The sequence below is a fragment of the Sparus aurata genome, chromosome 23 (assembly GCF_900880675.1).
Source record: "Sparus aurata chromosome 23, fSpaAur1.1, whole genome shotgun sequence".
NCBI classification, from domain to species: domain Eukaryota; kingdom Metazoa; phylum Chordata; class Actinopteri; order Spariformes; family Sparidae; genus Sparus; species Sparus aurata.
In genome coordinates this window covers 8,614,621-8,682,546 of record NC_044209.1, presented here as the reverse complement: position 1 = coordinate 8,682,546, position 67,926 = coordinate 8,614,621, and the positions used below count along the sequence as shown (strand labels likewise).

At 39.7% G+C, this 67,926-nt stretch overlaps 1 protein-coding gene across 1 annotated transcript; it reads right to left on the bottom strand.

The window, feature by feature from the left end:
• Positions 1-36,862: 36,862 nt before the first annotated feature.
• On the bottom strand, positions 36,863-67,178 carry LOC115575416 (interferon-induced very large GTPase 1-like). Its single transcript, XM_030407468.1, is given in 25 exon segments — positions 36,863-40,891; positions 40,893-42,214; positions 42,320-42,357; positions 43,337-43,451; positions 43,784-43,830; positions 44,347-44,478; positions 44,648-44,756; positions 45,125-45,165; positions 51,707-51,838; positions 52,008-52,116; positions 58,396-58,436; positions 59,169-59,297; positions 59,407-59,515; positions 60,141-60,181; positions 61,428-62,027; positions 62,186-62,443; positions 62,553-62,661; positions 63,305-63,345; positions 64,593-65,192; positions 65,351-65,456; positions 65,540-65,574; positions 65,790-65,895; positions 65,979-66,013; positions 66,125-66,232; positions 66,839-67,178. Coding segments are annotated over 24 exon segments (7,944 nt in total). The 5' UTR covers positions 66,216-66,232; positions 66,839-67,178; the 3' UTR covers positions 36,863-37,293.
• Between the last annotated feature and the right edge of the window lie 748 nt (positions 67,179-67,926).

Sequence of the window (67,926 nt, the reverse complement as noted above, 5' to 3'; positions counted from 1 at the left end):
TTCCTATGTCTTTTTTCATTCCATGTTGGTGTTCTCGTAATTGCTGGTCTGTTTTATAGCGAACTACATAATCACTGTAATTGCCAACTAATGATATTTTTTTGTAGCTGCGACTGCTTCTAGATTTTTTAATGAGAGCCCATTCAAAACAAAGGTGTTGAAGAATTTCTGAATGATCTTCTTCATAGTTGATGTCCTTAATAGGTTCTATGCCTCTGGTTAACTCACTCACACAGCCACTCCAAAATGAGTTGAACTGCTTCCTAAGTTCCGCTTCATCATTTGCCTTGTCTTTTAACCGATGAGCAAGATCTTTACTCTTTTCCAGCAGCTTGCTTTCAAACTTTGGCTTCTTCTCATCAAGCTCTTTACAAGCATTCTTCTGCTGGATAACTTCATCCAGTTTTCTTTTGACTCCTCTCGCTTGGTCATCTCGAAACTCCCTCATTTTGTTTTCAAATCGGCGTCGCCACTGAGCCAACATTTCTTTGTCTCTGTCATCATCAAAGTATGTTTTCATTGCTTTTTTGATTTCTTCATATGTTTTCCCCATTTGTTTATGTAGAAAACTGAGCTCGACCTTGTCAAGTTTTCCATTTTCTATTCTGTTGTAAAGCTGGTTCTCAATGGTCAACATTTTGCTCCTCAGGGTCCAGGTCCAGTCCCCATACTGGACCTCAAGTTTTCTGTACACTGCAATTTCAAGTGTGTTTTTGAAACTGAAAACAAAGTTTTCGTTCAGCAGGGCATTCCACAGGTCATGAATTTTACTTTTGAATTCTTTGAGAGTAATCCCTCCAGACTGTGAAGCTTTAGAGAGGATGAAGGTCTTCAGCTCTTGGACACTTTCACTGTAACCTGGATTTGGAGGAGCCATCGGTGGACTTCCCTCCCACAGTTGGGCAAAGTACCTCACATCTTTTTGCACATCAAATGCAATGACGTCACTGAAGCACTCAGCATCACAACCCTCCTCTTTGGCTGCTAGTTGGGCCATCTGGTCCAGTTTCTCTTGCAGGCGTCTCTTTCCATCCATGTTTATCTCTGTAGCTGCAATATCTGCAACATTCTGATGAACAAACACACAACTTGGAGAAAGTTTAACTTGTTTCATCCTCATGAAAGCCTGAACAACAATCTGCAGAACATCTTGCATGTCAGCTGGATTCTCTCCAAAGATGTTGATCAATGTCATGTTTCCTAGACCGACAACAAATGTTGCCAGTTCATTGTCGTGGTGAAGAGTGGTGTTACCTTCCAACTCAAGAGCACGCAGTCCTTCAGTGTCCACCACCAGAACGTAGTCAAACTGAAAGTCTTTCTTGATCTCCTCTGACACTCTGACCAGCTGCATGAAGGCACCCTTGGTGCACCTGCCAGCACTCACTGCAAACTGTAACCCAAACATGGCATTCAGCATTGTTGATTTTCCACTGCTCTGTATGCCTAAAACTGACAACACAAAGACTCTCTTGTTGCCCAGTTTCTTGATGACTTCATCTAAAAGACTAGAGATCCAAGTTAAAGGCACATGACCTGCATCACCATCCATCAGCTCCATTGGGTGTCCTGAGATCATCAGCTCTGCAGCCAGCTCAGGGTATTTAGACCAGTCAGTCTGTCCACTTGTTGGTTGTTTCTCCAGAGATTTATGGGCTTCATAGATCTGTCCCATTTCTCTAAACATGTGCTCCAAGCCAAAAGTTGCTGACTGTAGTTTTGTTGATATTTCTTCAAGCTCTTTTTGTTTCATTTTGAGCTGATTAGATTTGTCATGTTTCTTCTTCAAAGCCAAGACCTCAGACCATTTTTTATCATAGCTTTGGAGAATTGAAGAGAGATCGTCTGTGCAGAGAGCATCCATTAAGATCTGAGTCCATTTCAGAAAGTACTCTCTGTCTGTTGATTTCAAAGATGAGAGGTTTCCAATTAGTAACCTCATCAGCTCACTACAGGAAGCTTCGCATTGATCTTGTCGTATTTGCTTCAGTTCTTTTTCCTTTTCAGATTTCTCTGTCTCAATGTTTCCTGTGAGGCGATACAGTTCTTTGTTTGTTCTGCACCACTTGCTCCACAGTTTGCCTTGACATCGGAGAAATGTATCTTTAATCTTTAGACCATCCATCCCCTGAAGTAACTTCACTACTCCCTCAGCAGCAGATTTCCCTTTTTGGCAGAGACTGTCATCTTCATCCACTCTGATTCCAGAGACCTCAGCCATGGTTTCAAGCTGGAAGGATGCACGTGGTCCAGACAAAATGTTTCTAATGATTCCTTTCAGTTCTTCAGAAACATCTGACTGGCTTCTGTCCTTCAGACCCATTTTGTATTTTCCTTCATTCATCTGAACTGCACCACTATCATTATCAGCAATGAGAATAATGAGAGGCTTTGCAGACTTGTAAAGAGCTGAGATAATTGTTGCACTCTTGTCACCTTTTTCCAGAGTTGGGACAAGAACAACACTGATTGAAGATTTTTCAGTCAGTATGTCACGCTGTTTTTCATTCAACAGAGCATCACCATGAAGATTACAGAAGGCAATGCAGTCAGTGAATGCATCATTGTGTTTTCCAGCTGGGCAGTACCAGGCAATCTCGGCCACTCCATCCATCATATAGCGAGACTTTGTGCTACCTGGACAGTTTCTGTGGAAGAAGGTGTTGTGACGGTCGTTGATCAAAGTGTTCATCAGCTGAGATTTAGACTGAGACAGTGAACCCAGACGGAAAAATGACACCATGGGTGTCTCAGCATTGCAGATGGGCATACTCTTCATGGTGACAGTGTTTGAATTATCTTTGGTTTGAGTTATCTTCCAAGTTTTTCTTATTTTTCTAAAAGTCCACAAAGGACATTCAATGTCCATTGTGACTGGGTCAGGAACAAGCAGAGGTAAAGCGTACTGACACTGTGACAACTTCGTAATCATGTTCTGCTTTGAAAAGCTGTCTGAGCAGTGAAATACTGTCATCTGAACGTCCATTGGATGCACATGAGACTGTTTTGATTGATCAGATTGTACAGTGGTGCCAAAAAGAGCATATAAAGCACTTTCTCCTGTGTAAGGAATCTCTGGAACAGGTTTTGGATGGCTGACCTCAGGACTGTCTTGTTTTACTGGAATATATCTGGCTCTGTAGTCTAACATCATCAGCCTCTGAAGAAATGTATGAGCTAGATCTTTCTCAGATATCTCATGATCCTGCTTCTCAGGTGGACCTATCTGAAGAAAATCTGTTGGTGAAAACTTCTGTTGAAGTTTGTCTTGAAGGTGAAGTCTGCTGAGCAGTGTTTCAGTTTGTGTTTGGTATTGTTTCTTCATGTTGGTCTCCTCACAAATCTTCTCTGACTGCTGTAAGTAAGTAATTAAAAATGTACAGTATGTAAAATTATATTGACATTGGATGGGATATAAAGTAAATAGCCCTAAAGATCTTGTTAATAAAAGTAGGAGTCTCTTACTTTCTCCTTGTTTCCACACAATTTCATATCTGAAGTACCTGTAGTAGAATAATTAACTTCATCATAAAAGGGTGAAACCAACATGTCATCAGACGAATACATTTCTAAATCAGTTATGTTTCATGTTGTTGTATCATTAACTAATATTAATAATAACAAAATCTTACCGTTCTCTTCAGTCGCAGATGGTACAGACTTGATTTCAGACTCTCCTGCTGCTGGTGTGTTGTTGTCATTCTTGTCGCAGTGTTCTGCATCAGCAGGTTTATCTACTGGGTCACACTAAGAAACCAATCATTTCATTTAAAATGTTTTACCAGGTTATTACTATTGAAATCAATGGTCAACAACACACAGTGCAACCACAAAAAAAAATAAAGGAAAGCAATATGCACAAACTAAATGCAGTCAGATTTGTATTTAATGAGAATAAAGTAAGTTCTTCTAGGAAAATGTTTTCAACTCATACATGTGTCTAACCAGGAGATCCATGGAGTCAAACTGTTCAAGTCTTAACTAAAAACGTAAACAGCTCTAGCTTTGGAAAAAGATAGGTGGCATTGACCACAAAGACCACATCTCTTATTTAATCAAATTTAATTGTTTATTTCTTGTTTTTGGTAATTTATTATTTGTTTTAGTGTTTATCTTATTTTTAAAACAGAACACATTCAAAGATGAAATCCTTTCAAATAACATGTTGGAACATTCAAGGCCTTAGATCATCTGCTTTTGGTTTAAAAAGCCAAAATCCAGATTTTAATAGAGAAGTAAAAGACTCTGATATCACCGTCTTACAAGAGACATGGTACAGAGGAGACAGTTCCACTGGTTGTCCTTACGGTTTCGTCGAGATTATTATTCCATCAATTAAACTCCAAACAGTAACCCAGGGTAGGGACTCAGGAGGCATGATCATTTGGTATAGATCAGAACTAACCCACTCAATTGAAATTATCAAAAAAGTAGAATCCCATATTTGGCTGAAAATTAGCAAAGAAATAATATGTGCAGACCAACATGTCTACCTATGTGCTATTTACATACCCCCCTCAGAATCTCCATACTACAACGAAGATATTTTCTCCACTCTAGAGGGGGAAATAAACCAATTTAAAACTTTAGGAAATGTGCTAATCTGTGGGGACCTGAATGCTAGAACTGGAGAGAAAGCTGACACTGATAAACATCCAGGGAGATCAGCACTCAGGCCTACCTGGAGAAACCTGCTTTCCTCTCCCCGAACTCCCCCCAAGACACAATTTTGATAAAATTACCAACACAAGCGGTACCCAGCTTTTACAGCTCTGCCGCACGCTGGGTCTGTATATAGTCAATGGTAGGTTACGAGGAGACTCTCTGGGCCGTTACACATTTAGTTCAGCACTTGGCAGTAGTACGGTAGACTATGCAATAACAGATCTGGACCCAATGTCTCTCAGAGCTTTCGCAGTCAACCCACTCACACCCCTCTCTGACCACAGCCAGATCACAGTCTATCTGAAGAGGGAACACAATAACTATGAGGCCTCTAAACCCAGTGAACTTTACAACACCACACATTCATACAGATGGACATCAGACAGCATGGAGAGCTACCAAAAGGCATTCGAAAATTCCAAAATCCAATATTTATCCAATCGATTTATTTCTTTCTGAAATATTTCCCCATAATAATGATGGTGTAAACACTGCTGTGGGCAAAATTAACGCAATTTTTGATAAATTGGCAAAGTTATCAAACTTGAAAACATCTAATCATAAACCAAAACAGACACACAATAACAAATGGTTTGACAACGACTGCAAAAATATAAGGAAAACTTTAAGAAAGTTATCAAACGAAAAACATAGAGACCCAAATAACCAAAATATACGCCTTCGTTACCACGACACCTTAAAACAATATAAACACACACTGAGAGCTAAGAAAGAACTACAGACCAGAACCCAGCTCTCTGAAATAGAAGAATCTTTAGAGTCAAACCAGTTCTGGCAGAAGTGGAACACCCTAAACAAAACACAACAAGATCAATTGGCAATACAAAATGGCAGCATTTGGATGAATTATTTTACTGAATTATACAGCAATTTTGCAAAGAACAGTGACCAAAACAAAACACATGCCAAGTGGAAAACTTTAGAATTAGTCATTAAAGACAACCAGAACCCTCTAGATGCTTCAATAACAGAGCAGGAACTGACGGAAAGCATCCAATCCCTGAAAGCTAAAAAAGCTATACTCAAACTTTTTAATATAATTCTAGCAGGTGGCACTTTTCCTGACATATGGAATAAAGGTATAATAACACCACTTTATAAAAATGGAGATAAATATGACCCTAATAATTACCGTGGAATCTGTGTAAATAGTAACCTGGGAAAACCTTTTGCAACATTATTAATAAAAGACTTATCAGTTTTATCAATGACCAAAATGTTTTGAATAAATGCCAGATTGGATTCTTACCAAATTTTCGGACAACAGACCGCATCTATACCCTCCACACCCTGATTGAGCAAGAATTAGACAAGAAGAAAGGAAAGGCCTACGCATGTTTTGTTGACTTCACAAAGGCCTTTGATTCCATCTGGCATGAGGGTCTTTTCTACAGACTGCTCAACAGTGGCATTGAAGGAAAAACATATGATGTAATAAAATCTATGTACACAAAAGTAAATGTGCAGTTAAAATAGGAGACAAACAAACAACCTTCTTTCCCCAAGGTCGTGGGGTGAGGCAGGGATGCAACCTCAGTCCAATCCTCTTCAATTTATACATCAATGAATTTGCATGTCAATTGGATCAATCCACGTCACCTGGTCTCAGTCTGAATGGTACAGAAGTTAAGGGTCTCCTGTACGCAGATGACCTGGTTTTGCTGTCACCAACCAAAGAAGGTCTACAGCAGCACCTCAACCTCCTGCATACATTCTGTAAGTCCTGGGCCCTGACAGTCAACCCAAAGAAAACCAAATTATGATCTTCCAGAAGCAGTCCAGAAGTCAGGACAACACACACAATTTCTATTTGGACACCACTAAATTACAGCATACAAAAAACTACACATACCTTGGCCTCAACATAAGCTCCACAGGAAGCTTCAACTTGGCTGTGAAAGATCTGAGAGACAAAGCAAGGAGGGCTTTCTATGCAATTAGAAGAAATATCAAACTGGACATTCCAATTAAAATCTGGCTTAAAATTTTCCAATTTGTATTAGAACCGATAATTCTCTATGGCAGTGAAATTTGGGGACCAAAACTAAACCATGAATTTGACAAATGGGACAAAACAATAATAGAATCTTTCCACACAGAGTTCTGTAAGAACATCATGCACGTCCAGAGAAAGACACCAAACAACGCATGTAGAGCAGAACTCGGCCAATTCCCCTTTATATTGAAAATACAAAAAAGAGCAATTAAATTTTACAATCACCTAAAATCTAGTGACCCCCACACATACCACCACAAAGCCTTAACCTGCCAAGAGCTGAAGCCAGAGAAGAGTCCCCTCAGCCAGCTGGTCCTGAGGTTTTGTCCAGACAACCCAACATGGCCCGGACAGCCTTGGGACCACAACACCAAGCCAATCAGACCAAACCAAATTATCAACCAACAAAAAGAAATCTACATCGCATACTGGAAGGAAACAACTAAAAGACAGAGTAAATTAAAATGTTATCTGACCCTAAAAAGAAACTTCGCGTTAGCAAATTATTTGAGCACAGTAACAGATCCTAAATTAAGAAAAGCCTTGACTATGTACAGACTCAGTGAACACAGCCTGGCTGTAGAGAAGGGTCGGCACAGACAGAGCTGGCTGCCAGAGGAGGAGAGACTCTGCTCCCACTGTGACCGACAAGAGGTCGAGTCAGAACTGCACTTCCTCACCTCATGCCCCAAATACCAGGCTCTGAGAAATCAACACTTTCCCAAAATAATACAAATACACCCTGAATTTGAACACACAACAAACATGGAGAAACTCCCATATTTACTTGGGGAAATACCCAAATGTGAGAACATTGCAGCCAAATTCATCATCTCATGTCACGACCTGAGGACAGCCAGTGGAACCTGAGAAACTACTCAGAATTTACTTCTTTGTATTTGTTTTTAATTGTTTCACTCTTACTTATTCATTTATTTATTTACTTATTTTTCGTATCAACATAAATGCACACACACACACACACACACACACACACACACGAACACACACACACACGCACACACACACACACACACACACACACTTACACTCACCCACACACACACTTACACTCACCCACACACACACACACACACACAGACACACACACAGACTTCCACAGTCTTTGTGCCTGCCATAGACTGAGAGACAGGAAGTGACAATCATTTTTTTTGTTTATTTGTTTGTTTGTTTGTTGTTTTCTTATTTTTGTTATTACAGTCCTGATGTGACTATGACTGAGTCACTCATAAGTTATACATATTATACATACAGTATAACTCATTTATTGTAAATATTGTTCTCCTTTATTGTTATTATTATTTTGAATTCTAAATGCTTGCTTTGGCAATATGTACGGTGTTACCTCATGCCAATAAAGCTCTTTGAATTGAATTGAATTGAATTGACTGCTGTGAGTACTGAGGTTGAAAAGATCTAACCTTTCCATTGGTTTTAGCAGCACTCTCCTCCAGCTCGTCTCCTGCAGGGTCATGTGACAACAGACAGATCACAGGATTGAAGTTGTCAGTGAACTATTCCAGCTGAAGAGGACTTATTTGTAAAAATGTTGTGTGTGAGACACCTTTCAACTTATTACAAGACACTGCACCATCAACAGGATGTTGAAGCTGTCATTTTAAGGTAAAACATTTACCTCATGTTGTTTAAATTAAAAAAGTTTGCAGAAAAGCAAGACAGCAACAAAAGAACATGAAGTAATTCTCACCTTGTTCGGTAGCTGTTGAAACTTTCTGGGATGTTTGACTTGTGTCCTTCTCTGCTGACTTCTCCTCAATGGACCTCTCACCTTTGTTACTGCTGCTTTCACTGTTGATCTCTTTACCTTCATCAGCTTCTTCTGTTGAAGGGTCGAAGAAGACAAACATGATTATATATAGATTAGATAAGTTCCTGTATTCCTTCAAACCTGAATGAAGCTTGAGCTGAATAGATTGAAAATGAAAAAATAATGTTACTTTTAAAACATATATTAATATACAATCCCTAAATCATTCAAATCTCACCTTTATCACTGGTTACAGATGGTATCACAGACTTGTTTTCATCTTCTTCCTCTCTGGTGCGGTCATCGTTTTTGTCTGGGTGTTTAGCACCATTAGCTGGATCACGCTGAAAAAACAGATGATTTTATATGACTTTGAGCTCCCCCGAATCCACCATTGAGATTATCACAAAGGAATAAAATCAAGGAAATACCAAATGCACAAACTAAATGCAAGCAGGTTTGTAATTTAGTGAGGGAATGGAATTTCTTCTGGGAAAGTGTTTTCAACTGCACCAGGAAGTCCAGCAAGTAACAGTCTGTCCTCATTTAGACTAAAACTAAACAGGGTGACTATCTTCAGTTTAGTCTACAGTTGTGACTGAGATAATGTGTATAATGTGCAATAGATTTAAGGTAAAGTAGAATACATAAGCAGCGTAAAAAAAGAAATGCTGTGACAACTGAGCTTGAAAAGATCTCACCTTCACCTCTGTTGTAGCTGCTCTCTCTTCCAGCTCGTCTCCTTCAGGGAGATGTAACACCAAACAGATTGTAGGATTGAACATAAAAACTTTTTTTGTCAGTGAACTTTTCAAGCTGAAGAAGATTTATTTGCAAAGATGATGTGTGTATTCAAAAAATTCATTGTTCAACATGATGCATCTCCTCTTTACCAAATAGAGTTGAGATGTTTTAATATCAAAGCATTTTGTAGAAAGTAGCATTTAATGCAACTCGCAAACTATTTTTGGTCTGTGTTTGGTCTCCACCAACTCCAGAGGGAAATATCTGTACATTTAACTAAAGCAAAGTAGAAGTTATTTAAGAATGCCAACATCAAAATCTATCCTGTTTCATTTTGCTGAGACACTGATGAATCTGTCTTTTCTTCTTCATGTGATTTGTGCTCCAGGTGTTCTTTCTGTTCTTTATTCGGTCCACTGTAGCAGTGTGGATCATTTTCAGAGACCATGACATCTATTTTGTCAAACAGAGCTATGATCTCTTTTTCATCCTTCATACTTCTTGTACATGTGTGATATCTTTTTTCAGCAAAACTGCTGTTGGATTTCAGCTCTGTCAGCGCACTTTCACAGTTTTCATCTGACTCATGAGTCACAATTGTCATTAAATAAGCCAGTGAACCTTTCCCAAAAGCTATTTCTAACTACTGCACTCCTGAGCTATAATGGCTGTTATGCAGACCATTTGGTAACAGTAAGAGAAAGGCATGAAATTCCTGATTTAATGGGAATCGGTGTTTTGTAGACTAAGCATGTTAATGACAGAGATGAGCCGACCACATAAATCATACAGTTTGACTGTTTCACATTAGCCTGCTCATCATGATCAAGTAAGATGTTTTTAGATCAAATCTTAATTGAGCTCAACAGAAATAATTTAAATCAACAGCATCAAAGTCAAACAGAGTTTGCAGAAAAGCAATGAAACAATCAAATGTAATAAACAAAATCTAACATTCTCAAAATGAGTTGAATAAGTTACAATTAAGTTTCTTACCTTTCTCATTGAATGCAGATGATCCTGATTTGCTTTCAGACCCTCCACCCATGCCACCATTGTTCTCTGACTGATGATTTTCATCAGGTTCATTCACTGGATCACACTGAGAAAATGGATACTTTTATCAACCAACTCATCACATCAGACCCACTGAGATGAAGATGTGTCTTGAAATGTGACATTTACCTTGGTTTCATTTCTACTCTCCTGTAACTCCCGAGTGCAACATGATGTGCATAACAGACGGAGTACAGAGTTTACTTTAGACTCTTCAGCCCTTCCAGCTGGTGTCTTGTCTTGGTTCTCCTCCTCCATCTTATCTGTTCTTCATGCTTTAAAAAGAACAAGGGCAAAGTCAGTTAGACAAAAAACTGTGATAAACTATTACTGCAAGATTGAATTACCATTAAAGATAAATGGGCTGAAAGTATTTAACCTAGAGAATATGAGTCTAATATCATTTTTGTAAAAGTTATTACATCTTACACATCTCATTTTGATGAACGTCACAGGTGAGATGTAAATATTGCAATGTGAAAAATTACCACATTACATTCCAGATTCAACATTTAAGATACAAAAACAACTAATTGTCCAATAATATAGGCAATAATGGAAATTTGTAGTAAAAAGTAATTGTGCTGTTTACTAACAGCTTGAAAATACTCTAGAGAGTTTTGCTTTACTTCTCACAGACAAATGACTCATCCAGGACACAGTGTTTCCTTTATTCCCCTTATGAATCTCACATTTTGCATCTGACACAGTACGGAAGACAGACAGTTTGAATCACTTATACCTCAAAACATGTTACCAACCCAAAAGTCTTTTCAAGATCTATACTAACTCGAACGAGAAATGAAATAATTTGGACAGCTCCGCTGACATTGTTGGCTGTGTTGCTTTGAAGGTGCTGTCAGAAATATGTGGGTAAAAGCATGTAAACAAAATACAAAAGTGGTGAAGTGCAGTTGAGGGTTAATCTATTGGATGGAACTGATGGATTGAATTTCAAGGTAAGAAAAACATATTTCTCAAAGGTAGGATGGTGAAGGGCACTCTTTGTATTATTCAAGAATAATCTATTTTTAGAAAATGTAACAAATACTGTGACTCATGACTTTGCTGTTTTAATACCTAGTAGAGCAGAAACACAAACCATAATTCAAATCTGTGTTCAACAATTTAGAATTGACCTTGACAACTCTTGAATTTTGATCTTACAATTGGAAAATAGATGCATCCAACAAGTTTCAACAAGTAAGCCATTTCAAATTGATCTGATTCAGAATATGATTATAACAAACTGTATAGATATTCATCTGTAACAATGCTGAATAAACTCACCTTTGCATTTGTAATAGTTCTGCCTGGTCTGAGTAGATTTGCTGCCTTGTTATGAATCCTTCCAATAACCAGAGATCACGATGTGAGCTGTCGGTCAGCCTCTCACAAATCTGTCCTGTCTGCACATTGACTATGTCTTTTAAACCAGTGATAACAAAAAGTGAAAGTAGTTCAGCTCCAACTCTATCATTACCCCAAAGCCCAATGACACAATACTTATACAATTGTTCAGTGCTATTTCAACAGTGAACACAGTGAATCTTTACTGCAGTGTTGGAGCTGTACTAATAAATATTGTTATATCAACAGTTCAACAACTTATCATGTGTCACTGATTGAGACAAACCCATAGAGAATGATCTTTTAGCTCGTTGTTTTGTTTTTAAAGCCAAAATACTCCTTCTACTGCTGTTTATAGCAGTTCTAATACTTCGAGCCGAGAAAATGTATTTAGATATGTGAATTCATTACAATGTAAAGTCTATGGGCCGAGAGGGAACTTGTGGGGAAAACTCTAATGTGCATATTTGATGAGCTGCATAACCAGGAAGTAAACGTGACAGCCAGAAATATTCAAAATGCCACTGATCAGCTTTCATAGGAATGAATGGAGCTCTGCCTTCAACACTGCATCCAGATGTAATGTAACATTTGTAATGTCAAAACCCAGTAATTACATCATCACATGATGCACTGCAGCCCAAAAATACTTTTTACCATACGCTTAGACTGTGAAAGAAACGTCTGTTAAACGGTGGATAAATTTTTTGAGCGTCACAGCCCTCGTTGTTTCATTTCAATCTCATAATTTGAGACATTCAGTCCAGCACTAAACCTGAAGTTAGCTGGCTCGGTTTGCAGAAGTCTCTAGGGTGCATGCTCTATGAAAATACCTGAATCTTCCCTGTCATGCGGCCTGCATGACAGAGCAGCCCCCTAGCCACCAGAGGCGGCTGCTCGCTATAGCAGCTGTATATGCCCCTTACTGTATTACTTCTTCCTGGGTCTTCCTGGTTATGAAAAGACCTGGATCTTCTGTGTTGTGTGGCTCATGTAGCGTGCGCTCTAGAGACTTCTGGGTTAGCGCACGGCTATCTAGAATGGGGATAAAACTATATTAAAAGCTAAAGCTGGAGTGGCAAGAACGAGGAGTTCCTGTGATAATTACAGAATCAAAATTATACATGTATGTGTCAAAACCGCAACAACAAACAGACAGAAGATCAGTGTTCCCGACTGAAGGATTAGAAGAAGGGCTGACTCGGTCGGTGATCCAGGTATTTTCGTAGCCAGCAAGTCGAGCTTTTTTGGCTTCAGAACACCACTGAGCAACTTTCATAGTGTGAATGGGAAATGAACCGGTCTCCGCCTCTGTCAAGGGGCAGAAGTGACTGCTTTCTGTAATCAAAATTGTTGTGTGCTGTGTTTTTATATTGCATGAGTTGTTTCATTGCATTGTTTTATTCATTGGTTTGTCGGTCACTGCTTGATGTCTGCACTCCCCCATCCTTCACTTGATCACTCGATAACCTGCACCTGGAGATCTGTGAGTATTTTACAGGCACTGGCAACCACCAGTTGGGCTTCAGTGAACTCCACAAAGGAACAATGATGTGGCGGACAGGTTGGACCAAGTAACTGGCAGAAAAGTTTGAGATGAGGAGACTGGTAGAGAAGAAATGGAGGAAAGGGAGAAGAAATGGTCGAAGAGAGGAAAACCAGATGAAAAAAATAGGAAAAGAAGCAGAGGCATGGAAAGACCTGCAGACCAAGGACGGTGGTGTACCAGGTGTGGAGAGACAAGAGACATCCATAGCAAACAAAGCGTTGTACCAAGAGGAAAGAGAAGAAAAACACAGATTGGTGGTGTACCAGATTGTTTTAACACCTTTTCTGCTACATAGGAATGCAGGTTTTTAAGAGACTTTTTGGATTTTAATATTTTTGGCACTATTTCCACTGTATTCATTTAAACATTTGAACTATAAATTTGAACTGTTTTACCCTTTACCCTGATCTTTTGGTCACCTCAGTGTTTATCTCCACCCTCCATCAACGTCCTTGATAGAGCATCCCAAATTCCTTCTGTATTTAGGCACAGCCACCTAATGTTGGTCATACTCCAGAACTTTCCGTGGCGGAATTTAGCTTGTTCACCCGTCTTATGTTTAGATCAAATCTAAGCCCAGGTGATTAAAAACCCATGTCTACTGCAAGGTCAATTGACACATTCCCATAGCACACAAAAGCCTGATCTTGGTGGGTTTTATGGGATTTAAAAATAAAAGGGGTAATAGATCAGAGACACAGATCTGAGGGAAATGGGGCTGCAGTGACATCGAGGGAGTAGTCCTATTACACAGAGATGTCAGGCATTTTAAAGCTGATTTTAAAAAGAGATCGAGGGAGCGGTCACGTCATGCCGGGATGCCAGACATTTTAAAGCTGATTTTAAAAAGAGATCGAGGGAGCGGTCACGTCATGCCGGGATGCCAGGCATTTTAAAGCTGATTTTAAAAAGAGATCGAGGGAGCGGTCACGTCATGCCGGGATGCCAGGCATTTTAAAGCTGATTTTAAAAAGAGATAGAGGGAGTGGTCATGTCACGCAGTGATGCCAGCCAGGCATTACATTTGGAGTGGTCATGTCTTTGGCATGTGGTTTATGCTTTTTCAAGCCTATGTGTGTAGGTGCAAGTCTACAACACTGTCCGTCAGGGGCGCTGCCAGGGAATTTGGGCCCCATGAAAAGAAATATTACTGGGTCCCTGTATAGGGATAATTTGTTATGCTGTTTACATAAAACTGTGCATTTTAATGATATTTTTGACTATAATTTCCTGTATGTGTGAAAAGAACAACATGACAGTTACTTGGTAGGGGAAGCACTGAACACTCAGAATACATGTAAATACAAATGCATGACATACATGAATTATATAGAATTTCCTGTAATACCATTTGAAATAGCATCACCATCACCAGATTCAGGTTTTCTCCCACCATTCTGTTTTACTGTCAGTGATTTGATCAAAAATAACAAAAGAAAATGTGATTTTCACAACCAGTACCCCACTGCTTAGTGTCTCCCTCTTATAGCCCTGCATTTAGGTCTAATTTATCTCCAAAATTACTATTATAGCAATACCACACAATTTCTCTTTCATCACCCCCCACACACACTGTGACCAGCCACTGCACTCAATGTAAAAACTGTATGCTGTCTTACATTATGTTTTTTTTTTATTATTATTAAGTTTGTTATATACATTTATATTTTGTTAAAAAAAATCTATTAAAAATAATAATGATAACAATTTATCTCCAAAACTGTACGTGGTTGAATTAGAGTTGGGTTGGAAAAATATACATAAATGAGGCTCTATGGTTGTTGCGATTTGATATTGTTAAAGTTTCTCTGATTGGATTGAGAGCAGTCACTTAGTCTGCAAGCACCAGAAAATTTCTCCTCTTTTCCTACTGCAAAGCAAGGAGTGAGAGTCCCAAACTACTGACCAAACAGTATTTCAGTGAGGATATAGTTCAGTTTCAGTGATAGCTAAATTTCAACAAAACAAAATAAAGTTATAGGCTATATGCTTTTTAAACCATTTAAATCATTCTGAAATAAATACAGACTATGTGTTTTTATTTCAGAATGATCTTTATTCATTAATTTCAATTTATCTTTTTTTCCATAATAATAGATTAATTCAACACAGAGCTGCTCACCTCCTTCCTCAGTTGTGGGTCGGCCTACTTTGGCTGGTTTATTTATTTTATTTATTTATTTATTTATGTTGTTTATTTCGGGCATGTCAATTCATAAACATCACATTTCATCATTGTTCAAATAATACAATACACATGGCCGAAAGGGAAAAGCGGGAGAAGCCAAAGCTGATCAAGTCCCGCCCCCATTACCCACAGGATAAAATCTTCATCCTGATCTTTTCTTGTCTTTTGCATTTTTGCGTTCAGGGGTATGTGGGGGTACTGGGGCTGGTTCAGGGGTAGGTGGGGGTCCTGGGGCTGGTCCAGGGGTAGGGGGCTCACAGGGCTCACAGACAGCTGCTGCTGCTGCTGCTGCTGCACTTGACGTGTCTGTTCAAACATGCATCATTTTTGACAGGAGGGGTGGTCAACTGATTAAATATGGGCAGCTTGCTAAACGTGAACAGTGAAATCTAAAAATCCAGAGTTTGTGAGAAAAGTGAGCTAGCTTAAAAACCACAAGGTTAACGGGGCTCCAACTCATGATTTCCCCGTAACCCCTAACTGACACACTGAATGAACCTTTAACAAAACACACAATGTTCAGTGCTCTTTTAAAGCTGTACTCTAATCTGATTCTCTTTTTTAAAGAAATATATAGCTTTACATCTTCTCTACAGTAAAAAGTAGAATGTTGTTTACTAACAGTTAAGAGATTAGTTAAAATAGATTGACCATTGGCTTTAAAAGGAAATAAATATTGAATTTACTGTAATTCTTTTAAAACAGCACTTCTGTACAAAGGTGACTCTGAGCTTTTGCCCTACACGGAATCAGCTCAAAAAAAGTGAAGGAGGTGGGATGTGTCATCAAGGATTTTATATGCCAGTCTGTTAACACAGTGTTTGAGTTACGTGGGAGCCAATGGGAGCTGAATTCCTATAAGATGGGGTCTGATCTTCCATGAAAGCAGTGAACTCATACATCGGTGGGGATCACTAACACATTACCATCAACTGTTATTTTAATCACAAAGAATGCATTTTTTATGTAATGAGTATTTTTTAACATTAAAGATATAAATAAGTTAAAACAAACATTTGAACATTTTTCAGAGGAACAACGCACCATATTCTCTTGCAAATGGCAGTGACATGGAACACGTCTCTTGTGAAAAACAGTCTACCACACATTCTTTACTATTTGGGCCTTCTTGTTAGTTTGGCAAATGTTAGACGTGAAGGTATTTTTTTATTTGTGTAAAAAAGTTTGTATCCCTTTGTTAAAGTGATATAGGTATATATATTTGCATATAGAGTGGGGAAGTGAGCTCAAATCACAAAAGGTCACTGAAGATGCATGTTGAGTCACATGTTAATGTCACCTGTGAACTGAAGGCTTTTAACCGTCCACTTGTGATCAGATCACCTAAGACGGATGGTAAAACCAAATGTGAACAGCGTCTTCACCTAGTATTTACCTTTCTATGTCCATCTTAGCATTATTTAGGGGAAGTCACAGACAAGTGAGCAGACCAGGACACATTTTAAACTGTATCTCACATCTCACATGATGCAGTATGGGAGGCAGACAAAGGTGTCTTAAAGGTAAGATCATGAAGGGCCCTCTCTGTGTTGTTTAAGAATAATATACATATACATCTAAGCCTGTTAAAATATGTATCAAAAATGCTGACTCCTGAAAAATGTCTAACAAATGCTCTGACTCTTTACTTTGCTATTTCATAACTTGGTAGAGCAGCCAGACAAACCGTGATTTGAATCTGTGTTCATCAAATTAGAATTGGCCTTGACAACTTTTGAATTTTGATCTGAATAATAGATGAATCCAACAGTTCTTAAACTTTCTACATAAGGTATTGTAAAGTAAGCCATTCCAAATATGAAATTTAATCTGATTATAAAAACTGTAGAGACATACATCTGTAACAAAGCTGAATAAACTCTCCTTTGTGTTTTTATAGTTCTGCCTGGCATAACAAGAGACCACAACATTGGTCTGCCCCCCCCCCACACTTTCCTGTTTGCACTGCAAGATAACCATCTGAGATTCTGTAAACCAGTGAAAACAACGAGAGGAATCCAAACTAGTTCAGCTCCAACAACAATATCAGTACCATTAAATGAACCATTAACCAAGCACTAGATGCTCAGTGCTCTTTCAACAGTAAACACTTGCAATTTGCAAAATTGTAGCCTCTATAATGATTTATCTTTTCTGCGTGTAGTGTTGAAGCTGCACAAATATTTTTTGTTATATTGACAGTATAACAAGTTATTATCTGTAATGTGACAGGGGTCACATCATGTCTCTGATAGAGATAAATCCATAGAGAATGATCCCCTTTTAGATCATTGACTTTATTCAAATCACTCTCTCTTCTTTTCTTTTTCTGCTTCCTCTCAGTCGACTCGTATCACTCTGACATCTCCTCCTGTTTCTCCTGTCTGACAGTTTGTAGCACTAAGTCCCTCCAGGAGACAGAACACTGTGCTCATTCAGAAGCTGTGCTGCATGTCTTTGTGGGTTACTAGGTTGTTCTCAAGGTTTGTATACTTCTTCTGAACAATTCAGAAAAAAGTTTATAAATAAATTAACTGAGGTGAGCAAACAATGGAACAAGGGCTGGGGAGGGGGCCAAATTACTACACAAAACACAAACTTGTACTTTCTACTTATTGAGGTTAACCAACAGTCTGAAATAAAAATAAAAACTATCTGATCTCGTTGCTAAAAAAAGAATACAAATGTGGTAACTACCCCTTAACCTGGAGGTGCTATACAACCAGCTACTAAATGTAAAGAGCGTTCCGTCAGATTACTCTGTCCTAGTCTTCTATTTTTCTTTCAATTTACATCCCTTATTTCTCACAATACACACTCTATTTTGAATGTTAAAGTCTTCCACATATCTCCTGATCCCAGTGCTGTTGCCAGTCTTCATTGAGTTTCTTCTGTACAATGCCCTTTCATTCTGGCTTTGAATATTTTAGTGGTTAAACTGTTTGGTATGTTTGTTTGCTCTCTCATTACGTAGAATCTGAGCAGATTTATGTGACCTCAGTGACTTTCATGTTTTCTCTAAAGTGTATTGACATTATTCAAGTGAGTCATGAGGATTACTGTATGCACCTGACATAAGACTGCACAGAGAACTCAGAGCACAGACTGAGTCACTACAGACTAAACTAGCCTATTTACAGCCTATTTACAGATAGATAATTAGACTGAAGACTGATGGTGCCTATACTTTCAAATGGCACCCACCAAAACTGGCTTGACTTTTTTTCCCTGGCTCTCAACCAGAATGTGCCATACTGTAAACAACTGTGCTGTGTTGCTAATCAGCAACTTTGTGCCATTATAGAGATCTCTGCTGTAAATGGTGTAAATATATTTATAAGAAACTGGTCCTGTTTGTTATTTTGGCTGTGCTTTTCCAGATGTCCATTCCACCTGTTGATTAATGAATACATTGATTATGTCTGGACTGCACTCACTTTGACAATGGCCATTCTTTGGAGTTGGGAAAGAAGGGAGTCACTTTTATGCTGTGCTCAGGGTTCCCTCTATGCTGGACATAACAACATCATTACCCGCGGAATGTTCCAAACAGGTGTTTTTGAACCTTCCACCACAGTTCCTGGTCTTTTGTTCCTCTTGTCCCCCCTAGTTTGAAACTTGTTTGAAAAGCTTTGTGCTAGCCCCAGGCTAACAGAGCCGTTAGTCTCCGGCTAAGAAAGCTTTCACATTGGTGCATTCCAAAGTGGGCTAACCTGGACTTTCGTCTCGGGCTTGCTGGCCTTGTTCTGGAGCAGGGTTAGGGTTATCCCCAGAAAAAGCTTTACATTTATTTCATCCTCTTAACTGAATCAGATAACATGGTGTCATCTTTGTAGATGTTCTGGTGAACTGCTGCAGTGAAAAATAAACCCTTCACGTTCATGAGTATCCTTACGATTATGTCTAACATTGCACCTGTGTGTTGTTCTAATATATGCAAACATTTCAACTACTGTACATTTTCTGTATAATGTTGGACCCTCTCAGATTTCAGATCGACCTCGGATGTGATGCAGACGACCTGGCAATGCACTTCAACCCTCATTTCCATGACGACTCTTATGGATCTATTCTCATTTGCAGCTCAAAGACTGATGGTTGTTGGGGTGAAGATTTATAATAAATACACAACCCCCTACAGAGGGGCACAGATCAAAGTGAGGGAATCTTACTACGGAAGTCAAGATCTGTGTACTTTCTGAAACACACTTAGATGTTCATCCAAATAACAAGGAACATATTCCCCGACTCACCCTCAGTATTATTAAGCCATGCAGGGATGTTGGGTTTTGTCTGGAGATTCACTAGCAAGGACCACACCGTCAACGAGATGCGTTTAAGGATTTATTAGTGACAAAGGAAAACGAAGTGTCGAAGATCTTGGTTCTTTTGAGTTCTTCGAGTGCGTTGTGGGGATTCTTGTAGAGAATCCGCCGCCGCTCCCGGGCAGCGACGGCCCCCCTCATGGACCTACGAAGGAGAGGAGAGAAAGAAGAAACAGGCTGAGAGAAATGGGGTGGGGGGAGGGGTGCAGAATACGAGAGCGAAGCAGAGGAGAGGGTCAGGTGGTTATTTATAGAAATGTGGAAGTTGGCGCTGTTGAGGTGTGGTCCTGCTCCTGAAACTTCGCCAATTAAGCTTCAATTCACTAGCAAGGACCACAAAGTCAACGAGATGCGTTTAAGGATTTATTAGTGACAAAGGAAAACGAAGTGTCGAAGATCTTGGTTCTTTTGAGTTCTTCGAGTGCGTTGTGGGGATTCTTGTAGAGAATCTGCCGCCGCTCCCGGGCAGCGACGGACCCCCAAAAACCTCCAATTACTTGAGAAGAGATTGAGCGGATCTGAGATCTTTGAGATCTGAACGGATGTAACGGTGGTACGTTTGGGAGGACCAGCGGCCTATGAGACGTATGAAGTGTTCTGGGAAGCCATTACGGGAGGCTGAAGTGGCAGCTCCGATTCTGAAGGAGTGCCCAGAGTAGTTGTCGGGCAAAATACCAGACAATGAGAGCATCCGGCGAAAGTGATGGTGGAACCAGAATCGAGTAGCCACTTGGCCGGATTCGGAGATGAAGAGAGGATCTGTCGTTGTTGTGAGATTTACGGAATTGCAAGAAATTTGCGAGGGTTTCGAAGGGATTCAGTGGTGATTGGACCTTGAAGAAGAAGACAGGTGTAGGCGGACCAAATTGATTGGTTTTGGTTTGCTTTAAGTGGAACACCATAGTGTCGTCTGAAAAGCGAGACAAGTCAGAAATGCAAGCATGACGGCTTGAGTCGAAGTGAATGGTTGAGGAGGTGAATTCGGAGCATCTGAGGAAACCAAAAGGCAAGCAAGAACATGGCTTCCAGGGTTTGGGCGACTTGAGGAGTACCGTACCCGGAACGGATTGTGTGGAGGAAGATTAACAGTAAGTCGGCATTAAGAGGAAGATGGCAAGGGCTTAACGAACTGTTAACGAACAGCCGGTTATTGTCTTGGAAAGAGGCTGATACCGCTAAGGTAAGCTTGGTGATGCGTGATTTGTCATGAGGAATGGGCGTAAGTACTGAAAGAAGTCGTAGTGATGAGATCGAATGACGGAAAGGTTGTGTTGTATTGGTCGTGAAAGTAATGGAAGCTTTCCAAGCTGTCCAGTAGGAAGAGAGGGTCGAGGGTGATAGGCTGTTGATGGTGGAGCTCTGGGAGTCGCTTATCAGGGGTATAAGCGCAGGATTTACGAGTTGAATGTCGACGCCCAACTGGCGTAGGGAAGGTATCTGTGTGAGGTGCCAAGCTTCTGAACTTCTGGCATTCATTAGCGAGCTTCGGGGGCGATTCTGCCGCAAGCCATCTTCCTTTGTAGAAACCCCCCAAAACCAGCCACAGCATTGATGTACAGATGGATGTCATGTGGGTTAGTCGGTTGGTCATCGTAAAAGAAAGTGATTCCGTTCCAATTGGTGAGAGGGTTGAGTCACGGACGGATTTCAGCAAGGCTCGAGCTATCCAGGGAGATGGAGGTCAAGAGTGATGGGACGGAAGGGACAGAAGTTGACGTTTGGTGCGGCGCGGGGCACAGAAGAAGGTTGGGCTGAGCTTTCCGACCGGGAATGAAGTCTAAAACGTGTTAGTGTCAAGAATGATTCCGACACCTCGAGGGATGTGGAGGGGCCCTCTGTTTTCTCTGCGATGATGGGACCCCGAGGTTGGAGAAGACTGAAGTCAGGGTAATCAGGCCGGAAGCGGGTGGCGATGAGGTGGGGGGAAATTGTTAGACTGGATCCAGCTGAGGGCTTCAGGTGGGGTGTCGAAGAGTTTAGGCTGCTTTGCGACCAAAGGTGAGCCTAACGGCGAAGTAATATATACCACGCCAGTGGATGCTGAAGAAACGGCAGAAGTCGGGGTGAATAGGGAGGACTTTAAGAGCACTGGTCTGTTCCTGGACCTTCCTTAACTTCCTTAGCGAGCGTGCGGTCAACTGAATCTGGCTCGGTTATGGTCGACTGAAGATTTTGGATTTCAAAAGAGATAGATGATTGTGTGGGAGTCCGGGGTGAAGACCTTCTTCAAGTCCTTTATGAGAAACTAGCTTTGGCGAGGTAGGTTGTACGGGCATTCGGGGTGGGCGTGGCCCCCGCTGCAGAAGGAGTAAACGTGGACGAAGCGGCACTGGGACACGGTGCATCCGGTACTGTTGAAGCCGTTGCAAATCGAACGACCTCCTTGGTGCATGACGGGCCTGCCTTTCTTATATACGCCGTTGATTACGGGAAGATGACTGAAGGGGTAGATGACATCTGTTCTGGAGGTATGGGTGCTGGTGGAGCTGCCGACGACAGGCGAGAGAAGGCTGAAGCTCTCGTTTGGTTTTTTGTGCAGCTCAGTGTGGGTAGCTGTGTATAAAGTGAAATTAGTGGTTGCCTGCTGAGGGGGAAGAACGGGTGCCGGCATCCCGGTGCTGACGACCCCAGCCGACATGAGCTGCTGGGACTGATGGAGCTGGTACAGGATGTTACAAGGAATGTTTATTGGGTATGTAGGAGTTGGATTTTGGAGTGAAGTATTTTAAGTGAAAGTTTAAAGTCATGATTTTACATTTTCAAATTGAGGTTTTAAAAGTGATTATATCTGAAAGTAAATCCAACCAAAAACAGAAATATCAGAAATTAATCCTATTGTAGTGATTTAAACTGTAAAATTGACATCAATTTATAATATATTAATGTGTTTTTTTAGCACAAAAACATTTCACCTGGCTGGAAATCATAGAGCTCATGGTTTGTATTTAAAAAGGAAGTATGAGCTATAAAGTTACTGTACATCCAGCAATTCAGTTGTTTGATCACAGGGTGGCAGTATGTAACAACCCAACAACACACTGCTGACACTTCACTGCAGGGACAGACAGGTTTCTGTCTCCAGATGGACTTAACATTACAAACTGACAGAACAGAACAGAACAGGAGGAGATAGAAGAAGCAGTGTGAAGCCACTGAACAGCGATGGAAAGGAGTGAACATAAAGTGAACGGAAACCAGAAATCATCATGGTGTTTCACGATGGGAGTCCAGTAAAGACCCTGATAAAGACCACAAGCTGAAACATGTTGGTCCAATAATTAAGCTGTTCTGTATAACACCAGTGAAGTTTATTTCCTCTTCAAGCTTTTTTCCTTCTCCATCTACCTTGGAAGTTGGTAAAAATCTTCCAGAAATCCCTTCTCTGCTTCCACAGTCCAGTAAAGAGTGAGTGATGCTCAGGAGATAAATGTTTGAATTTCACATTATTTTATCAAGAAACAAATGAGAAATTGGAAGTTATATCTAAAGGCAGCTAGCAAAATTAGTTAGGGCTCTATCTTAACGATCTGAAACGCAAGTATCAAACGCAAAGCGCAAGTAGCTTTGTGGGAGGATCTCAAGCGCTGTTGCTATTATGCCAGCAGGATAAATGACTCTTGCGCCCGACGCAAATCTAAAATGGGTTGGTCTGAAGTAGCTACATAATTCATAGGTGTGGTTTGGGCGTAACGTGCAAAACACCAATCAGAGTGTCATCTCACATTCCCTTTAAGAGCAGGCGCGCTTGTTCCATGGCGCATTGCTATTATAATGGTGAATTTGCCAGGCGCACGCCAGGAGCGGTTTACACCCGTGGAGACCGACGTTCTCGTCAGGGCTGTAAAAGACCGAGAAGTGGCCTTGTATGGGGATGGGAGAAATCCATCCAAATTAGCTTTGGTTAAACGGGCGTGGGAGGAAATTGCCACAATTGTTTCTACGGCTGGCATCCCCAGGACCATCGCACATGGCCTCGGGAGCAGTGCGCACGGGCCGAGCAGTGCACAACAGCCAGATGATGACAGAGCAGCACAAACACCAAGGTGCAGAGGATCCAGACCCACTACACGCCGTGGCAGCATTGTCAGACCGGACCGCACTGTCTGAGATGCGGCAAGGTATTAATGCCCGTCTTGACCGGGTGGCGATGTTGCTGCGGCCTCTCAGGCGCATCGCCTCAAGTCTCCAAACGCACCACCTGTTCCTGTTGTGCACCTTCCTCCTCCTCCCCCAACTCCATCTCCGCACCCGCTCCACCAGGAGCACATCACGCATTGCCACTCCCGGACCCTCACGGCTACGGCGGGTGCGTCACATATCAGAGGGAAAAATAATTAGTTCTTCTGTTTAAATCATTTCAACTTTTTTTTTGTATGGTTTGCAAAAATGGGAACTGCTTCCTTGTAGATGAAAGAAGCAAAGTGTATGCACGTTGAGCACATGCTACATTATGGCCAAGCATGCGCCCTTAAAATAGCATCTGAATAAGCGCCACTGACTTTAGACTAGGTTTTTCCTGGTCTGTGGCGGAAATGTTTTCTGAAACAGCAAAATGGCACCAGTGAACGTTTGCGCCGGAACACGCCTCCTCTTTTCGCTGAACCGCCCCCGGAGCGCAAAGTCATTCCCTAATTTAAGGACGCGCGTCTGCGGAGGGAAAATTCCAATGTGCGCCAAGTGCAAAATAGGAATTACACAAGCGCCAGTGTACAAAGTCAATTGTGCTGAGTGCATGATAGAGCCCTTAATGTTAAAAGGGTCAGTCTAAGCCTACCCCTTTTTGGTCCTGTTTTGTTTCTGTTTTTTTCTGGTGCTCCTTTTTCTAAGTTCTAAAAAATGAGTGTTGGATTTGTTCCATCACAACATACTGCTTTAAAATCACAACTGTATGACTATTTTGACTGAGAAGCTTAAACACTGAGGGCTCTATCTTAATGATCTGAAACGCAAGTATCAAACGCAAAGCGCAAGTAGCTTTGTGGGCGGATCTCAGGCGCTGTTGCTATTATGCCGGCGGGATAAATGACTCTTGCGCCCGACGCAAATCTAAAATGGGTTGGTCTGAAGTAGCTACATTAGTCATAAGGCGAGTTCAAGATCAAGCAGTGCTGCGCAGCGCTGCGCAGCGCTGCATAAATCGTGATGCATGCTGGGTAAAATGTGTCCACCATGACCTGGATGGGAGTGGTTTCTGCTCCGCATCTGATGTCACATGACCTTAAGTTATCGCGGGAGCGAGGCTGCTGCAGAGCATTCGCGCAGTTGCTCTCCAGGTGCTGCGCGATCCTAGACCCACCTTCATGACGTCAGGACTTTGCCCTAATTGGCTCTCATCTACGCTGACGTATATGACGTGTGTTTCGATGAATTTCCATATCCATAAGGCCTCTGCCTCTTTTCTACTTAAATATCAAATACTTTCAGATAAGTAGCAGGCTGCACCTGTGGGATAGTCACCATGAATAAACCTAGAAAATCCTTCATGCAAAGCAACAACCCTGAAAGATGTCGTCAATAAACTGCTCAGTTCTGTCAGCTTAGGGTGATGATGGAGAAGTGGTTAACTGCTGTGTCCAGTGTTATCTGTACTATCCACTCTTATTAATTAACCCTTTCTGTTCCCGTCACATTAACAATACAAAGAATTATCCTGAGCTATTCTGCGTGTGATGAGATGGCGCAGCGGGACAAGGCATCTGATTCAGTCATTTGTTCTGATTATTGTATTTCATTCATTCGCTGAAATGTATTTCATTCATTGTGACAAATGTTGCTATGAGAAAATCAAAGTATCAAAGTATCCAAAGTATCCATCAAGTATCCAAATTTGAAGTTGTTATTGTGACAAAGCTATATATATATATAGCTTTGTCACAATAACAACTTCAAATTTGGATACTTTGTAATTGCTTCACTTCAAACGGTCACACAGTGGCTCATCAAGAGTAGATGAAGAGCCTAAATGTTCTCTTCCTGTAAATGATCATGTTCTGTTTTCCTTGTAATGTCACCATTAAATACATTTAACTTTGTCTATCTGGTACATTATAGTAAGTCTTGTCTAATAACAATACAATACAATTACAACAGTTATTCATTATTATGATGACAACTGGGCTTAGGTGCATCATGATTATATCACAGCTGAGGGGAATTTGCTGACTACATTTAACAAATAAGCATAACTATAGACACATAAGATGAAGCATATATATATATATATATATATATATATATATATATATATATATATAAATAAAGGCTTGACACGGGTCTTGATCTCCGGTCGTCTGCATGCAACACAGCAGCAGTTCCACTGCTCTATTCCCTCAGCCCAAATGTCTTGGTTAGCTACTATTTTGAACATCTCAGATTGAATAATTTCTGAAGGGGACTGATATGAGAAAAAGGCCAGCAAAGTTCCCATAGCATCAGGTAAGAAAACTGATCGCAGTCGTTGTTGATTGTAATCAAACATTAATGGAATTTTAATTTCCTCCACTTCTTCGCCGACGAAGAAGGCAAACACCGCAAGCTCAGCCAGGTCACGTCACGTCTACGGGAAGAGAGAGTGTCCGACTTCATAGCAGCGTTTGTAGCCCCGCCCCTGCTGTCGCCAGCAGATCTCGCTGATGTGATCAGGCAGCAGGAGGTCAACTTGAACGCGCCCATAGGTGTGGTTTGGGCGTAACGTGCAATAAACCAATCAGAGCGTCATCTCACACAACCCCTGTGCTAGATGGACTCAAAGGTGGAATATGGAATATGAGATGAATGCCGCCATCTAGTGTCTCAAGATCGTAATCGCGACAACAAAAAGGTTATTCCAGCGGTCGGGTTGCCAGGTTTGGACAGGGCAGGAGGATTGAACCGCCTCCGTTTCCCCCGTTTACTAGGTGTGGAGGTCGATGGGTCACCATCAGTATTCTCATATCTAGGATCAACGTGATATAATGAAAATAAAAATAGCAGAGGAGACCGACAGGTAACGTTAGATAAGTTAGCAAGCGAGTTAGCTTACCGATCCAGGAGAAAGTTCGCCATTTCCGTGTGTGTTTTGATGCCGTGGAAAGACGACGCTGAAGTTAGCCTCCGATTCGCTAGTTTCCGATTCGGCACTTAAGGGGAAAGTTAAGGGGAAAATAACGTATCGTGCAGTGCGACTGTTTGTACACTGATTGTCTGTTTTTTGTGACACTGCTTGATGTAAAAACATTTTAGATATTTTAGGTAAGACATTAACTTTGCCTGACACCCACTATTGTATTTGTGAAACGTTTATTTTATTTGTGAAAATGCTAAAGGGGAGATTTCACCGTTTTTGTTTGATACCTACAGACCACATTAGACCAGGTCCAGATCAAAAACCACTGTACCCAGACTTCTCAAATCTGGACTAGATTAATCTACAGAGGCTAAACATTCATTATAACACAGTTTCTGATCTGTGAAACCTTCATTCTATTTGTGAAAATGCATTAAAGGCAGATTCACCGTTTTCTCCTCATATAGACCACATTAGACCAGGTCCTGGTCAAAAACCACTGTACCCAGACTTCTCAAATCTGGACTAGATTAATCTACAGGCTCTGAAGATTCATTCAGACACAGTTTCTGATCTGTGAAACCTTTATTCTATTTGTGAAAATGCATTAAAGGCAGATTTCACTGTTTTCTCATCATATAGACCACATTAGACCAGGTCCAGGTCAAACACCACTGTACCCAGACTTCTCAAATCTGGACTAGATTAATCTACAGGCTCTGAAGATTCGTTCAGACACAGTTTCTGATCTGTGAAACCTTTATTGTGGGACATTTCCATTTTTTTAAACATCTTTATTTTTTCAGATTAAGCCGAAGTCTCTCCATCTCATTTCTGATGGACATGAAGATCTCTTATTTCTCACTATAAAACAGTAAAAAAAAGTAATGTTTATCTCTTGAGAAACATTAAACACATCTTCATCAACTGGTCAATTGGGAAATATCCGATAAAAGTCATGATTTGTGTTCTATGAATACAAAAACTAATAAATATATTTAAAAAAATCTGTTGCCAGGCAAATCAAAAAATCCAACAAATGACATGCCCCACAATGGCTATTTTCTTTTTTATTAACCTTTATCTATACAGGTAAAATCTCAATGAGACCCAGGGTCTAATTTACAAGAGACCTACCTGAATTATTAAGTAACATAATGTAATTATTTTAGAGCTGGCTTGCTCTGGGATGCATTTTCAGCAGTGCTTAAGTGGTGTATGTGATATTAAACTAATACCAGCAGTCACTGCATGAAAAGAGACTTTTTCTACAAATGTGATAGATCAGGTTATTATAGATAGAAGAATATATTGAAAATGTTGCCTCGTCAACAAATTAAAACCAAACCTTTCCAAACATGTTTGGTCAAACATTTTTTTTTATTTTTACACTGTGTCCATTATGACATTGTTGACACATTTTATGACTATTTTGTTAATGGTTAATCATATGTAATGATCAATAAAAAAAAGACACAACCTTACAAAAGCAGAGTTGAGACCATAAAACTTGGACCAAGTTAAAAAATAAAAAAAGTTTGTCCAAGTAATATCATTTTTCAGCATGGTTAATCATATGTAATGATCAATAAAAAAAGACACAACCTTACAAAAGCAGAGTTGAGACCATAAAACTTGGACCAAGTTAAAAAAAAAAAAAAACTTTGTCCAAGTAATATCATTTTTCAGCAAGAGGAAAGCAAAAGAAACATAGACTGCCCAACAAAGATTTATTCTCCAAAATATTTAGTACACTGTTAACACAGTGAGAATACTATTCCTGTGATAATTTCTTTGGAGGCCTGTGATCTCATGCAGCCAAAACCTGTAATCAGATCTCAAAGGCAAAAACATGAGCAAACATAAAAAAAACTGTTAAACACCAAAAGTCCAAAGCTAAACCTATTTTCTACTGCTGGATGCTTTTTAGCTTCACTTACGGTGGCTGTGGCTCAGGAGTTAGAGCGGGTTGTCCAACAGGAAGGTTGGTGTTTCAAATCCCAGTTCCTCCACTCTGTGTCATCATGTCATAGTGTCCTTGGGCAAGACACTGAACTCATTGCCTGTTTTAATAGGTGTGTGAATACAGTCTTGCTAAAGTCTTGTTTTGTGAAGGTTTTGTGAAATTATCCCTTTTTGCATTTTCACAAATAGAAAAAAGGTTTCACAGATCAGAAACTGTGTTATAATAAATGTTTAGCCTCTGTAGGATGATCTAGGCCACATTTGAGAAATCTGGGTACAGTGGTTTTTGACCTGGACCTGGTCTAATGTGGTCTATATGAGGAAAAAACGGTGAAATCTGCCTTTATTGCATTTTCACAAATAGAATAAAGGTTTCAAAGATCAGAAACTGTGTTATAATGAATGTTTAGCCTCTGTAGGATAATCTAATCCAGATTTGAGAAGTCTGGGTACAGTGGTTTTTGATCTGGACCTGGTCTAATGTGGTCTGTAGGTATCAAACAAAAACGGTGAAATCTCCCCTTTAGCATTTTCACAAATAAAATAAACGTTTCACAAATACAATAACGGGTGTCAGGCAAAGTTAATGTCTTACCTAAAATATCTAAAATGTTTTTACATCAAGCAGTTTCACAAAAAACAGACAATCAGTGTACAAACAGTCGCACTGCACGATACGTTAATTTCCCCTTAACTTTCCCCTTAAGTGCCGAATCGGAAGCTGGCGAATCGGAGGCTAACTTCAGCGTCGTTTCAAAACAGATATCGCTTGGTGTCCTTGTGCTTAAAGCCTGTGTGTTTTCACTGCAGAGCAGCGACCGAGTGCCCCATACTCCGTGCTCCGTTCGATGCCTGGTTTTCTCGGGCGGTGGTAAGTGTCCTCTCTCTCTGCGTTTCACTGTATGCTAGCCTGTAGCTAAAGCTAATGTGGTCGCAGGTAGATGTCCGCTGCCGTGTGGGTCTCTCTCCCTCCCTCTCCCTGTGCAGGTTTGCCTCTAAAAACAGGTATGCTAACTTAAATCTAGCTCTCAAAAGCCTTGGTACCTGTAGCTCCGCCATGCTAATTTTATGTCTATTGTCAGGAACGCTCATCAGCTGGCCGAAATCCACAGGTGGCAAATCACATGACCACCACCAGCTGATTGGGACCGCTGCTGTTTTGTCTCTACCACATTTATGCACGACTTTGTCTATATATATATGACGTTGTCTCCTGATCCGCCGGACTTTGTCTCCGGCAGTGACTGATTTACTGCTGCCTTTATTTTCCCGCAGCTCTGTGCTGCTTGGTGGCGCTGCTGTCTTCCGGGTTGTGGCCGCAGCCGGCTTGCATGGTGCACTGCCGACATTGTACTTTTAACCTGGTTACTTTTGTCATTTTAACTAAATGATTGTGAAAAGTTAATCCCTTATTTTTGGATTATTTGTTTTGTTTTCTTTATGTTGTTTGGATTAAGTAAAATTGCTTTCTTTAGGCAATTGTTTTCTTCCGCTTTATCCATGCGGGTTGCGGGTGATGTTACCGCTTTTATACCACCTTTTTTTTCAAGGTGGAGCGGGGGTACTGGGGCCAAATCCAGTGACTCTATGGGCGAAGGCCAGGGTACTCCCTGGCTGAGTCGCCAGCTCATCGCAGGCTGCCACGAAGGTGACAACTGCACATCAGGAGCAGTGTTGGGGTTCAGCATCTTGCTCAAGGATGCTTCGGCTTGTAACTCAGTCCCGCCCTGGGTAGCCAGGGATTCGAACCAGCGACCTACTGGTCACTAGTCCTCAGCTCTACCCACTGAGCTACAGCCGCCCACTTTTGTGTATTTTTTGTTGTACATTTTGGGTCAATTATTTCCATTGTAAACTTCCTTTTTTTGTCTCCTCAGTGGCTGCAGGCTGGTGGTGGTGCTGCTGGTGACGTGGGTCGTGGTGTCCCTCCTTGTGTGCTGTGCTTCTTTTGGATTTTGGTGATATCACAGTGTGTGACTGCCACGCGTGTCTGGGTGAACCTTTTTTCTATAAGTTATCCTTCTTTGAAGTCCCCTTCCCCCTTCACTAGCTCATTTCCCGCCAGTAGGCCTCAGCCCCTGATTAGGCTTCTTCTTTAGTGTGTGTGTGTGTGTGTGTGTGTGTGTGTGTGTGTGTGTATAGATAGATAGATAGATAGATAGATAGATATGTGTATATAAAATCAATAAAGTATTTATGTAAGCTGTGAACCACGTGTCTTGCCTGCTGAGTGGAACGAACCTGTGTTTTTGATCACTGTAAAATAATTCCTTGGGTGCAATTCCCAAGGTGGCATTGTTGGACAACTTGACATTGAGAGCCTTTGCCCCGCCACACTTACTTTATGTGACTAAAGTTAACATTTATCTATACCTTATCATCTTTTAGTTGGTTGATGACACTATCTGGTACATTTGCGTTTTCAGGAAAGAGAATAAGTCCACTTCTGCAGCTATTCTTTGAGGCTAATGATCTTAATGAGCCTAGAGGCATACGCACAGGAAGCACAACTGCCTGTGCTAAACCTAAGGTTTCTCGTGCTCAGGAGATACTTTTCTCGTGAACACGAGAAACTTTTCTCATGAGACCGAGAAAAGTATATATATTTTTTTTTATCCCCCATGTCCCTTTAGGGGCTCCGCAGAAATCCAAACCTGAAAGGTATAATTATCAAAATGTGACTAAGTATGCACCATGGGTCTTCAAACATTGCTTTTCTTCAGACATTTTAGATAATGGGGCGCCAACAAACCTGTGTCAGGGCTTTATTCTTTTCTCCATCACACTTAGAGGTGATAGGACCAATGTGTCACTTTTACCACAGAATACAGCGATCCTTACAGTTATTACAGCTTGTGTTCAGCCATACTGTACAACCAAAGGTTCTTCATATTATGTTTTTGATTTCTTATCTTCTTCACTGCAGTGTGCTTATTCATTTTGATGAAGTCTTTATTTCATCATTAGGCAAGTAAATCTGCTTTTTCACAAGTCAGCAAATCCCTAAAAATTAATTCAGCTGTTGTATGTATCACATTAGAATTCAGTGTAAATACTAAAATGCATTTTTAGACTCTGGTGAATCTGAACTAACCCTTTTAAAACACAGAAGGCACACAATAACAAGAAACAACTAACTGATCGTATACCAGCTACTCCTTTCTTCTGCGAGGTAAATTACTGTTTTGTAAAAGGAGTCTGGTGGCTGAGAAGGGCCTCAGTTTCCTGTCAGAAACGTATACTAAAGGCTGAAAGATGCTGAAAATATTCTAAATATAGTGCACTCTTCTTTGGTTTGGCCTTTTTTTAGGTGTATTTAATATGTTTTGCTGCAGCCCCTGTCCACAGCAGTACATTGTTTAGCTTCTACACCCGTACCACTGCTGTTTCTCCAAACTGGGTACATGTTGACCGCCATCTACTGTAGGTAATACACCGACTGTGGATAAGTACCTCATACAACCTCACTTGAATAATGATGCCTTAAATATGTCCCATGAAAACCTGAACTGTGGGTGATTAAAGGCGCGTTCAAGTTGAACTCCTGCTGACTGACTGCATCAGCGAGATCTGCATGCGACTGCAGGGGCGGGGCTACAAACACTGCTATGAAGTCGGACACTCTCACACTCGAGACTTGGCTGAGCTTGCGGTGTTTGCCTTCCTCGTCTGCGAAGAAGTGGAGGAAATTGAAATTCCATTAATGTTTGAGGAAAATCAACGACTGTGATCAGTTTTCGAACCTGATGCTATGGGAACTTTGCTGGCCTTTTTCTCATATTAGTCCCCTTCATAAATTATTCAATCTCAGATGTTCAAATTAGTAGTAGTCAACCAAAACATGTGGGATGAGGGAATAGAGCAGTGGAACTGCTGCCCTGCTGCATGCAGACGACCGGGGATTAAGACCCGTGTCAACTGTGTCTTTTGCAGAGGATGTATTTATCTGATTTTATATATGTGTGTGTGTGTCTGTCTGTATTGTATGGACAGTTTATATTTAGAGACAACAGAATGTGACAGCTTTGTCACAATAACAACTTCAAATTTGGATATTTTGTAATTGCTTCTCTTCAAACGGTCACACAGTGGCTCATTAATGGTCCAACTGGTTTATCAAGAGTAGATGAATAGCCTAAATGTTGTCTTACTGTAAATGCTCATGTTCTGTTTTCCCTGTAATGTCACCATTAAATAAAGAACAAATGACTGAATCATATGCCTTGTCCTGCTGCGCCATCTCATCACATGCAGAATAGCTCAGGATAATTATTGTTATTGTTAATGTGACGGGAACATAAAGGGTTAATTAATAAGAGTGGATAGTACAGATAACACTGGACACAGCAGTTAACCACTTCTCCATCATCACCCTAAGCTGACAGAACTGAGGAGTTTATTGATGACATCTTTCAGGGTTGTTGCGTTAGATTAAGGATTTTATAGGTTTATTCATGTTGACTATCCCATAGGTGTGGCCACAGTAGAAAAGAGGCACAGGCGCTTATGGATATGGAAATTTATCGAAACACACGTCATATACGTCAGCGTAGATGAGAGCCAATTAGGGCAAAGTCCTGACGTCATGAAGATGGGTCTATGGTCGCGCAGTACCTGGAGTGTAACTGCCCAACTGCTCTGCAGCCATCTTGCTCCCGCAATAACTTAAGGTCATGTGACATCGGATGCGGCGCAGAAACCACTCCCATCCAGGTCATCGTGGACACATTTTAACCAGCATGCATCACGAATTAGGCAGCACTGCGTGATCTTGAACTCGCCTAACAGTACACAATAGAAACAGGAAATATCATTGAACTGTCACCAGGGTCTTGGGTTCTGTCCAATCACAAACAAGAAGTGTTGTCCCACCTTCATCATTATATCAACTGTTGTGTTTTCCAAAATGTTTTTTTTTTTTGGGGACAATTTTGTTTAAAATAGTCAGTTCTGCATTTATTTTTCTGCAGAGGGGAAGAATGAGTGTGTTTGTGGTGAACATGTTTATCTAAAGCAAAATTCCTGAAGTTTTCAATGTTATAAATGTTCAGTTTTAATTATTATTTTAACATGATTCACAACTGCTTATTGGGTAATGTGATATTCTTACAGTCAAAGTGTATAACCCAGAGGTGAAGGTTCATAGGGTCATTAGATAAAGGCCCCTATCCAACGGTAGTAGGGCAAAGTACTTAAATGTAATAATAATAATCAAAAAAGGTCGGCATATTTGCAGTTAAAATATGTATAGTATATAGTAATCAGTTCAAAAACATTAATCAAAAAGAAATCCGGTCTTTTAGTGTACAGTAAGTGTTTATTTCCATCACCTATAACACACACTAATAACATACAAGTTAAACTCTGTATTTTTCATAAAATTATCACTGAAATGTCAATTTATTGAATGATAAAATAATCCAACGATGATTCTTCTGACAAAGACAACACTGTCTACATTCATTCAGGATATTAGAATAGTTTGCTTTGGAAGGAGCAGAAATCTGACTAGACAAAAAGAAAAAAACTCATGTTAATGTGGACATATTAAGATAAGGTAAAATGAGATTAAAATTCAAATACTTAAAAAACACGAAGTATCCACTATCATGAAGATTGTATGTTCTTTAATGTGAACATTCAAAGAAGAACATTGTTACAGCATAAATATACTAAAGGCAATATTTGTCTGACATGATTTTCAGGTGCGATTTTTAGAAACTGAACGCATTAAAACATTCCTCATTGTATAAGAACTACATATTATCTGACAATATAAGTCTGACAGCTCTATCCATCTTAATAAAACCTTATAACTTCAAATTATATATATTGTGATTTCACATGCCACACCTTCAGCAATTTTCTCTAAAAACGTAAATATACAACTTAAAAAGTGATATACAAAGATGATAACATGTGCATGGTGTCAAATCTTTCAAGAGAGTTTAACAGAACTCCCAGCTCAATGTTTCTCACACCAGTGAAGGACACAGAGATTAGACATCTGGTCAATGACTGCGTAACAAAAACTTCCACTGATGTTGATGACTTCGACATGAGGCTAATTAAGAAAGTATTAGACGGAATTATTTCACCACTAACATACATTTTTAATCTGTCATTTCAAACTGGGATATTTCCCACTAAAATGAAAGTTGCCAAAGTTGTGCCACTGTTTAAGAATGGTGACACACATGAGTTTACTAACTACAGACCAATCTCAATACTGCCACAACTGTCGAAAATCCTAGAGAAGCTATTCAACAATAGGCTAGATAACTTCATCAACAAACACAAATTGCTATATGACAGCCAATATGGATTCAGAAGGAACCACTCGACTGCCTTTGCTCTAACTGAGTCTGTGGAAATCATTACTGACGCTATTGACCAAAAACAACATTCAATAGGAATTTTCATAGACCTGAAAAAAGCATTTGACACCGTTAATCATGATATCTTAATAGCTAAACTGGAGAGATATGGCATCAGAGGTGTAGCACTGCAGTGGGTCAAGAGCTATCTACACAAGAGATCCCAATATGTCAAAATGGGTGATAACACATCGACTAGCTTGGACATAGTCTGTGGGGTCCCACAGGGGTCAGTTCTGGGTCCAAAGCTGTTTATACTATATATAAATGATATATGCAAAGTGTCAAATATTCTGAAATTAATATTATTTGCAGATGATACAAATATTTTCTGTTCTGGGACTAACCTGAACCAACTTGTGGAAACAGTAAATCACGAAATGGCCAAACTTCATGTGTGGTTTAATATAAATAAATTATCATTAAATCTTGAGAAAACTAAATACATGCTATATGGGAAAAAAGGCTGCAACAACAGTACATTCAAGTAAACGGAGTGAATATTGAAAGGGTACATGAGAACAAAGTACTGGGAGTAATCATCGACGACATGTTAAGTTGGAAGCCACACAAGACAGCTAAAAAGGAAGTTGGCCAGGAGTGTGTCCATACTCTGGAAAGCACAAAAAATATTAAATCAAAAAGCACTTCACCTGTTGTATTGTGCACTCGTCTCTCCACACCTGCAATACTGTGCAGAGGTGTGGGGACACACAAAAAAGAGCTCTGAGAATCTTACATTATGCCAACTATAGGGCACACACAAATCAGTTATTTATTGAATCAAGAATACTTAAACTATATGACTTAATAAACTATCGCACACTACAAATGATGTACAAAGCTGCTAACAAAAGCCTCCCTCATAATTTGCAAATACTCTTCCTAGACAGAGAAGAGAGACACAATCTCAGAGGGAACATGATTTTCAGGCAAAGTAAAGTACGAACTACGTTAAAATCCTTTTCTTTATCGGTCAAAGGTGTTAAACAATGGAATGTGCTAGAAGAAGATGTCAAAAAATCAGCAACACTAAGTGGCTTCAAAAAAAAGTATGTACATTCAATCGTTGATCAGTACAGATCAATACAGGAGGGTTGATAAAGGTCAGAGGCACGAATCAACAGACACTGGGCAGACACTGTGTTGAGACGGCATGTAAGCATAACAAATACCATTCTGTACCCAAACAATAAGCTGAACCTGAGAAACTTGTATGGTCCAAGGACATTCTGACTTTGTGGCAAGCCTGGCTATAAGATGAGGCCATAAGATGAGACTGTTGTTCACTCATGATGGACTAATATGGACACGTGCAGACACACATGTAATCTGTATGTACTGTCTAGAGCTTGAATTCAGCTCTGTATGCTACTGCTGTAATATGTTTTGTCAAAGGTCATAACAAAAGAAAAAAAAGAGAAGAAAAGAAATAAGTAAATTGCAAAAGACAAGAAAAGATCAGGATGAAGATTTTCTCCTGTGGGTAATGGGGGCGGGACTTGATAAGCTTTGGCTTCTCCCGCTTTTCCCTTTTGGCCATGTGTATTGTATTATTTGAACAATGATGAAATGTGATGCTTATGAATTGACATGCCCGAAATAAACAACATAAATAAATAACATGATAAAATAAAATAAAAAGACGTATAAAAAATTGTCAAAGTTCAAATTAAAATAAATGTTCATAAAACTCAAACATCGCGATTCTGCTCCTTCAAACAAATTCAACATGAATGTTTCCAACATATTGTAAATAACAACAAATGATTACATAAAAATGAGATCAAAATAAAGATTTAGACATTTATCTGCAAAAAACTTAGTAGAAAAAGTAGAAATATGAATTAAAAGAATACTTGAAATAATCTTTGATTACATGCTTATATAGAGGTACATCATATTGTGCATCCTGTAAAACAATAATGTAATAGGATTTAGTTTCAATCAATAAGTGATACATTGTAAAAGTTCTTGTCTTAATTTCATTTTTAGTCACGATTACATAGAAAATGTTGCCATGAATCCTACATACCTACATGTAACTGACTTTGTACATGTGAATTATAACTATTGTTCTTCTGCATTCTTTTCTTTGTTGCCTTCATTTGAATCAACCAAAGAGACATTTGTTGTCTGAATTCATTTCTCTGTCAGACAAATTCACCTGTCAGTGATAAAATCAATTTTGTTAATCCATGATTCATGAATAACAAGAGATTTTCAGCAAGGTTGGAGGTGTGTTGGCTCACTATACTTGAACATTTCATCCAGACTTTTAATGGCATCGTCTATAGTGTGTTTTTTCCACTCTTTGGGGATTTCTCCTTTGCCTTGGAATTTTAACTCATAGAAATCCTCCAGTTCCTTTTGGAAGCGACACACAAACCATGTCCAATATTTCACCTCAGACTCATCAGGAGTAATTCTCCAGTTAGCAAACTCCGGGCCAGCAGTTCGGTACTCTTTAAAGGGAATGGACTTGTCAGAACCTGAAGGGTAAAAACTGTTTTTACTTGCAACATCTGTTGTGCAGAAATCAACGCTCAGTTCCACTGAGTTTCTGTAGTGAAAACCACGGACTGCCTGGGGTCGGTGAAAAGGCACACTGTGATCACCAGTGTGGTTGTGTAAAGTGTTGGTACAAACAGCTGCACAGAATGGACACTTCACCCAGCAGCATTCACACAGCTGTTTGATGAGGATTTGATCAGGCTGGTTCCTGAATTCCTTCATCTTATCCAGGGAGAGGCTGCTCATCTCCTCCATGATGGATTTAAGGCCTTTCTCGATCTCTTCTTTAAGAAAATCAAAGTTCTTTATGTCTCTTAAGTTTTGAGAAGAAATGGTGAATATTAGCTCACTGTGCAGCAATCTGGAAAATTCCTTCACCCACTTGTCGATGTCTCCTCCCTCTGTTTTGATTTTCTCTGTTGCATCAAATAAAGCCTGACTCACACATGTCTTGATGACTTCAACGTTTTTCTTGAGAATATTCTGTGCTTCATCTCTCTGCATTGTGAAGATGTATTTCTCTACCTCCTCTTTTATAAAGGTCTCGACTTGCGTTTTTGGGCGGTGGATGTAGGTGATAAAGGCAATAAAACCATCAAAGTTCTCTTTCTCTGCCAGTGACTTCAACACATGTTTCTCTAAGTCCAACCTGTTCCCACTGAATGCTGGGAAGTTGCACTTCATCTCATCAGCGATGCCAATAGCAGTCTTGTTACAGACGGCCTCAACAGTGGAACTCTTCAGTTTTTCACAGATCAGTTCTCCAAACACAACAGCATCTGAGCTTCCTTTACAGAAGCTTCTGAAAATGCTGTAATAATGCTCTTTCTTGTTTTCTAAATAAACGTGTGCATCATTGTTCATTTTGAATTTCTTGTGCGACTCTGTCAGCCAACTCTCTGCTCTGTCAAATACATACAGCACAAGATCAACTGTAAACTTTTTCTTCAGAGTATATTTACTCTTTGATTTAAATTCTGTCACCTGTTCTTTTACTTTGTTGGCCACTTCTTGTAAGTAAGCTGGACTGTAGCCATGTGTAGCTGCAGGTTTTGTCTTAATAATATTTAAGGTCTGTTGTTCGACATCGTCAATGAAGGATCTGATCAGTTCCTGTTCTTCTTGTGGCAGATTTTCTTTCTGTTTTTTTGCTTGTGTTGATGATAAATAACTTGATGTAGGTTCCTCATTTTGTTGTGTTGACCAAAATGTCAATTTATTTTTTAAATCGCTGAGAAACCGGTACATTTGCTCTTTCTTCCCCAAGACGAGCTTGTCTTTCATTTGATCATCTTGGAATCGTTGGCTTGTGTCACTGGACTCTTGGTGCTTGGTGAGAGTCACATAATCACTGTAATTTCCAACCATTGACATGTTTTTGTATCTGCCATTATCTTTGGATTCATGTATGTGAGAGCCTTCAATACCGATGTCTTGAAGAATAGTAAATTGATCCTCCTGATAGTTGATGCCCTTAATAGGTGTTGTGCCTGCAGTTAACTCAGTAACCCAGCCACTCCAAACTGAGTTGAACTGCTTTCTAAGTTCCTCTTCATCTTCCACCTTGTCTTTTAACTGATGAGCGAGATCTTTACTCTTTTGTAGCAGCTTGTCCTCAAACTCTGTCTTCTTATCATCAAGCTTTTTACGAGCATTCTTCTGCTGGATAACTTCATCCAGCTTTCTTTTACATCCTTTCACTTGTTCATCATGAAAATCCTTGATTTTGCTTTCAAATCGGCCTCGCCACTGAGCCAACATTTCTTTATCGCTGTCGTCATCAAAGTAAGTTGTCATTGCATTTCTGATTTCTTCATAAGTTTTGTGACTTTCTTCATGAAGATAACTGAGCTCGAGCTTGATGAGTTCTTCATTTTCTATTTTGTTGTAAAGCTGGTTTTCAATGGTCAACATTTTGCTCCTCAGGGTCCAGGTCCAGTCCCCATACTGGACCTCAAGTTTTCTGTACACTGCAATTTCAAGTGTGTTTTTGAAACTGAAAACAAAGTTTTCGTTCAGCAGGGCATTCCACAGGTCATTAATTTTACTTTTGAATTCTTTGAGAGTAATCCCTTTAGACTGTGAAGCTTTAGAGAGGATGAAGGTCTTCAGCTCTTGGACACTTTCGCTGTAACCTGGATTTGGAGGAGCCATCGGTGGACTTCCCTCCCACAGTTGGGCAAAGTACTTCACGTCTTTTTGCACATCAAATGCAATGACGTCACTGAAGCACTCAGCATCACAACCCTCCTCTTTGGCTGCTAGTTGGGCCATCTGATCCAGTTTTTCTTGCAGGCGTCTCTTTCCATCCATGTTCATCTCTGCAGCTGCAATATCTGAGACATTCTGATGAACAAACACACAACTTGGAGAAAGTCTAACTTTCTTCATCCTCATGAAAGCCTGAACAACAATCTGCAGAACATCTTGCATGTCAGCTGGATTCTCTCCAAAGATATTGATCAATGTCATGTTTCCCAGACCAACAACAAATGTTGCCAGTTCATTGTCGTGGTGAAGAGTGGTGTTACCTTCCAACTCAAGAGCACGCAGTCCTTCAGTGTCCACCACCAGAACGTAGTCAAACTGAAAGTCTTTCTTGATCTCCTCTGACACTCTGACCAGCTGCATGAAGGCACCCTTGGTGCACCTGCCAGCACTCACTGCAAACTGTAACCCAAACATGGCATTCAGCATTGTTGATTTTCCACTGCTCTGTACGCCTAAAACTGACAACACAAAGACTCTCTTGTTGCCCAGTTTCTTGATGACTTCATCTAAAAGACTAGAGATCCATGTTAAAGGCACATGACCTGCATCACCATCCATCAGCTCCATTGGGTGTCCTGATATCATCAGCTCTGCACCCAGCTCAGGGTATTTAGACCAGTCAGTCTGTCCACTTGTTGGTTGTTTCTTCAGAGATTTATGGGCTTCATAGATCTGTCCCATTTCTCTAAACATGTGCTCCAAGCCAAAAGTTGCTGACTGTAGTTTTGTTGATATTTGTTCAAGCTCAGTTTGCTTCATTTTTAGCTGATAAGATTCGACACGCTTCTTTTTTAAAGCCAAGACCTCAGACCATTTTTCATCATAGCTTTGGAGAATTGAAGAGAGATCATCTGTTGACAGGGCATCAATAAAGATCTGAGTCCATTTCAGGAAATACTCTCTGTCTGTTGATTTCAAAGACAAGAGGCTGTCAGTGAATGACTTCATCAGTTTACTACGGGAAGCTTTGCATTGTTTCTCTCGTATTTGCATCAGTTCTTGTTGACTTTTACATTTCTCCTGCTCAAGGTGTCCTGTGAGGTGATACCGTTTTTTTATTTTTTTTGCACCACTCATGCCAAAGTTTGCCTTGACATTGGAGAAATTCATCTTTGACCATGGAAACATCCATCTTCTTAAAATCCACTGTTTTTATAGCAGCAGATTTCCCTTTTTTGCAGAAACTGTCATCTTCATCCACTCTGATTACAGAGACCTCAGCCATGGTTTCAAGCTGGAAGGATGCATGTGGTCCAGACAAAATGTTTCTGATGATTCCTTTCAGTTCATTAGAAACATCTGACTGGCTTCTGTCTTTCAGACCCATACTGTATTTTCCGTCAGTCAATTGACCTGCATCACTATCATTATCAGCAATAAGAACAATAAGAGGCTTTGCGGACTCAAATAGGGCTGAGATAACTTTTTCACTCTTGTCACCTTTTTCCAGCTTTGGGACAAGAACAACGTTGACTGAAGATTTTTCAATCAGTATGTCACGCTGTTTTTCATTTAACAGAGCATCACCATGAAGATTACAGAAGGCAGTGCAGTCAGTGAAGGCATCATTGGGTTTTCCAGCTGGACAGTACCAGGCAATCTCTGCCACTCCATCCATCAAATGGCGAGACTTTGTGCTACCTGGACAGTTTCTGTGGAAGAAGGTCTTGTGACGGTCGTCGATCAAAGTGTTCATAAGCTGAGATTTAGACTGAGACAGTGAACCCAGACGGAAAAATGACACCATGGGTGTCTCAGCATTGCAGATGGGCATACTCTTCAAGGTGACAGTGTTTGAATTATCTTTGATTTTAGTTATCTTCCATGTTTTTCTTATTTGTCTGAAAGTCCACAGAGGACATTCAAGGTCCATTGTGACCGGGTCAGGAACAAGCAAAGGTACAGCGTACTGACACTGTGACAGCTTTGTAATCATGTTCTGTTTAAAAAAGCTGTCTGAGCAGTGAAATACTGCCATCTGAACATTCATTGGATGCACAGGAGACTGTCTTGATTGATTAGAGTTGACAGTGTTACCATAGAGAGCTTCTAAAGCCCTTTGTCCTGTGTGAGGAATCTCTGGAGCAGGCTTTGAATAGCTGACCTTAGAACTGTCTTGTCTAACAGGAATATATCTGGCTCTGTAGTCTAACATCATCAACCTCTGAAGAAAAGTATGAGCTAGGTCTTTCTCACATGTCTCTTGGTCCTGTTTCACAGGTGGACCTATCTGAAGAAAATCTGCTGGTGAAAACTTCTTTTTATATTTGTCTTGAAGGTGAAGTCTGCTGAGCAGTGTTTCAGTTTGTTCTTGATATTGTTTTTTCATGTCGGTCTCATCAGAAATCTTCTCTGACTGCTGTAAATAAGTAAATAAAAATGTACTGTATGTAAAGAATTATATTTATACAGGGTGGGTTATAAAGTAATTAAGATATTTTTAATAAAAGTAGGAATCTCTTACCTTATCCCTGTTTCCACACAGATTCATATCTGTAGTACCTGTTGTAAAATAATTAAGTTTGTTATTAGAAGGTCAGAGCAATGGGCCATCATACAAATACATTTTTTCATTTTCATCCTATAACATTTTCATCCTATAACAAAATCAGTTATGTTTTTGACAGTTTTGTGTTGTACTTGAAAATGTCTGATAAATTGCAATTCTCCTACAGAGTTTGTTTTTATGTGTTCACAAGACATTGTAGTCCTACAGTGCCACCTTGTGGTATGTTCCGCTTTTATTTTGAACTAAGCCATTTTCTTCTGTTTCTGATGCTAAACTTCCTGCTACTCTCTCTTCACAATGCTGGGCTCACACATAGTCGGAGGAACGGTAAAAACTTGTAAACACACTAGTTATTTATCATGTTCATGTGTTTGAATCCTGCAAGGAAAGAGTTTACATTGTGAATTACCTCATTATTTCTGTTATTTGTAAGAGCTCTGAACTGTGAGGTGTGTGTTGAGCTAGAGAGCATGCTAGCTGATGGCAGAAACTCTTTAATTAGCGCCCTTGGAGAGCAGAATGAGGTATGAAAAATGTGGAGTGTGTATTATTAGTCAGATGGGATTTTGTTTAAGATTGTCATTACTTCATTTGTTTATGAGTTAATTGCACATGTTCTCAGGATAAAAGCAATATATTCTTTCTGTTAACAATTACAATATATTGTATTTCATTTTAAACAGGAATGTGATATATTTTTTAAGCTATTATGACAAGTGTATTTCATATTTCATCGTTATTAGTTTTTTTTTAAATTATCTGTATTGGGTGTAAACATGATAAATATGTGAACATGATTTATGTGTGTATTTCTTCTGTTTATTCTTCAGTTTTTACGGTGCTTACGGTGCATGGTGGTCGTTGAGAGCAAGACATTAATCAACACCCATTTGAAACTCTCTTGTCTTGATCAATGAATCCAAGGGGCTGCTACAGTACTATTAAATAATGTTCATAATAACAAAATCATACCGTTCTCTTCGGTTGCAGATGGTACAGACTTGATTTCAGACTGTCCTGCTGCTGGTGTGTTGTTGTCATTCTTCTCGCAGTGTTCTACATCAGCAGGTTTATCCACTGGCTCACACTGAGAATTTGATTAAATGTTTTTGTTACCAGGTTAAAACTACTGAAATTAAAAATCGATGGCACACAGTGGTACCACACACAATAAAATCAAGGAAAGCGATATGCTCAAACTAAATGCAGTCAGGTTTGTAATTCAGTGAGAAGAAAGTAAGTCCTTCTGGGAAAGTGTTTTCGACTCATCCATATGTCAAACCGGGAGATCCATGGAGTCAAACTCTGTTCAAGTCTTAACTAAAAGTGTAAACAGCTCCATCTTCAGTTGAAGGTCTTAATTGTTATTAACATTAAACATAAATACTGCTGTGAGTACTCAGGTTGAAAAAATCTCACCGTTATGTTGGTTTTGGGTGCACTCTCCTCCTCTTCCAGCTCCTTTCCTGCAGGGTAATGCAACAACAAGCAGATTGCACAATTGAAGTTGTCAGTGAACTATTCAACCCGAAGAGGATTTATTTGCAAAAATGGTGTGTCTATTCAAAAAGTTCATTGTTCAACAGGCATGCATGTACTTTATATCAGATAGAATAGGGGTGTTTTAATATTCAAACAACATCATGTAGAAATTGACATTTTGTGCAATTTTGCATCCGTACAGTTTCTGAGTGTAACACCACTGGCTTTAACAGAAATCCCAGGTCTGTAACAACCTATCAGATGTAATGTAGGAACTAACTACAAATAAAACTCATTACATCATAACAATGGTGTGTGTTGAGAACTTGTATGTTGAAAACATGTATGTAACACAAGTGATGGGGGCTGAGATAGAGACACCTATCAACATGATTTCAAAGCTGTTATTTTAAGGACAAAAGGTTACATGATATTGCTTTATTTATACAAAGATTTCAGAAATTCAAGACAACAATAGGAGGAAAATAAGTATTTCTCACTTCGTTTGGCAGCTGTTGGATCTGTCTGAGATGTTTGACTTGTGTCCTTCTCTGCTGTCCTCTCCTCAATCGACCTCTTACTTGTGTTACCGCTGCTTTCATTGTTGATCTCTTTACCGTCACCAGCCTCTTCTGTTGAAGGGTCAAAGACAACAGATATCAGCGATTAGATTAATTAGTTAGTTTGTACATTTTTTGACACCCTCATAAAACTTGAACTGAACAGAATTGAAATGACAATAATTTTACTTTAAAAATCTATATTACTATACAACCCACAGAATAATCACTGAAATCTCACCTTGATCTCTGGGTACAGACGGTTTCACAGACTTGTTTTCAGTATCTCCTCCATCTCTGGTGCTTTCATCGTTCTTGTCTGAGTGTTTGGCACCATCAGCTGGATCATGCTAAGAAAACAAATTATTTTTTTACTTTGAGCTCCTCCAGATTGAACCATTGAGATCATCACGAAAGAATAAAAGCAAGGAAATACAATATGCACAAACTAAATGCAAGCAGGTTTATAATTTACTGACAAGAATGTGACGTCATTTTCTCTGCAAGTGTTTCCAACTGCACCAGGAGGTTCAGCGAGTCACAATCTGTCCCCATTTACACTAAAACTGTACAGACTCACTATCTTCACTTTAGTCTACAGTTGTGATTGGGATGATGTGTGTAATGTGCAATAGGTAATGAGATAAAGGAGAATAAATCAGTTTCATTAAAGAACTAAATGCTATGACAATGATGACAGAGGTGGAAAAGATCTCACCTTCACCTCTGTTGTAGCTGCTCTCTCCTCCAGTTCGTCTCCTGCAGGGTGATGTAACAACAAGCAGATTGTAGGATTGAACATGAAAAATGTTTTAGTCAGTGAACTATTCAAACTCAAGATTTATTTGCAAAAATTATGTGTGTATTCAAAAAGTTTATTGTACAACAAGATGCCGCTCCTCTTTACCAAACTGAGATTATGTGTTACAACACTGTCGTAAATAGAAAATCCCAGGTCTGTAACAATGTGTCAGATGTAATGTAGGTGCCAACTACGAATAAAACTCATTACATCATAACAATGTTGCCTGTTGAAAACTTGCAAGTTGAATTCATCATGTATGTAACACTGTGATCCTACCCTCTGGCCGAAGTTATATACAAGTCAATTTTATACACGAGTCTATTACTTGTATACAAGTCTATTTCTATTTCTTACCTTTTTTATTATATTGTTTATTTTTTACTGTTATTATTGTTTATTGGTAAACTGAACTTTCCTTTGGCTGCTGTGACACACAAAATTTCACTGCTTGTGGGACTATTAAAGGAATAAAGGAAGGAAGGAAGTGAGTTAGAGCAGAAACAAGTGATGGGGGGTGGAGTGGCTGAGACAGACATCATACAACTCATTACAAGACACTGTACCATCAACATGATTTTGAAGCTGTTATTTTGAGGTAAAAAGGTTAAATACTGTTTCTTTGATAACAAAGATTTAAGAAATGTAAGACGGGGCGGTCACGTGATCCGGATCAAGATGGACGCTTGAGACTTTTCTCCACTCCGGGCTCCAAATAAATCCTTAACTTTCTCCAAGTAAATTCAATAATATTAGCCAAATTGTACTTCAGAGATGCCTAGACCGCAGCGAGACAAAGACTTCCCTATCTTTTCGCCGTCGGGCTCTGCCGTTAAGAAGAAAACTGTTCAACAAGCGGCCTCACGTGTCCTGAACGAGGCCAACCGAGGTGATGCTAGCACCTCGGAGCTAATGTTATCTGACCAAGCAACTATGGAGCAGATCCTGGCTGAAATAAAGTCCGTGGCCTCCCGGGTGAACGACATGGATGAATCAGTTGGCGCTCGCCTGGACATCATTGACGGTACACTGACCGAAATAAAAGTATCTGTCACCTCGGTGGAGAGCTCTCTCTCGGCTCTCTCTAACCGAGTGACGGACCTGGAAAAGCGCATGGATGAGGTCGAGGAGAGGGTCTCCGCGGCGGAGGACAACCACGGCGCCCACGGCACCTGCATAGCCGCCATGGAACAAACAGTGAAGCAGCTGCAGCTGAAAATCGACGACTTAGAAAACTGTGGCCGACGTAAAAACTTGAAGATTATCAACCTTCCAGAGAAAACGGAGGGCAACACCCCTCTTGCGGACTTTCTTCAGACAACATTACCGACTTTGGTCGGCCTGCCTGCTGATTATCCCCCGCTGGAGATCGAGCGCGCCCACCGAGCCCTGGCTCCCGCTCCGGCTCCAGACAAGCCCCCGAGAAGCGTCTTGGTCCGGTTTCTACGATATTCTCAAAGAGAGGCTGTGCTCAGAGCAGCGATGAAGAAACGCGACATCCATCATGGCGGCTCCCAGTTACGGTTCTACTCTGACCTGTCTGCGGTGGTTCTTCGAAGGCGGCGAGAGTTTGACACCGTGGGGAAAGCGCTGGCTCGTCATAATAAATATCGTGGATTTGCCTACCCAGCGCGCCTCCGGTGTCTCCACGAAGGTCAAATCCGCCTTTTTGACACCCCTGAGTCCGCGGCTGCATTTCTGGACACTCTTAAATGAGGTAATTTCTTACCATTTGTAACGGAGAGGGATGAATCTCATATCTACACTGAGCCCCCATTGAACAATGTACACTCTTTTGTGACCACCACATGGACTCTGAGAGAACAGTTTATAAAAGGGTGCCGATTTAATTTGTAGCTCTCTCCCTTGAGAATAAGGTGATTTTAGTTTCTTCTTCGGAATGCATAAAAACTGATCATTTTGCATTATATTTAGTTTGATCTTATACTTTACAGTGCTTTTTATTTTCCATGATGTTTTCTTACAAGTATAGCACTTGCATTTTTAATTTAGCTTTAACAGTTTATATGCCCTTGTGTTAATTTAATGTGTAATTTTAATTTAAAGTACACCTTGCACAAATGTTGTGGTCCAAGTATAATCCGGAAACCCATCGTTCTGGGGTGTTTCTCGGTGGTGCTCATTAGTTAGCCTGGAGTATGGACACTGTTTCGGGTGTCTAAGTTGTTACTGTGATCTTATTGTTAAGTTAGGACTATGCTTGGAATTCCCAGTGACTTCTTTTGGGGCATTTTTTTCCTGTCGTTTGGGGACAGGATAGGGGTGGGTAAGCGATACTGTTTAAACTTTGTGTGCTTTAGTTTCTTTTTGCTAGATGACCGGAGTCTAGGTTCACTCTTTTCTATAATTGCTTATACCCTGATTAATTCCTCTACATTCAGTACCTGTTACTCAGTGACTTTCCAGCTTTGTGGCTCTTATGTCTGCTTCACTTAAACTCACTACTTGGAATGTTCAGGGACTGGACCATGTAATTAAGAGGAAGAAGATTTTAACGTATTTGAAAAAACCAAAATCTGACATAGCATTACTGCAGGAAACAAGGCTATCTGAAACAGAACATCTGAAACTGAAAAGGGACTGGGTAGGCAAAATTTACTTTTCCTCCCATTCACAGAATAAGAAAGGCACAGCTATTCTCATAAATAAGAACCTTCCTTTCGTCCTGGAACACGAAGAAAAAGATTCAGAAGGGAGATTTATATTGATTACGGGTTCGATCCTTGAACAACATATAACTATTCTCAATATTTATGCCCCAAATAATGATTCTCCCCAGTTAATGTCACAAATGATTTTGATGTTTAACCATCATTGCAATGGCCTGGGCTTTTTAGCTGGTGACTTTAATTGTATAATGAATGCTTCTCTGGACAAATCCTCCTCTGCAAACATATCTAACCCGAAGTCGTCTGCCATTCTCAAAAACCTATGCATTGATACCGGATTAGTTGATATATGGCGACACTTAAATCCCACAGTGAGGGACTACATGTTTTATTCACATCCTCACAATTCGTATTCTAGACTATACTATTTTTTTATTCCCAAAAACTTTTTACAGTCTGTCCAGACCAGCTGTATAGATCCCATTGTCTTATCAGACCATGCTCCGGTACATCTGTACACTAATCCAGTATTTAACATCCCTAAAACTCCCACTTGGAGATTCAACACGTCATTTTTGAATAGCGACCCTTTTTGCACTTTTGTCCGGAACAACCTATTGCAATTCTGGCTCGATAATAAAAGCTCTCCGGTGTCCTCTGCTACAATCTGGGACGCAGCTAAGGCCACTTTACGTGGACACCTCATCTCCTTTAGTTCTCATCAGAAAAGAGCCTTAGAGGTAAACAGAAAAAACCTTGAAAAATAAGTGATTAGGCTGGAGCAAATACATAAACAGTCACCCACACCAGCAAACTTAAAGGCGCTAGTGGCTGCTAAGACTGAACTTAATATGGATCATACTCGTCATGTCCAAAAGCTATTACTTTACACTAAACAGAAATATTATGAATTCGGTAATAAGTCTAGCCGTCTGCTTGCCCACCAATTGAAAAATCAAAATAATGATCGCTCAATTACCATGATAAGAACACGGAATGGGGATGTAACATGTGATCCAGTGACTGTCAATAGCACTTTCCGGGATTTTTATAAGTCTCTGTATAGTGCAGAGGAAGCTGATGCCGCTGCTATCGTTTCATATTTGAATAGTATTCCTTTGCCTACCATTGGGGAGGTGGATCGCTCCAGCTTAGACGTTCCATTCACGCCTGAGGAGGTTTTGGCCGCAATCCAGTCCATGCCAAATGGGAAGTGTCCAGGCCCAGATGGGTTCCCATTGGAATTTTTTAAGAAATTCTGGCCAGAGATCCACCCAATTTTTATGCCCGCTATTAATAGTATCTTAAGAGACGGCATTCCTCCCTCCTGGAGATATGCTTCCATTAGCCTACTTTTGAAAAAAGATAAAAACCCTTTGGATTGTTCATCATTTAGGCCTATTAGTCTACTTAATGTGTACTATAAAATTGTTGCAAAGACATTGGCTCGTAGATTAGAAAAGATCCTTCCGAAAATAATAAACCCAGATCAGGCAGGGTTTGTAAATTCTAGATATGGCACAGACAATGTACGCCGTGCTCTTAATATTGTTCAGTATCTTGGCACCCACAAAAACCCAGCGCTGATAGTCTCCCTCGATGCCGAAAAGGCCTTTGACCGAGTGGAATGGTCTTTTTTGTTTCTGGTATTAGAAAAATTTGGCCTGGGCTCTAATTTCATTAATATGATTAAAACCTTCTATTCAGACCCAATAGCTACAGTTAATAGTAACGGCTTGCTGTCTGATGGCTTCCCTGTGCGCAGGGGCTGCAGACAGGGGTGCCCCCTATCACCTTTACTGTTTATATTGTTTATTGAGCCCTTGGCCGAGGTCATCAGAATTAACCCTGATATATCTGGAATCAGGGTGGGTGAAGAAAAACACATTATCTCCTTATTTGCAGACGATGTCCTTTTATATCTCAATAATCCTGAGAAATCAATTCCGGCAGTTTTAAAATCTATAGCCACATTCAGTGCCCTGTCGGGTTATAAGATTAACTTAAGGAAGTCGGTCGCTACACCTTTTAATATCCCCAAGGATATGCCAATACAGTCTCCTTTTCAAGTGTCCAGGAAAGGTTTCAAATACTTAGGTATCTTTGTCACTCCTGACTTAAATAATCTGTTTGAAATTAATTATTCACCCTAATCCAAAAGGTTAAGAATGATCTGACAAAATGGGCCTCCCTACCAACTTCTCTCCTAGGGAGAATCAACACTATAAAAATGAATATTCTCCCTCGATTCAACTACCTATTTCAAAATCTCCCATGCTATTTGACCCCTGCCTTCTTCAAGTCATTGAATTCTCATATTTCTCGCTATATTTGGAATAATAAACACCAAAGAGTTAAGTTCTCTCTACTTACAAAGCCGACTGATTTGGGAGGCTTGTCCCTGCCCAATCTACAATTATATTATTGGTCAGCACAACTTAAAATTATGTCAAATTGGTTTATGAACAGGAAAGACTCTTTATGGTTGGGCCTTGAGTCCCTATGTTGCTATCCCAGAAGGCTTAACTCTCTTCCTTTTATCAATAACATTGATCAGTTAAATCATCTCAAGAACAACATAATTGTTTATAACACACTACTGGTTTGGCGAGATGTGAAGAAATACTTGAATATCCCCCCTGTCTTCTCTCTCTGTTCTCCCTTGGCTCTGAACCCAGATCTACCAGCACAGATTAGGAGTATTGGTTTGTTGGAGTGGGCATCTAAGGGCCTGTCAAACTTTACAGACCTGATGGTCTCCGACTCTGTTAAGTCATTTGATCAAATCAGGGTTGATTTTAATATTCCCCACAAAGATTTTTATAAGTATCTCCAAATTCGTCACTTTATAGGGTCTCTCTTGAGGGCAGACAGGATTCGCATGAGACTGTCAGAGCTGGAAAACACCGTAGTTCTGGCCAAATCTCCCAAAGGACTGATCTCAAAGATTTATACTTTGCTACTTTACTCTGACTCTTCAGGCTATGACTCTCTGAAGCTGTTGTGGGAGCGTGATCTTGAGGTGACGTTCAACCGTGTAGATTGGGACAAGATCTGCAGCGGGGTTTTCCCTAAATGTACTTCAACTTCTATACACGAACAGAACTTTAAATTTTTTCACCGAACTTACTACACACCTGTCCGCCTCCAGAGAATGTTCCCTGGCACCTCCAACCTTTGTTATAAATGTAAGATTCACAAAGGTACATTTATTCACTTGTTTTGGTCATGTGATCGCATTCAGACTTTCTGGAAGGGAGTTCACTCTGTAATCCAGGAAGTCGCTGGTAAACAGTTTCTGTTGACTCCTTCTTTCTGTCTACTTAACCATACTCCAGACAATCTCTTGGACACGGACACCAAATCTCTGTTGATAATTCTATTGTTTTTGGCTAAGAAGTGTATCTTGCTGCGGTGGTCAACTCCCCAGGTCCCTACAGTCGATATGTGGATATCACAGATCTCTGCTTTTATTCCTCTCGAGAAACTGACTCATGATCTTAATCACAAATCGGACAGGTTTTGGAGGATCTGGGAACCTTTGCATTCCTTTTTACAAAAACTATAATTCATTATTCGTCCCTGGGAGATGAGGACTGTCTGCCCTTTCATTTATTTATTGTATGTGCTCTTCATTTACCTGTCTCCTGTCATCTCTTTATTTATATATTTATTTTACGTATATGTAAAAATATATGTCGCGTCGCTTGCTGTTAGTTTAGGGTGGGATTTTGTTTGTGGTTTGTGGTTTGTTTGTTTGTTTTTATAATGTTTGTGTTTATAAAAGTGAAAAACCAATAAAAAGAAAAGAAAAAAAGAAAAAAAAGAAATGTAAGACAACAATAGTAGGACAAGAAGCGATTCTTACTTTCTGCAGTATCTGTTGGATCTGTCTGAGATGTTTGACTTGTGTCCTTCTCTGCTGTCCTCTCCTCAATGGACCTCTCACTTGTGTTACCGCTGCTTTCATTGTTGATCTCTTTACCGTCACCAGCCTCTTCTGTTGAAGGGTCAAAGACAACAGATATCAGCGATTAGATTAATTAGTTAGTTTGTACATTTTTTGACACCCTCATAAAACTGGAACTGAACAGAATTGAAATGACAATAATTTTACTTTAAAAATCTATATTACTACACAACCCACAGAATAATCACTGAAATCTCACCTTGATCTCTGGGTACAGACGGTTTCACGGACTTGTTTTCAGTATCTCCTCCATCTCTGGTGCTTTCATCGTTCTTGTCTGAGTGTTTGGCACCATCAGCTGGATCATGCTAAGAAAACAAATTATTTTTTTACTTTGAGCTCCTCCAGATTGAACCATTGAGATCATCACGAAAGAATAAAAGCAAGGAAATACAATATGCACAAACTAAATGCAAGCAGGTTTATAATTTAGTGACAAGAATGTGACGTCATTTTCTCTGCAACTGTTTCCAACTGCACCAGGAGGTTCAGCGAGTCACAATCTGTCCCCATTTACACTAAAACTGAACAGACTCACTATCTTCACTTTAGTCTACAGTTGTGATTGGGATGATGTGTTTAATGTGCAATAGGTAATAAGGCAAAGGAGAATAAATCAGTTTCATTAAAGAACTAAATGCTGAGGAGTCACGTGGGACGTTGTCCGGTATGGCTGTGTAGCAGAGCGCTCCGCAGGGCTGGGCGCCATGTACCCCTCTAAAAGTATTAATTGTTGTCATAAAATACCCAAATAGAAGGCTAACACTAACTGAAGTAACTCCGGAACATGCCTGACAGAAAGCCAACCGGGCGGGGGGAGAGGAAAGATGGAAAAGAGGCAGCTTTATCGGAGGAACAGCCTGATGTAGCGACTGAGCTAGCTAGCATCAAGACCATGCTGCAAGGTATCGCGACCGATATAGGTGGAGTGAAGGGGAGTTTGGCTTGTCTGCAGAATACGGTTCAACAGCTTGGAGGAAAAATCACAGAGACTGAAAGTCGCATCTCCAACTTGGAAGACGAATGTAATGAGAGGGAGAAAACAGCTAGCCAAATCGCGAAAACTGTGGAACAACTTCAGGAGAGAGTCAATTATCTGGAGGACGCCGGAACAACGTTCGCATAGTTGGCGTCATGGAAAACTCCGAGGCGGGAGATATGGAGACGTTTGTGTGCACACTGTTGGAGGGCTGCCTGGGCATGGATCTTGGCGGAGGCTTTGAAATTGAAAGAGCGCACAGGTGCGGACCCAAGCCGAACACAGACGTGAGATTCAGCCGGCACATCCTGGTTAAATTCCTCCGGTTCAGCGCAAAAGAGGCGGTGCTGCGTGCTGCACGGGAGAAGGGAAACACCGAGTGGAAAGGTCAGCGCATCTACTTCAACCAGGACTTATCCAGAGACACAATACAGAAGCGCAAAAAATATGATGAAGTCAAACGCCAACTCCGGAGTATGAAGGATGTGTCCTATGCAATGCTGTATCCAGATACACTGAGGATCACAGTAAATAACAAGTGTCATCTTTTCACTACACCTGCGGAGGCAAAGGCTTTCATCTCCACATTACACTGACATTGTGTTGGGCCATCAAGCTGCCACTAGAGCGAGATTGAAGGTAACACAACCCCCTGGAGTATTGGATTTTAACGTATAAGGTGTAGAACTGACTTATGGACCAAAAGACAAAAGTTATAGATGAAAAGTGGTTATCCTCACACCCGCAGGTTTTCTCCATAATTACCAGAGGACACAATATCCCACAGGACTGTTCAGAGTTTTATAATGTCTGCGTAGTATAATGTTTTAAGTTTTACTCACGTTTAGTATAGAAAATATTGGGATGAAACAGGCTGGTGTTATTTAGGCATTTTTGTGACTGCTAGCAGCACAGTGCAGACTTGTATATTATGGATGAGTGCCTCAACTGGATCATTTTTGTTCATTATTATATTTGTTTATTGCTACTATATTTGGTTATTGGAGTAGGGTTGACATGATAACCGAATAACAAAGTAGCCTTTTTGACCTATGCAGGAAAGGAGTAATGAGTAATGTTGAGGTAAAGAAGATATTGATGGATTTAAGCTATTTTAAAGTGGCTGCTTGAGAACCCCAAACATAAGGGTATAAAACATATCTCAGAGGAGGGGTGATGGAGTGCTTAGCAGCCGGGCACTCATAGTCTCACGGACCTATTATGATCGGTTGTTTTTGTTGGTGTTTTGAAAGGTTCCAAATGACAGTAAACCTGGGCCGGTTGGCTGGGTTGGTCTGTCGGTTGCTGGTGTTTTTTGTCCTATTTTTTATTGTTTTTTCTGATTGTTTTCATCACTGTCTAGCACATTCTCATTTCATTGGTTATACATCACAGCCAACTTACACTATAAACACAGAACAATCTATAACATGACAGGAACATTAAAAATAGTCACTTGGAATGTACAGGGAGCTAACTTGGCCACGAAAAGGAGAAAACTCATAATATATCTTAAACAAAAGAGGGCAGACATAGCCCTTCTACAGGAGACGCATCTAGATACAACAGAATCAAAAACACTACAGAGGGACTGGGTTGGTCAGATTTTTTACAGTACATTCTCATCCAGTAAGAGAGGGGTTATTATTTTGATTCGCAAAACTGTGACCATTAAAGTGTATGATCAGAGATCAGATACAGAGGGAAGGTGGGTTGCAATTGATGTGGATATAATGGGCAGGAGATGCTCATTAGTAAATATATACGCCCCTAATACAGACTCTCCAGAGTTTTTCTATAACCTACATGCAGTGATACAGAGCATGGGAAATACGGATATTATAATTGGAGGCGATTTCAATCAAGTAAGGCATAATACATTAGATAGATCAGGCAACATGGGTAGATCTAGGAATATACAGAAATCCCAGATAGCTATCGATACAATTTCAGAGGAACTTGGTCTTGTTGATGTATGGAGGCTCATGCATCCTCAGGAGAGGGAATATACTTTTTTTTCCCAATCCCCATACATCATATTCTAGGATCGATTACTTTTTGATATCGAAGCAACTTGTTCCAATGGTGGAGCAGACTTCTATTGGTAACATTGTTATTACTGATCATGGTCCTGTAGATATGACTCTGAGATTTAAGATTGAGAGCAAGGGGCGTGCGACCCGTTGGAGATTGAATACATCTCAGCTCCAAAATGAAAATTCATGTCAGTTTATACGACAACAAATATTAGATTATTGGGAAATTAATGACGGCACAGTGGATGATCCAGGCGTGGTATGGGATGCTTTTAAGGCATACTTAAGGGGCAGGTTAATACAACATTCATCATTTCTTAAAAAACAGGCATCAGATCAATTTTTCAAATTAGAAACAGAAATAAAAGACCTAGAAAGGGAATATGCAGATAGAGGAGACCAGAACTCATTGGCTAACTTAAGTAAGGCAAAATTTGAATTTAACATTATCATGCAGAGAAAAGCAGAATTTTCATTGTTTAGGTGTAGGCAAAAATATTATGAACAGGGTGAAAGGGCAGGGAAATTATTGGCTCAAAGTGTGAAACAACAGCAAGCTAAAACTTTGATCTCGGCAATACAGAATGAGAAGGGGGAAATTTTAACAGATACTATAGAAATAAATAACACTTTCCAATTATTTATCAAAAATTATACACATCACAGGATTCTTGGGATGGCTGTGAATTTCAGAATTTTCTCTCTGGGACCACTTTACCGACACTATCTGAATTGGCTAGAGAGAGGATGGGGGCATGCATCACGCGGGGGGAGGTTCAGCAGGCAATTAAATGTCTTAGTGCTGGGAAGTCTCCAGGGGGGGACGGGTTTCCCACGGACTTTTATAGGTCATTTTCTGACCTGTTGGCTCCGAGACTTCTTACTGTCTTTCAGGATGCGTTCCAGAGGGGAAGCCTGCCGGAGAGTACGCAGAATGCGATAATAACATTGATACATAAGAAGGGCAAAGACCCACAGCATTGTGGGAGCTATAGACCGGTATCGTTAATTAACGTGGACGCCAAGATTTTGGCATTAAGACTAGAAGTGTGCCTCCCTACCTTGATCCACCCTGATCAGGTGGGATTTGTTAAGGGACGGTCCTCAGCAGATAACTTGCGCAGACTGCTACATTTGGTATTGCAAACGAGGAACAGCATGGAACCGGTGGTGGCTTTCTCTCTGGGCGCAGAGAAAGCTTTTGATCGAGTGGAATGGGAGTATCTATTTGCAATTCTTGAGAGACTTGATGTGGGTGAGGTATATATTAAATGGGTGAAATTGTTGTATGGAAGTCCAAAGGCTGCTGTCCTCACAAATGGGAATATTTCTAACCCTTTTAGATTATCACGTGGAACCCGACAGGGCTGCCCCCTTTCTCCCTTGATTTTTGCCTTGGCTTTGGAACCCTTAGCATCGGCAATTAGGAACCATGTTGATATTAAAGGCATTGTTTCAGGACAAGAAGAACACAAACTTTTATTATATGCGGATGACATCCTATTACTGTCAAGTAACCCAGAAATCGCAGTGCCTCATATCTTATCCATGATTTGTTCTTTTTCTCGTATATCAGGCTACAAGATTAACTGGTCGAAATCTGAAGCGATGCCTTTATCTAAAATATGCCCTCCCAGTATCCGAAACAATTGGCAATTTAAATGGCTCCCATCTGGATTGGTCTATTTGGGGATCATGATTACCCCAGGATTAAAAGATATAATGAATTTAAATCTACTGCCCCTTATCCAAAAAAACGGAAAGTAATTTGCAAAACTGGTCAAAATTAGGTTTATCATTAATTGGAAAAATTAATTTATTGAAGATGATTACTATACCACAGATTAATTATGTAACAAGTATGCTGCCTCTGAATTTCCCACTCCCCCTTCTGTCTAGATTTAATAGGGCCATAGATCGTTTCCTGTGGATGGGGAAGAAACCTGCTTTTAACAAAAAGAAACTATATGCGTCAGTAGAGGAGGGTCGTCTAGGATGCCCAAGAATAGATTGTATCACCGTGCTTTTAGTCTCAGTCAGCTATCTAAGTCAAATATGTCGGAAGTCTGTGCTCCTGCCTGGGTGGCGATAGAGAGAGAGCTGATAGAACCCCTTTCGGTGCAAGCTTTCCTCACCCAGACGGGAGGTGATGTACCCTACAGAAACCCCGTGGTGGCATTTTCCAGAGAAAGTTGGAGATGGGCGCATCAGGCGTGCCATCTGAATTATCACCACACAATGGGATCATCAATATGGTATAATAAGTCATTGAAAATCAACAAAAAATCAGTCATGTGGGAAAATTGGGTGAAGGCGGGGGTAATGTTACTGGAAGACTTATTTGACGGGAAACATTTAATTTCCTTTGAACAGTGTACATCTAAGTATAATATCCCCAGAAAAGATTTTTGGAAGTTCCTTCAGTTAAGGAGCTGTATCACAACAGCAGATAGAAAGGTCAAATTTTCACCTGTCTCTTGTATTCAAGAGCTATGGCGATCAGGCTGGAAACTTAGAGGAGGGACATCCAGATTTTATGACATGTTTAGAAAACATCAACCCCCAAACTACGAAGGTGTTAAGCTAGCATGGGAAAAAGACCTTGGGGCACCTATTGATTGCGAGGTCTGGAAGGAAACAATCAGGTCCTGGTACACTATAGCCCGAGACATGCAGACACGGCTTATTTCATTCAGGATATTAAATAGGAACTATTGGACTCCAGCAAAAATGTCCAGGTTGGGACTCAGGGAGAATGATAAGTGCTGGAGATGTAAGAAGGAAAGGGGTACACTGGTACATATGTTTTACGAATGTGAGATGGTACACAGCCTCTGGGTGGCTGTTATCCAATGTATCAATAAAGTACTGAAGGTAGAGTTCAGGGAGGGGCCAGCTTTATGTATCCTGGGTATTTTGCCGAAGAAATCCGGCCTACCCACACAAATACGCATATGGGTGAAATTAGCTATCGCAACAGGAAACAGGGTAGTTTTGAGACACTGGAAGTCAGAAGAAAAGATTAGTGTTAAGGAATGGAGAGAGGAACTAACTAAGATAGCTTTTTTTGAGCAACTTATTTATAAGATTAATAATAACTTGGATCTCTTCTCGAAGGTATGGGCTCCTTATTTGGAAATGATTGGAAAGTGATGATCATGATGGCTGATACCTGTACACCCCCCCCCCAAGCACCTTGTCATCCATGTAGGGCTAAGGAGTAGTCATGCAACATTGGTTTGTGATGAATTTAACTGTCAAGGATGTGCAATTTATGAATTATCATTTTATATTATCCATTTGATGACCATGATTATTATTATTAATTTTATTGGCTGTATTTTATTTTATTTTATACAATACAAGTTTCTTTTACTCTTACCTGTGCTGGTTATGGTTACGCTTGTTTTATTTTCTTAAAATGTTGACTTAATCATTGACTGCCGTGTTTGTATTAGCACACTGGTTGTGCATTGACATGTGTAATGAAAAGTCAATAAAGAAGTTAAATAATAATAAAAAAAAAGAACTAAATGCTATGACAATGGCGACTGAGGTGGAAAAGATCTCACCTTCACCTCTGTTGTAGCTGCTCTCTCCTCCAGTTCGTCTCCTGCAGGGTGATGTAACAACAAGCAGATTGTAGGATTGAACATAAAAAATGTTTTAGTCAGTGAACTATTCAAACTCAAGATTTATTTGCAAAAATGATGTGTGTATTCAAAAAGTTTAATGTACAACAAGATGCCGCTCCTCTTTACCAAACTGAGATTATGTGTTACACCACTGTCGTAAATAGAAAATCCCAGGTCTGTAACAATGTGTCAGATGTAATGTAGGTGCCAACTACGAATAAAACTCATTACATCATAACAGTGTTGCCTGTTGAAAACTTGCAAGTTGAATTTATCATGTATGTAACACTGTGATCCTACCCTCTGGCCAAAGTTATATACAAGTCAATTTTATACACGAGTCTATTACTTGTATACAAGTCTATTTCTATTTCTTACCTTTTTTATTATATTGTTTATTTTTTACTGTTATTATTGTTTATTGGTGAACATTCCTTTGGCTGCAGTGACACACAAAATTTCACTGCTTGTGGGACTATTAAAGGAATAAAGGAAGGAAGGAAGTGAGTTAGATAGAGCAGAAACAAGCGATGGGGGGGGGGGGCGGAGTGGCGGAGACAGACATCATACAACTTATTACAAGACACTGTACCATCAACATGATTTTGAAGCTGTTATTTTGAGGTAAAAAGGTTAAATACTGTTTCTTTGATAACAGAAAGATTTAAGAAATGTAAGACAACAATAGTAGGACAAGAAGCAATTCTTACTTTTTGTAGTAGCTGTTGGAACTGTCTGAGATGCTTGACTTGTGTCCTCCGCTGACTTCTCCTCAGTGGACCTCTCACTCATGGTACCGCTGCTTTTACTGTTGATCTCTTTACCTTCATCAGCCTCTTCTGTTGAAGGGTCAAAGACAACAAATATCAGAGATTAAATTAATTTGTTAGTTTACATTATCATATACTATATTACTATACACCCAAAATATAATCACTGAAATCTCACCTTTATCACTAGTTACAGATGGTTTCACAGACTTGTTTTCAGTATCTTCTTCCTCTCTGGTGCTGTCATTGTTCTCGTCTGAGCATTTGGCACCATTAGCTGGATCACGCTAAGAAACAAATAATTTTATATTCAAATCAAATCAAATCAGCTTTATTTATATAGCACTTTTCATACATGTAAAAATGCAACCCAAAGTGCTTTACATTAGAAGAAAAGAAAATGAACCAAACCCCCTTAACATCCCCACTCCCCGCACCAATGTATATTCATGTAACACACACACACACACATGCACACACACCCTTGAGCATACTACACTGATACATACACCGCACCCCCCAACCCCCCCACAAGATGAGGTGGAATATGGCTGAGCACTGATAGACCAAGACTGTGAGCTCCCCTGGAATGAACCATTGAGATTATCACAAAACAATAAAAGCAAGGAAATACGCTATGCACAAACTAAATGCAAGCAGGTTTGTAATTAAGTAAAAAGAATGTACTTTCGTCTACGAAAGTGTTTCCAGCTGCACCAGGAGGTTCAGTGAGTCACAATCTGTCCTCATTTAGACAAAAAATGTACAGACTCACTATCTTCAGTTTAGTCTACAGTTGTGATAGAGATAATGTGTGTAATGTGCAACAGGTAATGAGGTAAAGGAGAATAAATAAGTAGCGTTTAAAAAGAGATGCTATGACAATGACTACTGAGCTTGAAAAGATCTCACCTTCACCTCTGTTGTAGCTGCTCTCTCTTCCAGCTCGTCTCCTGCAGGGTGATGTAACAACAAGCAGATTGCAGGACTGAACATAAACAATGTTTTTTTCAGTGAACTATTCAAGCTCAAGAGGATTTATTTGCAAAAATTATGTGTGTGTTCAAAAAGTCCACTGTTCAACAAGATGCATCTCCCCTATATCAGATAGAGATGGAATGTTTTTGTGAAGTGAATTTGTCAGATTTAATGAAGGTGCTAACTAAAACCAAAACTCATAACATGATAACAATGTTGTGTGTTGAAAACTTGGATGTCGAAGTCAACATGTATGTTACACTGTGATCCTACCCTCTCACTGAGGTTATATAGTGCAGAAACAACTGATAGGGGCTGAGACAGAGACACCATTCAACTTAACGAGAAACTGTACCATCAACATGATATTGAAGCTGTTATTATAAGGCAGAGAAGTGACTTAATGTTGCTTTAATTATACAAAGTTTGGAGAAATGCAAGACAACAGCAAAAGCAAATGAAGTAATTCTTACTATGTTTGGTTTATCATTGTACTCAAAATTGGTCATGATATTATACCTTTCTCTGTTGCTGCGGATACAGACATCATTTCATACTCTCCTCCTGTGTTCTCGCAACTCTTTTTCAAATAACATGTATTTCTTTTTGCTGACATACAGGAATCACATTTAAGCAGAAATACATGTATCTTCAAATGATGTTGAGCCTCTTTAATCAAATGGACTAAAGTGCTTTTCTAATCATCTAATCATGTGCCCAATGTTTTTATCATTAAGCTTATTGTGTAAATCCTCACATGCAAAATATTTATATCAGATATCAAAATATCAGAACTGTTTACACATAAATGTTTCTTAAGTTTATTATCTGGTGAAAACAAGAGATTACACTTGAATCTTTAAATTCAAGTTTCAAATTTTAGTGTAGCTTCTGTCAATTTTAGTCTGGAGGTGCACCTTTTTAGCCATTATGAATCTTTAAAATGCCCCCTGTGACTGATACTGTAGTATGATTGTTAATACTGATAAATCAATGTGAAAGAGGCATTTTCTTGTTAAGTCTTGTATAATTGGACAGAGTTATACAGTGAGAATCTAGTTTTGCTAAACCTAATGGTCAGTCCCCTGCCTGACAAACATAAGTCCATTATTCACACTGTTTTTGGTCTGTGTTTGGTCCTCATCAACTCCAGAGGGAAATATCTCTACATTTAACTTGATAAAGCAATGAAGGTGTTGAATGCCAACATTAAAATCTTACCTGTTTGATTCTGCTGAACCACTGATGAATCTATCCTTTCTTCTTCATGTGATTTGTGCTCCAGGTGTTCTTTCTGTTCTTTATTATCATCACACATCGGTCCACTGTAGCAGTGTGGATCATTTTCAGAGACCATGACATCTATTTTGTCCAACAGAGCTATGATCTCTTTTTCATCCTTCATACTTCTTCTACATGTGTGATATCTTTTTTCAGCAAACCTGCTGTTGGATTTCAGCTCTGTCAGCGCGCTTTCACAGTTTTCATCTGACTCATGAGTCACAACTGTCATTAAATAAGCAAGTGAGCCTTTCCCAAAAGCTTTTTCTAACCACTGCACTCCTGAGCTGTAATGGCTGTTATGTACACCATTTGGTAACAGTAAGAGAAAGGCATGAATTCCCTCATTTAATGGGTATTGGTCAGTGTTTTGTAGGCCAAGCATGTTAATGACAGAGATGAGCCGACCACATAAATCATACAGTTTGGCTGAAAACTGTTCCACATTAGCCTGTTCATCATGATCAAGTAAGATGTTTTTAGATCCAATCTCAATAGAATTTGTGTCACCAATTAACACAAGTGTGAGTTCAGGCAGCACTGAAAAAAACAAATAGAACATCAATAATTTAAACTGCAGAAATCATTTAAATCAACAGTATCAAAGTCAGACAGAGTTTGCGGGAAAAAAATGACACAATCAAAGGTAATAAACAAATGTCCAAACAAGTTGAATCCATTACAGTTAAGTTTATTACCTTTCTCGTTGGATGCAGATGATCCTGATTTGATTTCAGACCCTCCACCTGTGTCATTATTGTTCTCTGACTGCAGGTCTTCATCAGGTTCCTTCACTGGATCACACTGAGAAAATTGATAATTCTTACTTTGTTTGGCAGCTGTTGGAACTGTCTGAGATGTTTGACTTGTGTCCTCTGCTGACTTCTCCTCAGTGGACCTCTCACTCATGGTACTGCTGCTTTTACTGTTGATCTCTTTACCTTCATCAGCCTCTTCTGTTGAAGGGTCAAAGACAACAAATATCAGAGATTAAATTAATTTGTTAGTTTACATTATTATATACTATATTACTATACACCCAAAATATAATCACTGAAATCTCACCTTTATCACTAGTTACAGATGGTTTCACAGACTTGTTTTCAGTATCTCCTCCCTCTCTGGTGCTGTCATTGTTCTCGTCTGAGCATTTGGCACCATTAGCTGGATCACGCTAAGAAACAAATGATTTTATATTCAAATCAAATCAAATCAACTTTATTTATATAGCACTTTTCATACATGTAAAAATGCAACCCAAAGTGCTTTACATTAGAAGAAAAGAAAATGAACCAAACCCCTTAACAGCCCCACTCCCCGCACCAATGTATATTCATGTAACACACACACACACACACACACACACACACCCTTGAGCATACTTCACTGATACGTACACCCCCCCCCCCCCCCCCCCCCACACACACACCACACACACACACACACACACACACACACACACACACACACACACAAGATAAAGTGGAATATGGCTGAGCACTGATAGACCAAGACTGTGAGCTCCCAGCAAGGAAATACGCTATGCACAAACTAAATGCAAGCAGGTTTGTAATTAAGTAGAAAGAATGTACTTTCGTCTACGAAAGTGTTTCCAGCTGCACCAGGAGGTTCAGTGAGTCACAATCTGTCCTCATTTAGACAAAAAATGTACAGACTCACTATCTTCAGTTTAGTCTACAGTTGTGATAGAGATAATGTGTGTAATATGCAACAGGTAATGAGGTAAAGGAGAATAAATAAGTAGCGTTTAAAAAGAGATGCTATGACAATGACTACTGAGCTTGAAAAGATCTCACCTTCACCTCTGTTGTAGCTGCTCTCTCTTCCAGCTCGTCTCCTGCAGGGTGACGTAACACCAAGCAGATGGTAGGATTGAACATAAACAATGTTTTTTTCAGTGAACTATTCAAGCTCAAGAAGATTTATTTGCAAAAATTATGTGTGTGTTCAAAAAGTCCACTGTTCAACAAGATGCATCTCCCCTATATCAGATAGATATGGAGTGTTTTTGTGAAGTGAATTTGTCAGATTTAATGAAGGTGCTAACTAAAACCAAAACTCATAACATGATAACAATGTTGTGTGTTGAAAACTTGGATGTTGAAGTCAACATGTATGTTACACTGTGATCCTACCCTCTCACTGAGGTTATATAGTGCAGAAACAACTGATGGGGGCTGAGACAGAGACACCATTCAACTTAATGAGACACTGTACCATCAACATGATATTGAAGCTGTTATTATAAGGCAGAGAAGTGACATAATGTTGCTTTAAATTATACAAAGTTTGGAGAAATGCAAGACAACAGCAAAAGCAAATGAAGTAATTCTTACTATGTTTGGTTTATCATTGTACTCAAAATTGGTCATGATATTATACCTTTCTCTGTTGCTGCGGATACAGACATCATTTCATACTCTCCTCCTGTGTTCTCGCAACTCTTTTTCAAATAACATGTATTTCTTTTTGCTGACATACAGGAATCACATTTAAGCAGAAATACATGTATCTTCAAATGATGTTGAGCCTCTTTAATCAAATGGACTAAAGTGCTTTTCTAATCATCTAATCATGTGCCCAATGTTTTTATCATTAAGCTTATTGTGTAAATCCTCACATGCAAAATATTTATATCAGATATCAAAATATCAGAACTGTTTACACATAAATGTTTCTTAAGTTTATTATCTGGTGAAAACAAGAGATTACACTTGAATCTTTAAATTCAAGTTTCAAATTTTAGTGCAGCTTCTGTCAATTTTAGATTGGAGGTGCACCTTTTTAGCCATTATGAATCTTTAAAATGCCCCCTGTGACTGATACCGTAGTATGATTGTTAATACTGATAAATCAATGTGAAAGAGGCATTTTCTTGTTAAGTCTTGTATAATTGGACAGAGTTATACAGTGAGAATCCAGTTTTGCTAAACCTAATGGTCAGTCCCCTGCCTGACAAACATAAGTCCATTATTCACACTGTTTTTGGTCTGTGTTTGGTCCTCATCAACTCCAGAGGGAAATATCTCTACATTTAACTTGATAAAGCAATGAAGGTGTTGAATGCCAACATTAAAATCTTACCTGTTTGATTCTGCTGAACCACTGATGAATCGATCCTTTCTTCTTCATGTGATTTGTGCTCCAGGTGTTCTTTCTGTTCTTTATTATCATCACACATCGGTCCACTGTAGCAGTGTGGATCATTTTCAGAGACCATGACATCTATTTTGTCCAACAGAGCTATGATCTCTTTTTCATCCTTCATACTTCTTGTACATGTGTGATATCTTTTTTCAGCAAACCTGCTGTTGGATTTCAGCTCTGTCAGCGCGCTTTCACAGTTTTCATCTGACTCATGAGTCACAACTGTCATTAAATAAGCGAGTGAGTCTTTCCCAAAAGCTTTTTCTAACCACTGCACTCCTGAGCTGTAATGGCTGTTATGTACACCATTTGGTAACAGTAAGAGAAAGGCATGAATTCCCTCATTTAATGGGAACCTGACAATGTTTTGTAGGCCAAACATGTCAATGACAGAGATGTGCCGACCACATATATCATACAGTTTGGCTGAAAACTGTTCCACGTTAGCCTGCTCATCATGATCAAGTAAGATGTTTTTAGATCCAATCTCAATAGAATTTGTGTCATCAATTAACACAAGTGTGAGTTTAGGCAGCGCTGAAAAAAACAAATAGAACATCAATAATTTAAACTGCAGAAATCATTTAAATCAACAGTATCAAAGTCAGCCAGAGTTTGCGGGAAAAAAATGACACAATCAAAGGTAATAAACAAATGTCCAAACAAGTTGAATCCATTACAGTTAAGTTTTGTACCTTTCTCGTGGGATGCAGATGATCCTGAATTGATTTCAGACCCTCCACCTGTGTCATTATTGTTCTCTGACTGCAGGTCTTCATCAGGTTCCTTCACTGGATCACACTGAGAAAATTGATAATTCTATTGACCAACTCATCACATCAGACCTACTGAGAAGAAGACATGTTTTGAAATCTCACATTTACCTTGGTTTCATTTCCACTCTCCTGTAGCTCCTCCACTGCAGGGTCATGATGGAATATCAGAATAAACATGATGGGCATAAAAACATCATAATTGGGAAACTCCTTGTCCCAAGTTTATTTTATTTTGTTTTAAACTTTCAAATTACCCTTTATATTTGTCACAGTCGGTGTTACAGGAAAAAAATGACACAATCAAAGGTAATAAACAAATGTCCAAACAAGTTGAATCCATTACAGTTAAGTTTTGTACCTTTCTCGTGGGATGCAGATGATCCTGAATTGATTTCAGACCCTCCACCTGTGTCATTATTGTTCTCTGACTGCAGGTCTTCATCAGGTTCCTTCACTGGATCACACTGAGAAAATTGATAATTTTATTGACCAACCCATCACATCAGACCTACTGAGAAGAAGACGTGTTTTGAAATCTCACATTTACCTTGGTTTCATTTCCACTCTCCTGTAGCTCCTCCACTGCAGGGTCATGATGGAATATCAGAATAAACATGATGAGCATAAAAACATCATAACTGGGAAACTCCTTGCCCCAAGTTTATCTTATTTTGTTTTAAACTTTTAAATTACCCTTTATATTTGTCACAGGCGGTGTTACAGAGTTGACATCCGACTCTTCAGCCCTTCCAGCTGGTGTCTTGTCTTCGTTCTCCTCCTCCATCTTATTTGTTCTTCATGCTTTATAAAGTCAGAGGACAAAGTCAGTCAGACAAATACTGTAATAAACTATTACTGAGTCTAATATAATTTTTGTGGGTATTGTAGATATTGCAGTATGAAAAATTTACCAAATTGCATTTCAAAATTCAAAAACATTATTGTCCATCAGTGTAGGCAATAATTAAATACAATTTCAATTAATGTAGACTACAATGAAACGGAGGCAGGAAGATATCTCCAATTACTTCACAAAGAAGAAAATGAGCAGGGAGAGAGCAGATGACCAGCAGGAGTGTGAAAGTAGTCAAGCTGAATGCAGCCAGGCAGCTAACACAGGCCAACATCTCCAGGGCCAGACCAGCCCTCATAGACCTCCAGGTGAAAATGCAGGTATTAGGGAAATGCTTTAAAACGTGTAATGTGGTGTTCTGCACGATTTTACAGTTATTCAGTGAATGAATCAATTTAAATACCTCCTTTTAATCACAGTACTAAAACTGGCACTGTGCACAAAAAAATGTGTATTTAAATATTTGCAATTCATGCTATTTATTATTAAAAAACAATTGTGTATTTTCTGTTAAAAATAGAAATTATGGAAGTGTTGACTGTGTCAATCAATACTTTCAGATGCACAAAAGGAGAAGACTGCCCCTGGTGATGATGATGCTGAGTCAGATAGCAGCTCCAGCACCAACAGGAACCTCCCAGTTCATCCTACTTTTGCCACACCGAAAGGTCCCCATGGTAGAGGTAGAATATATATTAAGAATGCTATTAACCTATCACCAGCAACATGTGAATTACTCTTTTGTTTTACTTGCCTGCTGAAATGTAGTTGTCCCTTAATATATTTAAAAGGATAAAGCTTGACAATCTAAATGTAACTTTGGAGTTGTCATTGCTTAATGAACCAACTCAACGTTTAAAAAGTTAGATAAAATGTTAAACATCTTTAAAAATGCACTTAATTCTTCTTCCTGATTTAAGAAATCCAGAATCTACAGGCATGCAAATATTTTTCAGACATTGGCTGTGGGAACAAGAACAAACGTATGTTTTTTAAATGTCAGTGTTGATCATGAGAATTAATTTCCACAGACTCATTTTTAAGAGTAACTACTACATGGAGCACTGAGATGTTTAATATACAAAGCTGAGCACAAAGTGCTGATTTAGAGTATAGAATATGGTTAATGTTCTTATTTTTAGTGGTAGGTGGTGCCTACTCTGCTTAAATCTGATTACTGAAATGAACTCACATGTTTACTGTACTAAGCTGTTCTGCTGTTACTGTTCTAAATGTCATTGTGATGATTGTGCTTAGTCTTATTAAAACTGATAACCACACTGAACACTGAGTTTTTAAAGTATATTTAACATTTTTATTTTGTTTTATTTATTTTATTATTAAAGGATATTGTTGTTACATTGTAAGAATTTAAGTGATACTTAAAACTGATTACTGTACAGAACACTGCTATGTTCACTGTACAGAGCTAGAAGCACTAACTTCTTGCTAACTCTGTACAGCAAACATGCTAGTGTTCTGTGTGTTACCACTTGGTAAGAGTACACCCAGTAGATTTAATGTGGCCAAGAAAAGCAAGATGAAAACAAACAGTGTGTAACTGTTCAGTATAAGTTGAAGTGATCACCCATATTGAAGCGGGCGACTTTCATTTTTGTTATGTTTGGGCGCCCCCCCCCCC